This window comes from Camelus bactrianus, chromosome 35 (genome assembly GCF_048773025.1).
Source record: "Camelus bactrianus isolate YW-2024 breed Bactrian camel chromosome 35, ASM4877302v1, whole genome shotgun sequence".
Lineage (NCBI taxonomy): Eukaryota > Metazoa > Chordata > Mammalia > Artiodactyla > Camelidae > Camelus > Camelus bactrianus.
The window spans coordinates 8,337,080-8,409,168 of record NC_133573.1 but is presented as its reverse complement, the minus strand read 5'-3'; the positions used below and the strand labels follow the sequence as shown (position 1 = coordinate 8,409,168).

Genomic DNA, 72,089 nt, shown 5'->3' with positions numbered 1-72,089 from the left:
GCAAAATCGGGTTGTTGGAAAGAAAGGAAAGAACGATAATTATCTAATAAAACATCCCTTCCTCATCCTGAAAATTAATTTGAAAAAAAAAAAAGATTCTACTTTTAGAATATATAAAAACCTACAGTTGAAAGGGACCTCTAAAAGCAAACAGATCAATTCTAGTTGCTTTTTATCTTAAGCAAATTCTTAAACATGTGTCTTTGTTTTCAAATTGTATATTTTGTGAAGTTCCATAATAACCAAAGATGGCTGGTTTTCAGGTCTTAAGCATCTGCAGAAGGAAAAGTCTTGTCTTGAAAGCATTTCTAACTCAAAAGCTTCAGCAAGCCCTGGCTTCGGAATCTTGAACAGCCTGGTTCTTTCTCAAACGATTCCACTCAGAAGTCATTTCTGCTCCCCTCCTGGCCAAATGGTTTGGCTGCCTTCAACCCTGCTGCCTCCCAGAATTCATCTCCAGTTGAATTTGCCTTGTCGCCTCTCCCAGTTGATCTGGGTCCGTACACCTGAGCGGGGCTGGGGCAGACCCAGAGGTTCTAATACACTTAGGCGGTATTTTCTCTTCGGACTGCCAGCCTGAGTCAGGCCCGGGTGGGTGGTGATTGAAGTTGAAACAGACATGGGCTCAGTCCAAACCTTTTGGTTTCGATCTGGAGGAGAACTTCTTTGTAATATGTGCCAGGGAAATGCAATTAAATAATAATAATAATAATAATAATAATAATAATAATAATAATAATAATAATAATAATAATAATAATAATTGTTATGTAAGAGTTAAGACTGCTTTATGGTCCCTTGGCTGGGGTGTTTAAAATGCTGTATTACAAGGGAAAAAGTAAAGTGGACGGATATTACAACCAAGGTTTTTGTATAAAACAAACCCTTTTAAAGGAGACTGGAGTTTTAAGTACTCCTTTTAAAGGACTTTTTAAGGCCACCCCTTGGCTTCACAAGAAGTCAACCCTGTTGCTGCTGGGTTTCCTCCCAAATCAAGAAAGTGCTGGAAGGTGATGGATCACAAGGCAAGAAGAACCTTCTCATTCCTGTCCTCACACCTGGTGAGAGACTATCTGTCTATATAATACCCTTCTAAAAACTAGCTATAAACGGGAGATTTCTTGAATTCTAAGTTGATTTATAATTTAGGTAAATTTTCACTTGGGACCACATAGGCCCAAATGAACATCAGGGTCACTTATTTCTCCCTTCCCTTCATTCAACCAATTTTAATCTATAGAATGAAGTGGATAGTTATAAAAAATTATTCAAGAAACTCTCACAAAAAAGCTTTAAAACACAAGTTGTTAATATGATTGCTTCAATCCTCCACTCATTAATGTAATGTGGACGTATCATTTACAGACCCGCTATTTATACTCCAGTGTTTGTTTCTCTGGCTAATTTTTTTTTTTTTATCTTTATTTATGTATTTATTTTTACAATATCATATTTTTTAAACTGAAATATAGTTGATGTACAATATTACATGTTACAGGTCTGCAATATATTGATTTACAATTTTCAAAGGTTAGGGCATAGTTATTACAAAATATTGGCTATATTCGCCATGTTGAACAATGCATCCTTGTAGCTTATTTTATACGTGACAATTTGTACCTCTTCATCCTCCACCTCCATCTTGCCCCTCCCCCTCTCCTCTCCCCACTGGTAACCACTAGTTCCTTCTCTACATCTGTGAGTCTTCTTTTCTGTCATATTCACTAGTTTGTTGTATCTTTTTAGATTCTACATGTAAGTGATATCTTGATTTGTCTTTTTCTCTCTGATTTATCTCACTTAGCATAATGCCCTCCAATTCCATCCATGCTGTACACCAGACACTAATAAAACATTTAAAATCAACTATACTTCAATTATAAAGCAAGCAAACAAACAAACCATTTAAAATATGGGCAGAAGAACTAAACAGACATTTTTCCAAAAGAGGAACTGAAGATGGCCCACAGGAACATAAAAAGCTGCTCAACATCACCAATGTCAGGGAAATGCAAATCAAAACCACAATGAGACACCACCTCACACCTGTCAGAATGGCCACCATCAAAAAGAACACAAGTAACAAATGTTGACAAGGATGTGGAGAAAAGGGAACCCCTGTACACTGTTGGTGGGAATGTCAATTGGTGCAGCCACCATGGAAAAAAACATGGAGATTTATCAAAAATCCAAAAACAGAATCACCACATGGCCCAGCAATTCCAGTCCTAGGCATATACCAGAGAAAAACAAAAAACATTAATTCAAACATACACTCTGCTATTAACAGCAGCATTATTTACAATTGCCAGGACATGGAAACATCCCAAGTGCACATCAATAGATGAATGGATAAAGAAGATGTAGTATATATATGCAATGGACTACAACTCACCCACAAAAAAGAAAGATATATTTGCCATTTGCAGCCCTTCATTCACTTTTTTTTTTTGTACTACAAAAACCAGAATTTTATAACTGGCATAAACATTTCCATTGCATCAAAGACAACAAAATATCTGGAAATAAGCCTAATCAAGGAGGTTACCTATTCTCTGAAAACTGTAAAACATAGATGAAGGAAATTGAAGATGATACAAAGAAATGGAAAAATATCTGGTGCTCTTGGATTGAAAGAATCAACATTATCAAAATGGCCACACTACCCAAAGGAATCTACAGATCCAGTGCAACTCCTGTCAAAATACTCACAACATTTTTCACAGAATTAGAATAAACAATTCCAAAATTTATATGGAACCATAAAAAACCCTGAATTGCCAAAGCAATCTTTTGTAGGTCTCCCAGACTTCAGACAATATTTCAGAGATACAGTAATCAAGACAGCATGGTGTTGGTACAAAAACAGACATATGGACCAAAGGAACAGAATAGAGAGCCCAGAAATGAACCCACAAACTTTTGGTCAACTAGTCTTTGACAAAGGAGGCAAGACTATGCAATGGAAAAAAGACAGTCTCTTCAACAAATGGTGTTGGGAAAACTGGACAGCAGCATGTAAAGCAATGAAGCTAGAACACTCCCTTACACCATACACAAAAATCAACTCAAAATGGATCAAAGACTTAAACATAAGACAAGATACAGTAAACCTCCTAGAAGAAAACATAGACAAAACAATAACTGACATACATCTCAAAAATGTTCTCCTAGGGCAGTCTACCCAAGCAATAGAAATAAAAGGAAGAATGAACAAATGGGACCTAATTAAACTTACAAGCTTTTGCACAGCAAAGGAAACCATAAGTAAAACAAAACAACAACCTACAGAATGGAAGAAAATTTTTGCAGAAGATGAAACTGACAAAGGCTTGATCTCCAGAATATATAAGAAGCTCATATGACTTAATAAGAAACAACCAAACAACCCAATCCCAAAATGGGCAGAAGACCTAAACAAACAATTCTCCAAGGAAGAAATACAAATGATCAATAGGCACATGATAAAATGCTCCATATCACTAATTATCAGAGAAATGCAAATCAAAACTACAATGAGGTATCACCTCACACCAGTCCGAATGGCCATCATTCAAAAGTCCACAAATGACAAATGCTGGAGAGGCTGTGGAGAAAAGGGAATCCTCCTACACTGCTGGTGGGAATGCAGTTTGGTGCAGCCACTATGGAAAACAGTATGGAAATTCCTCAAAAGACTAGGAATAGACTTACCGTATGACCCAGGAATCCCACTCCTGGGCATATATCCAGAAGGAACCCTACTTCAGAATGACACTTGCACCCCAATGTTCATAGCAGCACTATTTACAATAGCCAAGACATGGAGACAGCCTAAATGTCCATCAACAGATGACTGGATAAAGAAGAAGTGGTATATTTATACAATGGAATACTGTTCAGCCGTAAAAACCGACAACATAACGCCATTTACAGCAACATGGATGTTCCTGAAGGATGTCATTCTAAGTGAAGTAAGCCAGAAAGAGAAAGAAAAATACCATATGAGATCGCTCATATGTGGAACCTAAAAAAGAAAAAGAACATAAATACAAAACAGAAACAGACTCATAGACATAGAATACAAACTTGTGGTTGCCAGAGGGGAAGGGGTGGGAAGGGACAGACTGGGAGTTCGACATTTGTAGATACTGACAGGCATATGTAGAATAGACAGAAAAGATTATACTGTATAGCACAGGGAAATATATACAAAATCTTGTGGTAGCTCACAGCGAAAAAGAATGCGACAATGAATATACGTATGTTCATGTATAACTGAAAAATTGTGCTCTACACTGGAAATTGACACAACATTGACTATAACTCAGTAAAAAATTAATTAAGATTTTCCTAATAGTAAAAACAAAAACAAAAATAAAACGAGGTAAATTTGATAAAATTCTGGGAACACCCATTGAAGGAAAAAGGAAAAGGCATTAATAATCAAGAATGGAAATGAAACATACCCTAGTTATTACAGAATGAAATAGGTGAAAGAATAATCATCAAATAAATAAAGAATAGAAAGTAAATGTTAAATAAACTGCATCAGTAGTCAACTAGCTACAAAACACAGTTCTGCAGGCCCCTGTGATTTCACTGGTGAGGTCTACCAGGCATTAAAGGAAGGAATAACATTGATCTTGAACAAAATCTTCCAGATAATAGGAATAAGAAGAGGGAAAACTTATTTTGTGAGACTAGCATAATTCTGATACCAAAACCTGACAAGGACAAGACAGGAAAGGAAAATCACAAGCAAAGCAAAGCGAGTAACACGTAGAAAGGACAATCCATCATTACCAAGTAGTAGTTCAGGAAAAGACAAGAATGTTCACTATCACCTCTTCAATTCAGCATTTTAGTAGTGCTCCTAGACAGAGCAATAAAGCAAGAGAAAGACACAAAAGTTTGATAATTGGAAAAGAAGAAGTAAAAATGGCATAAGTCACATATGACATGGTTTTCTTTGTAGATGAAACAATAAAATACACAGATAAAATATTAGAGTTAATAAGAGAGTTTAACAAGTTAGTGCTATATAAAATCAATGCACAAACTCCAATCGTATTTCCATAAAGCAGAAAATTCTTAGAATCATTATTTACAATAGCATCCAACAAATTCAGTTATCTAGGAATAAGTCTGACTGAAGATATACAAAACCATTAGAAAATCAATAAATATAATTAATTGACAAAGGAAACAAATCCTATAGTAATCTTAACAGATCGTGACAAAATATTTGATAAGATTTATTACCATTTATGATTCAAAACTCCCAGCAATTGTGGAATAGAAGGAAAATTATTTGTTGACTACCCAAAAACCTTCCAGAAGCTTCGGATGTAATGGTGAATCCCTGAAAGTTTATTCCTCCAGCTTCTTTCTTTTTCTTCAGTAATGCTTTGGGATTTCTAGGTCTTTTGTGGTTCCATATAATTTTATCATGATTTGTTCTAGTTCTGTGAAATATGTCCTGGGTAATTTGATAGGGATTGCATTAAATCTGTAGATTGCCTTGGGTAGTATGACCATTTTAACAATATTTATAGACTTAAATAAATGAAGAGACATACCATGTTCATGGATTAAAAGACTCAATAATACAAACATTTTAAATATTCACAAATTGATTTATGGATTCAAAGCAATCTCTATAACTTTTTTTTTTCAGTGACATCTCAGGAAAAGTTCCAAAAGGTTATTGTGTGTATCTGTGAAACTTGACAAGCTGATTCCAAAATTTATACAAAAAAGAAAAAAGCCCAAATTTAAAATGTATATGAAATTTTAAAAGGCCCAAAACAGGCAAAATATTCTTTAAATTTTTTTTTAAATTTGTGGTTTATTTATTTACTGGAGAGGGGGGGTAAGGTAATTAGCTTTATTTGTCTATTTAATGGAGGTACTGAGGATTGAACCCAGGACCTCATGCATGCTAAGCACGCCCTCTATCACTGAGTTATACCCTCCCCGCTAAACAAAATATTCTTGAAGTAGAAGTACAAGATGGCAGGATTTCTTCTGCTAGATATCAAGACAATTTCTAAAGCTCTGGTAGTTAAGGTAGACTGATAATAGTGCAGCAATAGATGAATAGCAATTGGATCAAAATAGAAAGCTTGTGACGAGTCCTACACATATGTGGACACTGCTACATGAAAGACATAGTAGGCAGAATAGTAGAAAAGGGAAGTTCTTTCCATTAAAGTGCTGATGTAATTGGATGTGCATCCAGAGTAAAATGAAATGAGGTTGAACCTCTAACCTCATGTCATATACAAAATTCAAACAATCAGATTAAAGCCAAAATGGGAATGGTAAAACTATAAAGTTTTAGAGGATAACAAAGGAGACTATCTTTACTGCCTTGGGAAAGGAAAGAATTTCTAAAACATGAAAAAAAAAAAAAACTGAAAAAGCACCTAAAGGAAAATATAAGTCCAATTACATTGAAATTAAGAATTTCATTTTTTAAAAACCATAGGAGGAGTGAAAACACAAGCCATAGTGTGGGAAAAGGCTTTTTAAAAAACTATGTAACTGACAGAGAACTAGTATTCAGAACACTTAGAGAACTTCTACAAGGAGGAAAAGATAGAAAATCCTAAAAATGGGCAAAAGACTTCAAACAGGCACTTCACAAAAGGGGAAATCGAATTGGCTAATAGACGTGGAAAAGTGCTCAGTCTTTTTAGGGGTCAGGGACATGCAACCTAAAATCGTGAGATACTACTACCTTGCCCTCAAGTTGGTGAGTTTTAGATTTCACCCTTTGTTAGCTTGACTTGTATCTTTTAAACATCTAGACATGTGGTATGTGGAGCATCACTTGTTGCAAATGCTAGCTAGGAATGAGCAGCAAGGAGTTTTTGATAAATAATTTTGAATTTACGTAAAAGTTGCAAGGATGGTCCCCCTCCAAAACTTTGTTTTTCCTTAACCACAGTCGCTAAAAAAAAAAATTGAAAAAAAAATTCCCGTCTCATAATACCAAGAGTTGGCAAGGACGTGGAATGTCAAGAACTCACATGTAGAATGAATGAGTGTTTAAATTGGAACGACTTTGGGAGAGGGTTTATTTAACACCCTATGGTATGTTCAGGATATGCCTAGTGTATGACTCAGAAAATATACCTCTAGTCTACCCTGGGTACATACACAAGAGCATTACTGGTAAAGTTCACAGCAATATTGTTGATAAAGTTGCCCAAGATGGGAAACAATCCAAAAGATCATCATGGGCAGAAATGACCAAGAAATTGTGGTATTTTTTATAAACCAGAATCTTTCAGCAGTGAAATAGGATGAATTACAACCACATCTTACAAACAAATTAAGAAAAAGGCAAGACAAAATATATCATCCCACTTAAGAAATTTAAAAAACAAGCAAGACTAAACATATTATTTATGGAAGCATGCATGTATAACTATATGATGGAAGGCAGGAAATGACCAGCGTCAAAGTCTGGATGAGTGGTGCCCTCTTACGTAGGGGGTTGAGGCAGGAGAGATTGCACAGACACGTCTGTGTTAGAAAATATCTATTTTGTGACCTGAATGGCATTTGGTTTTTAACTATTTGTCAAACTACACACATACATTTTAGATGTGGGTAATATTTCACAGTAAGAATGTGTGTGTATGTGTGTGTGTGAGAGAGAGAGAGAAAAAGGCTGATTCTTGGTGTGGTTTATGTAGTCCCAGTAAACTTACTCACTTGCCAGCAACAATAAAACTTTGTTTGCTGGCTAAAAAAATGGATTGAAGATGAGAAAAGAAACATTCAGTTACAAGAAAAGTAGTCATTAGTGTAGAGTTCAAGTAGATGTGGATCTAAAGGCTAAAGAATTGATGAGCTTAAGCAAATCAGTTTCATCCAGTGACATTCTTGCCCCTTTTGATCTGTGCTTTATTTCTGGAAATAACTGTTCCCCAGTTTTCTCCTAGAAGTAAATGATACCTGAACAGTTTGGTTATTTCCAGCTGAAGCCTTTCTCATTATGCAGGAAGAGAGTAAATTGTATCTACTCATTCAGAGTTTTGCTATGTCTTTGAACTTATGAATTTTCAAAGTATGGAAGCAAAAAAGTATGAGAGGGTAACCCTGTGTTGTGTTTCTAGAAGTTAGAAGGTAGACATTCTTAATTCAGGGCCTTTCCACTGCTGTGGGAATACTACATTCTTGGTTTTGTCCATCATGGTTATAAAGACAACCTATAATTTTGCAGCTAAATATAAAAAAATTCCTAACTTGAAACAGCACTGTGAGTTCACTGTGAAACTTTTTAACTCCTCTGAAAGCAAACATAAAAACTAAAACTGCCTTTGAGCACAAGCACACAAAAAACCCTCATCCAAATGACTTCCTACAACTGGAACAAGTGTGACTCCACGTTCTCAGAAGGAAAAAGATCTGTATGAAAACAATCGCATGGAGCATTCAAGTAAGAGGAAGTTAAGGGAACTGAAAGATCCTTTCAAGGGAGAATGAATAGCTAAGAGAGCTCTAATGAAGGAAATAAGACTACGCATTCCGGCCTGACGTTGCTAATTTAGAACTAGTCCGTCCTTAAATGTTTAAAATAATCATGCTGAAAGAAAAACACATTAAATCACAGTAATATGGTTTAAATTAGAGTAATGGGGTAAAATTAGGCAAGGACCAAATTATTTATTTTTCTATTTAAAGGCTAACTTTGAAAAATCCTTCCAGGATGATTGATTATGGTATGAAAATGACTTTTTAGGAAACGAATGTTCTTCCCAAAGATTGTTGTAAGGCTGGTCCTTTTTCAGTTTGGAGAATACCAGTGAGTTAAGATCTGCTTGTTCCGGTGAGGGATTTCTGCCTGTTTCCTGCGGGTCCTGCTGTGCCACACCGGTCCCTCCAGCTCGTCTTTGCAACCGAGACCGCGAATCACATCGAGAGACCGGGAAGGAAAGGACCATAAGATAAACTGCGTATTTTTGTGCACAGAACTCTAGATTAAGAGCTGGGAGACCTGGATCCTAGACATGGCACAGCTGCCTGATTCAGAGCAAGACACTCAAACGTTTTAGGTCTGCTGTTTTCATCTGCAAGCTAGGGATGGTATTACTTATCCTGACTACATCATTGGGTTATTAAAAGGATCCAATAAATACTGTGTTCTGAAAATATGAAGTAGAGGAGAGAATCATTATCGCTCTAGAACAACCCAGCTGCTTGTTCCATCCCACCTTCCCAGCATCCTTTGCCCTGACCCAGCTCTGGTCTTGCTGTTGGACCTGCAGGCTCTGCCCTAGAGCCAGGGATAGGAGGGCAGCAGGAGTGGTCTGGACAGTGGGAGACGGAGAAGCTGAACAGAGCAGGACCAATGGCTCAGTTGCCCCAGGATACCAGCTACACCCTCTTGTTACATTCATAGCTGGGAAGAACATGTCTGACAATTATTCTGCAATGTTCAGGAATGTTTCTGAACATTTTCTCCCCCCGAGCTCTGAGTCTTATTCTGATCTCTAAAATGAAGATACAGGATTGAGAAGGAGGGCTCTTACTCTGAAGCCATCACCTTCCCCACCGGAAAGAGCTCCATCCTCACTGGTGAATCGTGAACCGAGTGGAGGAGGGGTGGGGGATTGGTTTACTGAGTGCTGCCTGAGACAGGCAGGACCACACAGGTCTTCAAAATAGTAACTCTTTACAAAATAAAATACATCTTTTAGTGGGGTGTGGAGAAAACAGCCTAGCGGCAGGGTTTTCTAGACTCTTCTGGGGCAGAACACAAGCTTTGCATTGATATTACAAGTGCATGATTTATATGCCTGAACGTATAATCATCGGGGTCACTTTAGAAGGGAATTTCCCCATTCTTTGTAAGAGTTCACAGGCTAAGGAAGGAGTATGTTAAGGTTAAGGAATGTTAATATGTATGTAGGCATCAACAAAGTCGAATCCAAGACTAACCGGACTAACTTGCCTTACCACCAAAACAGGGTTTCTCGGCAATGGTGCTATCCACATTTTGAGCTGGATGATTCTTTGCTGTAGGACGCTGTCCTGTGCTTTGTAAGATACTTAGCAGCATTCTTGGCCTCTACTCTTTAGATGCCAATAGTGCTGTCCCACTTGTCACAATGAAAAGTGTCTCCAGACATTGCCAGATGGCCTCTCAGGAGCAAAATCAATCCTGGTTGAAAATCACTGTGCTAAAACCATTCATTTAATATAGTGCATAAAAATACTGTTTCTACTCCTGGAAATTTGCTCTTATGAAGTAATGTGCTTTTCAAATACTCAACAAACTTTAGTTCTCACGAATTTTACCAACAATTATTTTTCAGGGCTTTACAAGTTACAAAATACTTCTACATACAACATCACGGAAATGAAAGAAGGAAAGGAGGTGATATTTAGTGAGTGTTTACTATATGCCATTTGCTCAAGGACTTACTTCAAATACATTCTTCAAAAAAAAAAAAAAGAAAGAAAGAAACAGGCCATCTAAAAAAATACATGTCCTTTCATCAGTGTGTAAACACTGGATGACAAAGTTTCAATAAAGCTCAGAGTATATTCTTTAAAAAAAAAAATACATTCTTCCATTTAGATCTTGGAGAATCTCGACAGGAGAGCTATTTCCCTCCACTTTATAGATGAGGAAACAAGCTTCCCAGGAAATGGAACCAGCTTTCCTGAATTCAAGTTTTACTCTCTTTGTCCCACATCACAGCTGCCCGTGACACACAGATCTTTTACACCTGAAGGTGAAGCCAGCAGTTAAAATCTATGTGTCAGAACTAACTAGCTCATAAGAGGCCAAGATCATTTTTTACATGGCTGTCACACTTTTCCACTTCACAGTTTAAGAGACTGGCTCCAGGTCACCAAGCTGCAGGCATGTAGCGTCATTAAAAGAAAATTCAATTCAGTGTTCTGCAGTGGGCCAGTTAAAATAACAAAATCAACCCACACTCTTTGTAAGGGTAAGTTACATGACCCTTGCATCTGGGCTGGTGTGTAAAGTTAGAGGGCAGATGGGTAGCAGGGTAGCTCGGGCAGCAGATGTCGCCTGGGATTTGCAACAATGTAAGCGGTTTTCATTGCAGCCACGTAAACAACTGGGCATTAAATATCAGATATGCCTTTTCTTAAAAGTCCTTTGGCCACTGCATCTCAGAATGCGTCCTATTCTTTCTGGCCATCTTTTCCCCAGGCTTCAGTCTGTCATCACACAGCTTAGTCAGTCCTGCCCCTCAGGTATCCCCTCTTCTTCCCCAATTCCTTACACCCCTTTGCCTTTAGCTCTCCCCTAACTTAGATTCCCTTCATTCACAGGGCAGAGCAATTAGCTTTCCACTCCTTCCGCAAGCTGCGGTCCATGTCTACGTATTCGAAGCTGCATTTATCACTTTGCTGAACAAAAATCCCTCTTTTCAGGAGCTCCCCTTGTGAAGTAAGGAAGAACCAGCAGATTGGCAATTTCTGTCTTTCCTATGTCCCCACCCCTCCTCCATCCTCCTCCTCCCAAACTCTGGGAGTGGAACAGTTCAACCCAGATCTTTATTTCCCCACTGATAAGACTTGGCTATCCACCCCCATACACGTCTTGAAAGGGAGCAGCGGTTAGTCAATTTTTGATTTTTTAAAAATAAAAAATCAATATAAAACTTTGTATCAAAGCATAAAACACATACTGAAAAAAAGTGTACAATTCATACCTGTACATCTCTATTAATTTTTTTATAAACTGAACACACTTGTGTATCCAGCATCCAGAACAAGAAAGAGCGTTACAAGCTTTCCAGAAGCCTTTGTTCCCTCTACCAATCAGGGTAATATTGTCTAATGATAGAGTCTTTCCATGCCAGCATGCGCTCTCTAACCAGGAGCACTGCGCTGAGTAACTTGGTTTTATTACTCTGTGTTGCATTTGATCAGAAGTTCACCACATAAAGCGGAATTGCTCATGCTATTTGTACCTAAGTCATTGGACATGTAGTGACAGTGTTAATATTGTGGTTTAGAGGTTTAAGAGGAGACAGAGATCTCCCAGGTCCTCTTCCTGGGATTTCTCAGAGCCCGTCAGCCTTTTCTAGTCACCTAAGAACCCCCAATTTTCTTTGGGTTACATTAAGCGATTACGACTCTCCCAGCAGAGCTCACACTAACAGCATGTGAAACTCGCTCCCAGGATCACCAGCACCACCATTTTACGGTGTCTCAACACACACGAGACCCTGAACTCACAGAATTCTCTACCCCAGTGAATCTCATTCCTGGCAGCACACTGAAATTACTTCCTGGCAGCACATTGAAATTACTTGAATAATTATGAAAAAAAAAACTATCAGAAAACCAAAACCAAACAACAACAAAAACAAAGAAAATAACTCAAGCCCACCTTGAGCCAATGACAGAATATCTTGAGGGGTAGGGTCCAGCACTGATAGTTTCAAAGTTCCAGGCATCTCTAGAGGGTTGCAGAGCATTGCAGCTTCTCAGCCTCCCCTTGGAGCTCCCTTCCATTTCAGTTTTAGTCATCTCAACAACCACAATTACGTTCTCAAGGTGACCAAAAATAGTCCAAACTTGACCTCCTAACCACCTTTCAACAAGGTAGAGCATCTCTCTGTCTCTCTTTTTTTTAAAGCAAGGATTTATCCTTAAGTTGTCAGAAGTTGGCAGAACACCTCCATCATCTCCCAATTTCCTTCCACTGTGCATTAGCCGGGAGTGGTCAGATCACCTGGGATCCCTGTGATGAGATCTATACCCTGGAATCCACTGAGGGTAGGCACCCAGTCTCCAGCACTGAAGTGTGGCTCCATCTGGTCCCCCTCTGTTCACGACTGGGGTCTGCCGAGACAGAGCCACGGAAACAAACGGCTCTCTTTTGTCTCTGAAGGCGGTTTTGCTGTCAAAAATCATCACTCACTCACCGGGCACGTTTTGATGGCTTGTGAGCTGCAGTGGGGGTGTGAGGGGGAGAGTGAAGTGAGAAGACCTGGGGCTGCTCAAGGTGGCTGGCAGGGGGAGGGAGCACACCAAAAATTCAACTCAGAAAGAGTCCAGAGAGTAGGTGCTGGCTCGCCTGGGGAGGGCTTTTCTTATGGGGGGTGGGGGGAAATGTCAGTCCTTGTTTCCTTTCATGTCTTCAAGTGCCCGCTTTCTCTGGAACATTTCTCTCCCATAGCAAGTGTTGGGTCCAGAAGATGTTCCTTGGAACTGCAGCCTACCTCCACCCCTTGAATGATGCAGTAACTAAAGGATGTGTAGTGACAGGAAAGCATCCCAGAGGTGACCTGTAACCTGGCCTGGGGCTCGTACACAGATATGAAATTAGCCTCCAAATCTTTGATCTTTATTACATCTTTCTCTACCGGTTTAAAAGAAAATAATTGGAGATCCCACCCTTTTTTTTCCCCTACCCCATCTCTGCATACTGCTTTATTTATTTAGTTAGTTTTTAAATTTTCCCTCCTTTTAGTTGTTATTCATGTTCCTTTTAACTTGATAGTTTCCTGTGTTGAAGGCTAGGGAGGTAGACGTCACACTGGGTTATTTGCTCTAAAACACCAGACTCTCCAAGAGATGTCTTTGCTAGAAATAAATGTATATAGCCCGATACACGTACTTTTAAGCCTCAGCTTTAAACTGGGCCCAAGGCAAACAGTCCTCAAGTCATCCTCTCATAATAAAACCCCTAGGGAATCACCAACATTGATGGCAGTGCTGACTGGTGGGGCTTGCTGAGTTAGTAATAATAATAATGATAATGATACCCACTTTTATTGAGGATCTGCTATTCACCAGACACTGTATATTCATCATATTGTATACAGGACTCAACCGTCAAAGGTAAGTGTAACTCATCTCAGTTTACAAATGAAGAAATCAAGGCTCAACAACTTGAATGGCTTGCCTCTGGTCACACAGATGGTAAGTGCCTGAATGAGGCTTTGAAATCAGGTCTGTCTGAGGAGACTCTGCTGCCTTTCAGAAAAGGCATTGATCTTCCCTGTCTTCTCCTCTAAGGCAAAGCTACTAACCCTTCTCGGGGGCCTGGTGTTCCTTAGGCCAATCCTGGACCCCCAGAGTCTCACATACCTGCTGCTTTGCACCCAGAGCTCCGTCTTCTTTTAGGAGGTAGCTGCCCAAAGCAGAGACTGTTTTATGCTCCGTGCAAAATGTGATGAGTTCGTCTTTGGCTCTTCCTGGATAACACCTTCACTTTTATGAGAGCCTTCCAAAAGCAGTGCCTTAACCAAGACTGACACTGATGACTGAGATTTTAGGCACCTCAAAGTGAGCACCACGGGGGCACTTTAAGATGTTTCCTGAATGGGTCAATTGGGACCCTTTGGATGACAACTAAGAGAAATTCAAACTTAACCTGGCTAAAGGGAAAAGGAAGTATACTAGCAAAATATTGGAAGCATCAGAGAGAGAATGATGAATGCAAAGCCTTATGGAACTTAGAATACAGAACTTTAAATGAACTACAGCTACATCTCACAGCATAGTTAAAATACAACAACAAATGAAAACATCAAGTTGCAGAAGTATCTGTGTAAGTTGGTAAATTTATAAAGTTTGAAAGTCTGTAAAACAGGTTTAAGAATATATAAATAGGTAGTAAAAATACACCATCATATATGGACATGATAAACTCTGAATTTATGATAATAATTATCTCTCGGGTGAAAGGAGATTAGGGAGAAGCACACATCGTGTCTCAAATCTGTCTTTTATGTTTAATGCTTTATTTTAAAAACATCTAAAGTATGGATGCTTAACAGATATGATAAAACTGGATTTCAATGTATTATTCTCTACTCTGAGCTGCATGTTTAAAACATCTCATAATTTTCTTTAAAAGGAGAAATTACTGGCTCATGAAGCAGAAGGATCTGTGAGTGATTGGCTGGATCAAGTCGACCAGGAATTCTCAGTCTCCATTTCTTTATTCTGTTTTCTTCTCCCTAGGTTCTGGGGTCTGGTTTCTATTTTCACTCCGGTTCCTTATTCTTGGTAGCTAGATGGCTCCCAGTAACGCCACACCCATGTTCTAATCTTTAGTGTTCACTTGTAAGATGGAATTCTTGCTTCTGACAGTTTCAGTAAGGGTCCTGGAATTTCATCCTGTGGAATCACGTGCTCATCCACAAATGACATCCCTCTGACTAGGGGAGTGAGCTGATTAGCTGGGCCTTGGTTATGTGCCACCTCCTGGAACTGGTGATACAGAGATCAATTTTTCCCAAAAGACATTAAGGGAGGAGTTTCCCAAGGAAATTATGAGAGTGCTAACAAGAAGAGGGGGAACTAGTTTGGGGGGTGGTAAGAAACAGCAGATATGTACCACAATGTAGCCCTTCCTGTAAGAACTGCCTGTATACTGTATCTATGAACATCTTAAAATAATCTTGCATCTTTAAGTGAAAGTGACTTATAGGAAAACAGAAATCAGTATCACTTAGGGGTATATTGATAGATGCAAACTCACAAATGAAATGCCAGAAAATAAATTAAATAGTATATAAAGGAATAATTTGCCAAAATCAATCAAGGTTTATCTCAGCACAGAATAACAGAACAATATCCATTATTATAATATACTACATTAAGAATTTAGGAGAAATAACAGACAAGGTGAAACTCTATAAATATTCCGATTAAAATTAGGAATTAGAAAAAGTGATGCTCACCATTATCATTATTATTTAATGTTTTTTTCCTGAAATGCTAATCAGTGCATTAGGGGAAAAGCAGATATAAAAAATATCATACATCAAAGGGAGAATTGTTCTAGCAATACAAGACCAAAACTAACAAAAGTGGACAGATTCAGTTTGGTTTATCAACACAGAAAGCTGACCTAGAGGACAAGCCTGCTTTGGAATGGGGACAGTGGGAGTCCAGATACAGAGCCAGATTGTTCCAAGAATTATCTCAGAACTTGAGAAGAACAAGACCAGCCTCCAGGAAGTGAGGCTGGCAGAGATGGAGCCGGAAGCAGGTCTTAGCCAGCTGGCTTGATACCCAGAAGACACTGACATCCTCACATTGAGAGTAGGGAAAATCTGAGCCCTCAAGGGCTCCAGTTAGAAGAGAGTCAGGCAGGGGCCCAGAATTGTCATGATGTGTGTTTATCAATGCCTCTTGGTATAACTGGAACCATAGACATCCTTCACATAAGTACACGTAGGTAAGAGCAGCAGGGCAAGAGAGCTTTATATGGGGCTGGGCTAGCAGCCTGTTCCTAAGTGGACACGCCCTTGACAACATAACTGAGTTGGGAGTAGCATGGGACAAGTCCCAACAGTGCCCTCCATGTGTACCAAGGACTGTGCATGGCCTATTATGAAATCAATATGTTTTAAATACATTAACGAGACATTTTGTTGAAGTTCGAGTTTCGACAAGGTTGGTTATCCTTTGTTACTCAGTAGTCCTAGCCCTACAAGTAGACTAGAGAGCCAGAAATTTCAAAACCCAAAGGCCATTGGTCCAAGGGTCTAGTTTCAGGTACGAGGGAGGAAGTGTAGTCTCCCCTTTCTCTCCCATTAAATGAAATTACAAAGCCTGGAAAGAAGGTGTGGCACAGCCATTTGAGGACTCTGAAAAGGAAATGGTCGCACTGGCTTGGGGAAGACCAGAATTTCAAATACAACTAAACTGGAAGTGAGTTTACCCTTTCTTCTTTCCCCTCTGACATCTCCTGGCCTCAGCTCAATACGTGGGAATTGGCAGTGAAGCCCAGAAAGAAGGAGTTATAGCAGAAGTCCTCAGGGGGTGACTTGAGGAGAGGAAAACGTAACTTCTAAGCTCAAAGAGAGGGTGGAAATCAGGCTCCTCCTTTTTTATCTCTTTGTTCTCCCACGCCCCAGCCTCCAAGCAGCCCTGTGGCAGCAAAATCAACCAGAGGCGACAGAAGTCTGCAGCAGCTGAAATTCCGAGGGAGAAAAACCGTCCTCTCTGTTCGGTGGGATATCAAGATATCGGGGCCAACTACGGTCGCTTTTTTCCCCATCTGTTTTCCTACCATTTGACTGTGGACACTGGCTCAGTTTATGAAAATGCACAGCATTCTGGAGTAACTAAATTTCTGACTTTCTGGCCAGAGGAAAGGGCTCTATGGGGAATCGGAAACTATTAGTAGATTACCAAGAGGGAGGAGCTGGGGGAAGTGGTATTACACAGTTATTTATGAACTCCTGGGCAAACCCTCAAGTTCACATGATGTGACCTGTTCCTATTTAGCAGAGCAAAATCTCTAAGAAATGGACTTGGATGCAGCTCTGCCCAATGTACCAGATGGCCACTGGATGGTCCATACCCTGGAGAGGTCCAAGTAGCCCTGAAAATTCTCAGAAATTTGAACTGATGTTGGCACTGCAACCTACAGAAGGCGAGTTGGAACTTCTTTCCTGAATCTAGTCAGGAAGCCTCTTTGCTAAAATGGAATAGCAACATTCTTCATAGGTTTTAAACAAGACACAAAGTCTTATAGCATAATAGTCAAGATGTCCAGAATGTCATCCAAAATTGCTCAGTTTACGAAGAATCAGGAAAATTTCAACACAGAAAGACTGTGAACAGATTGCAATGCTGGGATGACACAGATCTTGAAAAGTCTTTGTTTGACAAAGACTTTAAAGTAGCTCTTCTTAAATGCTCCAGCGAGCAGTGACAAATGTTCTTCAATGGAAAATAGAGAATCTCAGGGAAAAAATAGCCTAAAAAAGAAGCAGATATAAATTTTAAGGCTAAAAAACACAATAACTTAAATAATAAACCCATTGGGTGGAATGAATCACAGGATAGAGATGTCAGAGGAAAGACCCAGTGTGTGTGAAGACAGAGCAGCAGAAATTATCCAGTCGGAACAATGGAGAGAAAAAAGGCGGGGGCTGGGGGGGGGAGCATAGGCTCAGGACACTTTGGGACAATAGCAAAAGGTTTAACATTCATGTCATCAAAGTCCCAAAAGGAGAGGAGAAACAGTGGTGCAGAAAAATTGTTTAAAGGAAAAAATGGCTAAAAATTCTGCAATTAGGCAAAAAACATAAACCTACAGATTTAAGAGAATCAGTAAACCCTGAATGGGATAAACTCATGGAAATCCATCCCTAGACATATAATTATATATACGTATTTATTTAAAAAACATATAATAACTAAAAGGTGGTCCTTCAAAAGTTCAGAAATTTGATTAAAGCTTTAGCAAGAGTGACAGCGAAAAAAAAAAAACAACTGAGATATCACAAATTACTAATATCAGAGAAAACAAGAGAGTTAAACACTATATACCCTGAATACATGAAAAGGATAATAACTCAACTCACATACATTCCACAGTTTAGATGAATTGGATTTATTACTCAAAAAACAACTACCAAAACTGACCCAGGATGACACAGATAACCCGAATAGTCCTGAATAATCAGTGCACAAGTAAAAGGTTTCCGAAAAAGAAATCTCCAGCCTCAAGTAATTTTCCTGGGAAATTCTGCCTGACAAATAAAGAAGAAACATTATCAAACTCAACCCAGTAGCTAAAGAAATTAAATCAATAATAAATAACTTTCTAAAAAATAAAACTCAAGGCCTAGATGGTTTTGCTGGTGAACTCTACCAAATATTTAAGGAAGAGTTAAGTTTGAATCGAGTTTAGGTTAATTCTCTACAATCTCTTCTAGAAAACAGAATACAGAACATTTTCTAACCCATTTCATGAGACCAGCATTACTCTGAAACAAAACTAGACAAAGACAGTACAAAGAAAACTATAGATCAATGTCTCCTATAAACAGAGACAGAAAAATTCTCTGGAAAATGTTAGCAAATTGAATGAAAATATTAGCAAACTAACTGGGGTTTATTTGGGAATATAAGCCTGGTCAGTAGTCAAAAACCAATCAATGTAATCCACTGTCTTAACAGGCCATATGTTCATATCAATTGATGCAGAAAAATTATTTGACCAAATTCAACAATGATTCATAATTAAAATTCAGAAACCTGGGATAGAAGGAAACTTTCTAAACTCCTATTTATAATTTCCAAAAAATGGAAACCAATGTCCTTCAATGGGTGAATAAACAAACTGCATTATATCCATACAACAGAATATTAGTCAGCCATGATAAAGAACAAATTATTGATACATGCAACAACTTGAATGCATCAAAGGCATTATTTTGAGTGAAGAAAGCTGATCTCAGAAAGTTACATGTGTATTATTCCTTTTACTTGATATTCTTAAAATGCCTATAGTGCTAAAACGCAGAGCAATGATTGCCAGGGACTGAAATCCCACCAGAGGAGCCAAAAAGGCATGCTGGCTACCTCCTGCGGGGACTTTTCCTCTCACCCATCTCTCCCAAGTCCCCAGAGCCTTATCAGAACAACTCAACAAGGAAATGAACTCCAAGACTGCAAACCCAAGTTCCTGTGCCTATCAATGGAGGCAGGAGATACCTGGAAGGTGGGGCATTGTTTTGGAAAGTCTGCTTAGCCAGGGGCAGATGGAGCTTAGGGGGCAGGCTGGAGAGGAATGCCGCGGTCTCTTCACACCAGTAGTACCTGAACTGTAGCCAGGAAGGCCTGTTGCACTTGGACGTAAGCAGTCCTGTACAAGCCATGAGTCACAACGCTCGTGTTGGTACCTGTTCAGAGCATGTGAATTCTGCAAACAGCATTTCTAGTCTTCTCTTGAGCACTAGAGGAACAGCAAAAAGATGCGGAAAAGTCAGTGGCCTGAATTTGATCTTCTTTTCTCCCTTGCTGTCCCTTTCTTTGCTGTAAGCACACTGCAGACAGCAGACTCTGGAGGCCCTCCCATCACACCTGCAAGTCAGTTTTGATTACAATCCTTTCCTCCCTACTGGGCTTGCTCATAGGTCACCCCAAACTTCACATCTGAAAAATACTCCCTTAGATGTTCCCTTATAAGCTGATCATATCTTTTCAATATGGTAGAAAGAATTAATCCTAGAAGATGGATCTCTAAGGAAAAGGACTATAAGGTGTGTCTGAAGTCTGAGAAAGAATGATTCTTTTTTTTTCCCCAGGGGTTTAAGGGTCGTGGTGCACATGTGGAACAGAGCACCCAGGCCACATCGTTGGTTAGGAATGACATCTTCCTGATTCTTCTGTCTCCATGTCTCATTATCTGGCCTGAATTTCAGAAGCACAGCTCTGAAAGAGTTCTGAAAAATTTTGCCTCAAAGGCCCATCTTCATGTAAATTCAATGTGGCTGAAACATAACTCGTTTCCCTCGCCATTTTGGTCCTAAGTTTGCCTTCTTATTGGTGGCACTGAGGCTTAAAATGGCAGAGAAAGGCTTGATAGTTTTTGCACCCTTTTCTTCTCCTAGTCCTGCCCTGGGTATGGGGTAGTTATTCTTTGTGTCTTCTGTATGCATCCCTCCATTTCCAGCCTCCCAGTCACCCCCAACCCCCCCCCCCACCACCATATTCAAGTATCCCATAGTTTCCTCGGAGGTCTCCATTGTGTCAACTGAAAAAAAAGCACAACCTAAAAGTGGAGAATTACATTTTATTCAGTGGACTTGCTGAGGACTTGCATAAGCCCTGATACAGCCTCTCAGATCGCTCCAAGAGACTGTTCCAAAGAGGTAAGGGAAGAGCCAGGACATATAGAAGTTTTTGCAAAAAACAAACAAACAAAAAACAAAACAAAAATAGGTAGTCAAACATCAAAAGATGACTGCTAATTAAAGAAATAGACATCTCAAGGTAATGAATTTCGCGCTTTTCTGTGTATGGGAAGATGCAAGAGTCCGGGCGTGTTGAGATGATTCCTTTGACATGTACCTTAACTATCTAGGGCCAGTCTCCTGTTTTTCTCCATCTTGAGTCCCCTCGGGGTGCCCTGCAGGTGGCTCTGTGGCCACATCATCCTTTGCTTATTGAAATGGCAGGAGACCGTCGTCCACAATGCCTTACTCCTGCCATTCCCTGATATTTCCTAGACATAGCCAGCTTTATCCAACTAGAAGATCATATTTTACGTGTCATCCTGTTGTCTTTATTTATACTCGGTTCATTCTGCCTGAAGAGTCACCCCCTTTCTTGTACTTGTCTAAACTGTACCCCTTCTAAGTCCTGCTGGCTTCATGAAGATTTTCCTGGCGGCTCTAAGCTTCAGTGATCAACCGCTCTTGTCTGAATTTCTGGAGCATTTATTGTCTGTATCACCTATTTAGCACAAAAAATACTACCTTGTCTTATCTGTGCACGAATGCTTGCTTCCTTTTCTAGCAGTACCTGGTAGAGATTGTGCATTAAGAATTCTTGAGGAGATTCCCCCTCCCCCGTAATGTTCAAGAGAGAGATTCAAGAGACACCCAAACCTAGATAAGCAGCAAATAAATAAGCAGACTACACCACTCCAAATTCCTGAGGTTGACGTGAGGTTTTTATATTTGCAAATATTTTTGGAGCCACTGCTCTATGCTTGGCATTGTAGTACATGCTGGAGACAGAACAATGAACAGGACACTAACCCATTCTGCTTTCAAGAAGCACACAGTCTGGTAGGAGAAATAAGCAGTTATAATGTTGTGGAGTATAGACCACAATAGACGCATAGGACAGAACACATCAGGGGAGCATGTAATGCTGATCTGGGAGGCCAGGGAGATCGTCCCAGAGAAAGGGATCCAAATGCTGGAACGTGGAGGATGAGTAGGAACTGCTGAAACAGAAGGTGTGTACATGCAGGGATGCGGCAGGGAGTGGGAGACGGAAGCCAACTAAGGCAGAAGGGCCAACAGGGTCCTGGAGACAAGCAAAATATGGCTCATTGAAAACAGGAAAGGAGTTTAATTTGGCTAGAACACAGAGTGCAAGGCATGGGATAGCAAGAGATGAGGTTGGAGGGGTAATCAGGGCTTATGATAAGATAAGAGTTGGAAGGGCAGTGAGGAGCATGTGGAACAGATAACTGGACTGGGTTTGCATTTAAGGGATACTGCCTTGGCTGCAGGGTGGAGAAGAGCCTGAGAGGAGAGAAGAATGGAGGCAGGAAGGCCAGTCAGGTAGGTGGTCCAGCAAAAGAATGATGGTGATGACCTGACTGCAGCAGCGGTAGTAGAGATGAAGAACGTGGATGCATTTCAGGGATGCCTCAGGAGGAGAACTGTGAGGACTACATGTGTGGAGGTGGGTGGTGAGGCGGAGGAAGCTGGGCGGGTGTTAATATCATTCCCTGAAAAGGAAATTGGGAGAAAAAACCAGTATAGAGGTCACAAGCCTTCAGCGTGACTCACATTTAGCTTGGGCTTCTGCACCTGGGCAGAGCCACGTGGGGTTCTCTTGGCAGTGTATGTTGGTCTCAACTTCAGGGGGGAAATCTCAGCCAGAGATGTAACTTTGGGACTCCTCAACGTTAGTGGGATGAGGAAGCTGAGAAAGTCTAAGAAGACAATGTGTGTGTCGAATAAGAAGATAAAACTAGGATGAAACCCAAAGAACACATATGCTTAAAAGGTGAACAGGAAGATCTTGCAAAAAATTGAGAAGTGGCCAAGAGGTAGGAGGAAATCCAAGAGAATATAGGGTTGCCAAAGTAGGTCAACAACATTACGTGCAGCATCAACACATACAGGCTTGGTGTTTAAAAATTTATTAAAAATTTTTTTTTATCTTGGTGTAAATAGTACCATGCCACAGTTCTCAAACTTTTTGGTTATACAAGATACTACACACTCTTACAAATTATTGAGGACTTGAAAGAGCTGATTATGTGGCCATGACTATTAATATCTATTAGAAATTGGAACTGAGAAAATTTTAAACATATGTATTAAACCATCTTAAAAATAATAAACCGTTCACTAGTTAATAAAAATGTTTATGAAAAATAAGTATTTTAAAACGAAAAAGTAGTGAAACGAGTGGCATTATTTTACATTTTTGCAAACCTATTTAATCTTGGCTTAATAGAAAACAGCTGAATTCTCAGATCTGGTTCTGCCTTCAATGCGTTTTGCTGTCACACTTTGTGTAGCCTCTGGAAAACTCTGCTGTAGTATCAGAGAATAAGAGTGAAAAAAGGAAACAGCATTTTGAGTAATTGTGAAAATAGTTTGATCTCTGAAGGGGATTTCTAGGGGTCTGAGGACTGCACTTTGAGAATCACTGCTCCAGGGTGGGAGAGCGGGACAGTACTGTGAGTCTCACTAACGAGCTTATTTTTTTTCTCTTCTTTTTTAATGTGGGGGGAGGTAATTAGGCTTACTTATTTACTTATTCTTAGAAGTACTGGGGATCCAACCCAGGACCTCATTCATGCTAAGCATGCATTCTACCATTTGAGCTATCCCTCCCCCCCCCAATAAGCTCTTGATACCATGGTCAAAAGTAGGCCTGATAGACTTGATTGAGGTTTCAAGGGCTGTTTTAAGAGACGTTGAGGTTGTCTGGTTGACATGACCTTCCAAAGTTAGGAATGGGCTCTAGAAGTCCCGTTCATCCATTCAACAATTATTTATTTAGCACATATTATGTGCCAGGAATACTCTAGACCCAGAGGGTATAACAAACGAAGCAGAAAAAGAAAATCCTTGCCTTCATGAAGCTTCACTTTTCTTTGGAGGAAGATTAGGTAGTGAACAAGTAAAGTAGTAAAATATACAGTATATTGGACGGCAGTGCGTGATATGCAGAACAACGCCAAGAGTTACAGGCAATGTTGGAAGGATTTGCCAATTTCGAGGAGTAGGTGCTGGGAAGGCCTCAGTAAGAAGGCAACGTTTGAGCAAAGAGGGTGAAGGAGTCATTTAGATATCTGATGAGAGTTTTTCCTTTTTTAAAAGAAGGTGTTTAATTCTTTAATTTTTTTGAGGGGGTAATTAGGTTTATTTATTTATTTTTTAGTGGAGGTACTTGGGATTGAACCCAAGACCTCATGCATGCTAGGCATGCACTCTACCACTGAGCTACACCCTCCCCCTTCCTTAATTTATTTTAAACTTTATTAATATGTACTCTTCAGTTAAGTGTCTACTGTAGCTGGCATTAGCTGCAAGTATATAAGAAGGTAAGACGGGAGACTAATGTTTATTTAGTGTCTGCCATGTACCAGGCACTTTGCTAATTTTTACACCTGAGGTCTGGTACCGTCTCTAAGGTTCACAACTCGCTAAGAAGACAAAACGTGTACAATTGGGTGTACACGTTTGGGTGTAACAGTAGGTCTGAAGTCGCACCACCAGAGTTTTGTATGCACCTATCTACCCGAGGTTTCGATCTCTCTTTGAAGATGAACGGAGGTGGGAAGGGTATTCATCCATTTAACAGAGCAGAAGCCAGGTTAATAATACCCTACCACATATTTTACAGGGCACCGGAGTTTACAAAGTGCCATCACAAATTAACTTAATCTTCATAACAATTCTAAGAAGCCGGTATTATTATTATATTGTAAGCAGTATTATTGCCCTCGACTGTGGGACACAGGATCAGAAGTCTAGGTAATATAAATAGGTTATACGGTAGTTGGAATGTGAAATTAAGATAACCTACTTTCAAGCACAAAAGGAACAGCTGCTGAAATAAAACAGTACTATACTCGCCGACTCAGTCCCTTTCCAAGTACGTGCACCGCGTAGGGAGGGTTAAGTCAGGGCCAGGGCGGAGGAAGAGGCGGCGAGGCCGCTGAACCCACGCACGGCTCTCTCCTGCGCTTGCGCCAGGCAGGACGTCTCCGGAGAGACGCCTAGGACTCTGGGTTTGCGCAGACGCAGAGCTACCTCCGGGCGGAACTGGGGCGCCCGGGGCTCCTGCTTCCTAAACACCCGGTGCGAAAGGAAGGTGGCAGTGGCGCGGCGGGGCGCATGCGCGGACAGCTCCGCCGGGGGAAGAGTTGAGGGGCGGACCGGCGTTGGCAGCTGGGAGCGGAGCGGAGCAGGGTCAGGATGGATGAGGACGTGCTGACCACCCTGAAGATTCTCATCATCGGCGAGAGTGGTGTGGGCAAGTCCAGGTGAGGCGCGTCTGCGGGCCGTGAAGGCGGCGGCGGGGCTCTGTCTGCCGCTGTGGCCGCTGTCTCCTGGGCCGCGGCGGGAACGGTCAACGGCGGCCTCCGCTCGCGGGCTCCGCGGCCTCTCCCCGCTCGGCCCTGCGGCCCTGCTCCCGCGCCGCCCGCCTGCGTCGGCCGGGTGCGCGGCCTCTGCCAGGCACCGGCTCCTTGGGTCGCTTCCCCTCCTGTCGCACCGAGAAAAAGCAATTCCAAGGGCGCCACTCTGCCAGCCAGTTTGCTACCGGGGAGCCCAGGGCGTGGCGGGCGGGTTTGGGCCCGAGTCCGGCCGAGGGCAAGGCCTCTCTCGGCCCGCGGGGCTCAGGTTCCCTGTCACCCCGCGAGCTGAGAGTCGTAACTTTACCACTGTGGGATTTCTGTCGGGCTTTCTCTGAATCCGTAATGTTCTACATAGGAGGTTTCGTGACGCCGTAGTCACATTCCTGGCCTATTTTGGTGCACCCCGTAGCCGTTTTGGTTTTTTTTTTTTATATGAGTCAGCTGTGAAAGAACTCACCCGTCATCTGACTGCTTGAATAATTAACTTTAGTCTCAGATGCTAGAGCCTAAGCTGTGGACCACTTGAAAATCAAGTGTGATTGTCACTTCTTATTCTGCCACATCACATCAAGGTAAAAGGACCCGTTAGTGTTTGTCTTTTCTTTCTTGACTCTTGGGGAAAAATAGTATTGACAGTTAAGAGTCGAGTGTAAAGGAAGACGTGGAGCCCGATGGGTGTTGCAAGAGGGTTGTGATTTCATCTTGGTGTTAGAACAAAGTTCTCCAGGTGAAGTTATCCTTCCCTCTGAGTACGAGTAGGCTGTATTCTACGCTGCTTTGCTCTTTAAACAATATCCGGATTCCAGGAGCTATCCCTCCTGATAAATTTATCTTTCAGATCAGTTCTTGAAATCTTACTTTTTTAGATATTTGAGGATTTGAAATCTTATTCTGTAATATGTTCCGAAATTTTATGTATTTTTAAAGTACGAGAATACATTTTCATAGTTTTCCTCTTTTAATGTACTTGTATATTAGAATGAGAGATTTGGACATAACAAGGAATAAATTAATGAAACACTATGGGCCAGCAAAATAATATGATTTGTGTGTGTGTATGTTATTTAAAGGGCTGAATAAAATCATTTTCATGATCACCGTCTGTTAGGTTTGAGGGTTAAAAAGTTAGATAGTATGTGAACATTGTCTTGATAGGAATTCCATAGCCTTGTGTCTTTTTTTTTTTTTTTTTCCCTTCTTCTTGAAATGTAACCCTCAGATAGGTTAAGGCCTATGAAATTGCTGATTTTGAGGTCAAGAATGGTTGGATGTCATTTCATGTGGTTGGCACTTGTCCTGTATGTATTGGATGGATGACTGGTTAAGCTGTCTTAACATTTTCTGGAAGGTTAACTGGAGGTACATTGTTCACACAATTGAGGTTCTTCCTCTAGAGTAAAATCTGTTAAGTGGATTTATTCGTTTCCTTGGTTCCTTCCCCTCAAACATTTATTTGGATTTAATCTGCTCCAGACTTTTTCTCAGTACTCAGTGGTGAATTGTCAGCTGCTCACTGTAAAATTTTAACACCTTTATCTCTTTCAGGAAAGGATTATATTTAGGGAGAAACTTAGCTTGCTTTTCTAGCTAGATAGACATTATTGGTGTATGTGATATGCTATGGAAAACAACCCTGAACACTTATCTTTCTGGATAAGATGAGAATTAATGACTCTTTAGAAGCCTATGCTTTTTAAGAAGAATTAGTACAAAAACATTTGTTACAGATAAAATCTCACAGGGTTGTTCTAACCAAGTGTCTATTTCTTCATAGATTTAGAGTCAGTGCAAGTGAGATAACACTTGTGTTGTTGAGAAATCATTGTGCAACAAAGGACATCTTAATGAATTCAAAGTAATGGGTTATTTTTCCAGTTTATTTCAGACTTGGATTGTAATGAGCCTGTGTGAGGGCAGCCGGGAGATTAGAATCATGAAACTGGTCCTGCCACGTGTGTGATCTTGTGTGAGACACTGGAGCACTCTGGGCCTTCATTTCTTCATTTGAAAAATGAGGCTGGAGTAGAAATCTCTCAAACCATATCTAGTGTTAAATGTATAAGATTCTTTAATTCTGTGGCTAGCCAGGGTGAAGTAAAGAAGTAGCAAGGGGTTTCAGAAATTGGAAGAGATTATGGAGACTTTCTGTAATCTAAATTGCTATGCCTCTTATATCCCCATCCTTTTGGCCAGTTTCATTTGTAAGTTAAGGAATGCAGATTAGCTATAATCACACTGTGTATTATTAATTTGGCCTCCTCTGAGTGGAGTGGTGGTTGTAACTTCTTCCATCTAGATCCCTGCGTGGAGAGTGTTTTGCTCCTTTAACTTTGAAAATATGAAGACTTAAACCTTTTGGTTCTTAATCATTTTCAGGTTGTGGATTTCTTTCAAAATCTAATAGAATAATAGACTCTCTGCCTAGAAGAATGCATATATGGAATTTAGAATACCTTTCAAGCTAACAGTGTACCCTGGTTAATCTCTGTTGGCTTATACTCAGAGCTTGCATTAAAATTTGTTGCTTTGCACTGTATGAAGTCCCTACCTTTCCTGAGATATCACTGATGACAACCGATGCTGTTAGGATTAGCAGTTATGTCAGAAAATCCCCAGCTCAGTGTCTGGCACATTGTCGATGTTCAGTAAATAATAACCAATACTGTTATTATTTATATTATTATTATTATTATTATTATTATTATTATTATTATTATTATTATTGTATTATTATCATTACTACTCAGCAAGTTTCTATGTTTTTGTAATAATATTTTCTGTGGTGACCAAGTATAGATGCATATCTTTTCTATTCTTAAAATTGTGGGTAACTGAAATTTTTAGTGAAATCTTCACTTTTGTTAAAGTCTAATGTTGGGAAGAGAAGAAAATTTTTATGAGTAGTCTTTTCAGATTCTTATTAGTACTGTCACCTGACTCATGTTGGAAGTAAGTAAAATTAGTTGTGGTCTAGAGGGGTCAGTGTTAAGCAGAAAAATCTATGATTTGATTCTTCTGTTTGCTTTGCTTTTGTGGTGCTGGTTTTATGATAAACATCACAAAGAAAGCAAAACCATGAAAAGGAGAGTTAGTCCTTTAAATGGGATTAATGACACTGGGTTTGGAAACTACCAAGAGGCCATTATGTTTTGCAGTATGCCCTATTAACAAAAAAAATCTAGCAGCAATAATTAAAAATTAGAAATATTCATACTTTTTTTTCCTGCAGTTCAGATGTGATAGCTGTTGCTTTGATTTTACTAATGCAAACAGTCAATGGAGTAGTCTCGTCCTACTTAGGAGATAATGTGAGGGCAGACTGATTACTTTTATAAACTTACAGCTTTAACAAAAGCTTAGATTTCATTTTTGAAGAGCTTCTAATAACTGACACTTCTGCCTTTTAGTAAATAAAATAATTCTGGGAAACAAAATCTTAGTGCACTCTTAGGTGTCTTTTCTGTCATTTCATGCCTTCTTTCCTAGTTTCTGTACCATTTCCCAGGATTAGTCCTTTGTTGTCTCTTACCATGATCATGGCAGTTGTCTTACGTTGATTTTCTTGCATTTTTTTTTCTTTGCTGGCATTAACTTTTCAAAATGTAGAGCATTTCTTGCCATTCCTTTCTTTGAAAGCTTTTCATAGCTCCCTGTTGCTTGCTTGGTTTCATGCACCCTATGCAGCATTTGCCAGAGGATGCCTGTTCTGGCCATCATTTGATTTTTCTACCTTCACTTTTTATTGTATCTTTTCTTTTCACTTAGATAACAGTCATACTACTTGTTTCAAAATGCTAGACTTCACACCTTTCTGTTTTTATTTGAATCCAGAGTGGATTAGGCATCAGATTTTTAAAAAATTAATTTGTTGCATTCCAGGAGACTTATTTTCCCCCTTTCATCCATGTCAGTTAAAGCATGGCATGCTGCTAACATTAGTACAGTTCTGTTTTTAAAAAGAAAAAACCACAGTCCTTTTCACATTTGGGTTATTTAGCAGGGGAGCATGGAGAGTATATTTTCTAGTAAACTACTTTGCTCTTGGGATTCTTTAATTATCTTTCCAATAATTTAAATCCTCTGTATATATATACACCGAGGTAGTATTTCTGGGAGCAGACTACATCAGCTATTCTTATCTGCATCTAATCTGTGACAAAATATAATAACCATGAACGTTTAGCAGATGATTAGAAAGAAAAGTCAAATTCCTAATCTGTCTTTTTAACATCTCTTCTAGCCTGCTCTTGAGGTTCACAGATGATACTTTTGATCCTGAACTTGCAGCAACAATAGGTAAGCCTGCGTTTAAAAATACAGTAGAGCAGGAGGGAGGCGCGAGGCAGGAGCGGGCGGCTGGGCTCGGCAGCACATCCAGCGCAGCGTGGCGCCCCGGGCCTGGCCCCATGCCCACAGCCCTGCAGGACCGCCCTTGAGCGCGGGCGCCCCTCCCGCGCCCCCCGCCTGCCGGCACTGTAGCCGCCATGGCGCGGCCGGGCGGCCTGGCGCTCCCCAGGCTCCGCGCCGGCCGGAAGACGCTGTTGGCGGCCGCCGCGGGCGTGGTGATGCTGCTGGTGCTGGTGGTGCTCATTCCGTGCTGGTGAGCTCAGGCAGCCCGGATGGCCGCTATGAGATGCTGGGTACCTGCCGCATGGTGTGCGACCCCTGCCTCGCGCGGGGCCCCGGCGCCACAGCACGGTCTCTGGCTTCATCATCTATTCGGATTGAGCTCCCCGCCTCCCCTCCATCCCCTGTCCCCGACGGGGCTCCTCTCCCGGTGGGGCAAAGAATGACGCGTCCCTTGCCACCCCCTGGCTGCCCGTCGCGGTTGCAGGCCCTCCGGGCTATGACGCCCCCGGCCCGCCCTTGGCACCGCCTGGGCCGCAGCTAGCCCTCCCGCCGGCTCGCCGCAGAGCCGGGTCCATCGTGCCCTTCCCGGTCCCCTGGAGGCAGTGTTGACCACCTCCGCTCCATCCGGCCTGCGCTGTATATTTGTACAATAGGATTGTTTATTGCCCACCCTGCCGGCCAGCCCACCCCAGCTTGGGGAGAGGTCTCCGCAGGGTCGCTCCCCGCTCCATGCACTGCCCACCTGATCTGGAATAGTGCTGTTGGGGGAGGGGTGTGTTGGGGGCTGGGTAGCTTCCCAGCTCTCCTTACAGCCCCAGCCAGGCTGCGCCCCGTCTGACCAAAGCTATAATAGAAACACTTCCATGCCGGAAAAAAAAAATACAATAGAAATGCCAAATATTTTCTTGCCTTTAGACTGTTTTTTCTAACTCCCCTGCCTTCCTCTCACCAACCCCATTGCCTCCATGTCTATTGAAATCTTACTTGTCTTTCAACTCTTTACTTTGGTGTCATTAAATTTCTGGAGCTTTTGTAGATTTCACTGAGCGAAAATAACTTCCTTATCTGTAGTCTCATGGTGCTTTGTTAACACTGTGGGTATTGTGATCATCTGTATACGCATTTCTCTCCTGTGCTTGGACTGTCCTTTATTTAGCAGCATACAGTTATTTGTTTACTGTATCCCAGGCACCGTCCTACGAGGTGGGTTACGCGAGGAATAATACAGACGTGGTCAGTGTCACCTAACAGTAGAGTGTATTAATTTTGTATTTTTAGTGTGTGCTACAGTATCTGTCATGTATTCTGAACTCATCGTATTTATTGATATTAGTTATTAAAGCTTCTTAGAAGCAGTAATACTTAAATGTCTTTTAGAAGTGAAATTTAGATTTCCTGAGTGGTTTGCTGCACCAGCTATTAGAATATATGAGAAGGTGGAGCTAAATATTTCGGTATCCCTTTTGGGGAGTAGCTGACTGTGTAAGGCATAAGAGCCAGCTTGCAGTAGTGGGAAGGGCTGAGTCAGAGCAGAGTGTTGGTCTTGGTTCTGCCTTCAGCCTTGTCATCTTGAGCAAGTCATTTAACTTCATTGTCTTCATCTGTGAGTTGAGGAGTTCTGATGACAGGGTACATTTTTCTTCCAGGTCTAAAATTTTGTGATCTGATGTGTAGAATGTAGTAAAGATGATCCTAGTATTATTATTAGGGAAAATAAAGAGTTTTAACTGGCTTGATTTGTTCTCATTTATTGTTATATCCTACTCAGGTTTCCTGTTAATATTTATCACATATGCTTAATCATTCTCTCTACTTTCACACACACAGTATTCTTGTTTTTGTCTAATTGTTTGAGAGGAAATGGCAGACATGATGTCTTCAGTGTGTATTTCCTAAATGACCATGGATACTGTTCTGCTGTATACAGACAGATTTCACCAGTTGTCCCACCAATGTCTTACATAGCAAAAGAAAAATAATTTTTAAAAAAAAATTCATAGAGACAAAAAAAAAATACTAAGAAAAGCAATTTCTGGTCCAGGATTCAGTCAGGATCACACATTGAATTTGTTTATTTTTAAAATTTTTTTATTGAAGTATTGTTGATTTACAATGTTGTGTTAGTTTCAGGTATAAAGCAAAGTGATTCAGTTATGTATATACATAAATACATTTTTTTCTTTTCAGATTCTTTTTCAGTGTATGTTAACTATGCACACATTGAATTTGGTTATTTTTCTTTAGTCTCTTTTAATCTGAACATTTCTTCCGTCTTTCCTTGTCTTTCATGGCCTTGACATTTTCAACAAGAGTACATACAGATCAGTTATTTTGTAGACTATCCTTCAATTGCATTTTTCCAGTGTGTCCTCATGGTCAGATTCAGTCATGCATTTTGGGCAGGAATTCTGCAGAAGTGCTTCTGAGAGCGTGGTGTGTGTCTGTACCATTGTTGGTGATGGGACTTTGGTTACTTAAGCTGATATGTACCAAATTTCTCCACTGTAAAGTGTCATGCTGTCATTCCAACTGTGGTGGTTCTCAGATGGTGGTTTTTCAGATTCCATCATTCCATTTATATTTCTCATTTAGAATTCTGTAAGGAAGAATTCTTTTTTGTTTCTTTCTTTCCATCAATATGGGCTCATAGTACCTCTAAATGTTTAATAAATTTTATCAGGCATTACTTAGCTTTTGTATGACATACTAACATTTACGGACTTACTCTTATGTTTATAAAAGGAATCACTTAAAACACTAGTAATTCAAAATATGTTTTAATTTGGTGTTGGTGTATTACTTGCTCCTTTAAAAAAGATTAGTAGTAACACTTGATTTTGCTCAGAACATACCTGGAAATGGGTAGTGAGGAGTATAAGAACAGTAACCAGTAGGAAATAAACCTGCCTAGAGCTAAAATGTTACTAAGGGGGCAATCTTAAATGTAATATAAACTATCTCCGTTTCACACTGAAACGTAATCGAGAGCTTGTAGAATGACAGATATTTGTTGTCCTTATTACTAAAGACTGCTTTAAAAACAAATACTAAGATTGTAGCATACTGATGGGAATATACATATTTTGTTCCCCAAATGGGCCCTGGGTTTTTAAAAGTGTCTTTTTCATTTAGGCTTCAGAGTATTTTCTGCCCTAGGTTTTAACCAATATACACACGAGTTTTAAAAACAAAAACAATTATCTCAGTTGTTAAGGGTCTTATGAAAATTAGTGTTTTGTGGAAAATTAATATTTTACCTCACAGCAAAATATTTAAAAAGCACACCTTTGTCTTTCAGTGACATAGTGAAACCCTCAAGTTTCTGTCTTGTATAAATTAATCTTTTTCTTAATTGTTGGATTTGAAGATGGTACTATAAGGTTGGCATTTTGTTCACTTGCTTTCTGAGAGTTGGCTAATAACAATGTAGAGATGGAGAAACTAAAACAAACCCCATAATCCACTATTCTTGAAGGCAGCTAAAACCCCAAGCCCCAAAATAGGTGGAATGGCTGCCAGAAGCAGGAGATTGAGCAGGCCGCATGTGGGAGGAAGCAGGGAGGATGCTGCAGCCACAGAGCTCAGAGCCAGCAAGAGATGCTTCATGAAGTTGAGAGGCCAACCCTGAGGTGCAAAACCTGTATTCCTTGTTTGTAAAGGCAGAGTGGGTTTCAAAAGCTAATGGCGGGAGTTAACCTGTGTCTGGTTTGATTCGAAGAAGGGGAGACGAAGCCAAACAAGGAGTCACACAGACAAGCCATTTTCGTGTTTGTCTGTCTCTGTAGCAGTAGGGGAGGAGATGCCTTTGCAGTCTGCCTGTCTTCCTTGGCTGTTGAGAAGTAAAAAACTAAACAATTCTCATGTAAAACCCTGTATCAAGACAGAGCTTTGCTGGTGTAGAACTGAGCTACCATGGCCTTCTTCATGATCCTCTGCAGATACCCGGTCTAGGAAAACCTCATTGCCTACAAAGATGGCTTAACTAAAGGAATCCAGCTCCAGGCCACTACCACCACTCAAAGATCAGAAAGGAACAGAGAAGTGGAAAAACAAAGGACAGGTGGAGAGTACTCATCGGGAAAAATGTTGCTGTAAAGGAGATGAAAATAATGACCAAATATTTTGCCATGAATTTAAAGTCCTTAATGAAATATTTACAACTGAGACCACAAAGCAGTGTGTAAGGACTCGGAGAAGAGACAGTGTGACTACATGAGAAAAGGCAATGTTAAGCCACTTGAGTGGAAAGAAAAATAAATAAAATTAAAACCATCACTGAAATGAAGAATGAAAGAAAATAAAACCATCACTGAAATGAAGGTGAAATTGGAAAAAATCACAAGGGGCAATAGAGACTGTGGAAAACAGTAAAGAACATGGAGGCTAGAAATGGAAAAAGTGGATAGAATTTGCCAAAATGAGCAAAAATGTTAAATTAGAGTGAGAAAGTGACAGATACAGAAATCAGAAAAGGAGATTGTCCATATGTATATTTGTGTTGCAGAAGTAGAAACATAATGAAACACAATGCGTGATGATATAACCCAAGATAACATTTCTGGTACAAAAACAAACGAACACAAAATTGTAAGAATATTTAGACCAAGTTTTTGTTTGTAACATGGGAGTGTTTGGAAAAACTAAAAAGGCATTGGATTTCCCTTGCTATGATTGGGCCATATGATGGTCTTTGCCTGAGATATTTAATCACCTGCACAGATACTACAGTTGGTTGAAATTTATGCATGGGTGTTAGATCCTTACAGAAAGTCATTATGCTACCTTTGCATAGTCTAATTAAATAGGCAAATTTTGCTTCATGCTAGGTTTTTTTTTTGTTTTTAATTTACCCAGTTTTAGGTAGCCTTTGATTATACAGTGATTTAAGTAAAACTTTTTTAAGATTAAAAAAATAGAAAATTTAAAACTGGTTCTGTACTTAAGACAGTTTTATAAGCTATTAATCTGTTTGTAACACTTATAATTGTTAAAACATGTGAAAATATGTTTTGAGTGTTGATGCATTTTGACTAAAGTTAGGCAAATTTTGGTTTTTGTTGGTTGACTTAGATTAGTGATTAAGTTTTTAGAAATACCCAAAACTGTTGGGATTCTAAGGGCAGAGATCAAAGCTGTTCCACCCACAAGTTACCTTATAGTTTGTGCTTACTTAACAGAAAGATAATTTAATTAAAATGGAAAATAGTGTTTATATATTTTTTTATTGCCATAACATAAACTTGTTAAAGTATTTGGAAACATGAGATAATTCAAAGAAAAGTAGAACTATTCTGTTTCATATAATTTCATTTATTTAAATATTCTAATTGGAATAAAGCAATAAAAATGACTAACATTTCTTTATTTAGAATAATAATAAATGGTCTTTGTTATATACAAATTGCTTCCTTTTTCCATTTTACTTAGAGATTAGGAAAGATTGTGATTTTTTTTTTCATATGCCTTTCCAGCATTGTGTAATGGCTGATAGGCTTTTTTATACTGAAATACCCTCGCTTTCCTAGATAAGTTTGACATATTCGATGTATTTCTGTATTCTGTTGAGTAATATTTAATTTAGAATTTTTACATTTATTTTCATATATAATATGGTCACTCCTTTTTTGTATTTTTTTATTCAGGATTTGGCATTGAAGTTGATTGGTCTGTAAAATGAAGGGACATTCCATCTTTTAAAGTTTTCTTTACTTGCTTAAACAGTATTGGAATTATCTGTTCTGTAAAGGTTACATTTCATCTGTGAGTCAGTCTGATCCTGTCCTTTATTGACCATTCAGCCTCTTCAAGTTTTCTATTTCTTAAACAGTCTTGGGATTGTAACTAGGAAAGAATCCCAATTTATTTCTTAAGTTAATTGCATATAGTATTCTTTTAAACTCTTCATTATCTCTGTTTATGCTTTCTCATTTCTAAACTTGTATATTTTTGTTGTCTCTCTTTCCCATAAGGGATATATCTATTTTATTGTTTGAGGAATTGCTTTATTTTTTTCCCACTTTTTCCTTCCTAATTTTATCCTGGTTTATTTGTTTAGTTTCTTAAGATGATTGTTAAGTTTCCTTATTTTTTGTCTCTATTTTTAATAAAGATGTCCTCTGTGTGGGGGAAGGTATAGCTCAAGTGGCAGAGTGCATGCTTAGCATGCGTGAGGTCCTGGGTTCAATCCCCAGTACCTCCTTGAAGAATAACTGAATAAATTAATTACCTCCCCTACCAAAAAAAAAAAAAAAAAAAAAGATGTCCTCTAAGAACAAGCTTTACTGTGTCCCACAGATTTTGGTAGGCTGTTTGTTTTCCTTTGCTCTCTGGATAGTTTGAATTTTCAGTTCTGCTTTCTTCTTTGAACATTTGAAATCTTAAAATGTTTCTTAAGGTCCAGGCTTTTTTCAGCTGTTTCTTATTTACTGGATAATGATTCCTGTTTGTAGTGAGACCACCCCTCCGCGCCCTCCCTGACCCAGCCTCATGTCCATCAGCAAGAGTCATGTTAGCCCTGGGATTTAGCCTGCTTCTGACAGGACCTTCCTCCGTGCCCTCCTTTCATCTCCAGATGCTTTCTTCCTTGCTGTTGCTAGCTGCCACAAGCCACCAGGCATCATCACTGGTTTCCCCTTTTCGTGGAGTCACCACTGAAAGCCCTGGCCTCCCAGCTTAGTCTTCATTCCCCAGACTCTGATTTTCTTTTCTCACCCTCAGCTCCCTTGCCTTCTCAACTCTTGTCTTCTGAGTTAGCAGGGCACTTGTCACATTTCATTGTTAATACTTTTTAAGTTATTAGTAAACTCCAATTTGTGGATCTAGGTCCTCATAATCTCATTCTTCATGGATCCTTAAGTCTTTTATGGTAATTGTCTTGATGCCCCCCTCCTTGTTATCCTCTACCCTCCTCCCAAAAAGAATCAAAATAGCAGGTGAAGGAGGCATTTTTGTTATATTCCTCACTTAGAGATTAAGCTCTTGCCTCCCTAGACTTAGTAAGAGAGGACTAAATCCAGCCTCCCAGCTTCTAGCTTGGCATTCTTTAATCACAGCACAGTGATACAACTCAGCAATAAAAAGAATCAAACACAGGTCTGAACAGAATGTCAAAAATGCTAAACATACAGGGAAGCAGCAAAATTAAATATATCAGTTAGTTAAACGTGAATGGGTCCTGTTTTCTTAATAGGCCCAGTTAATTAACAAAGCAGCTGTAATAGTCGTAAACAAGAAGGCACCAAATAGAGAGGCAAAGTGTAAAAGCAAAATCTGTTCAAAACACAAGAGAAGAATTTGATGAAAACCGGTTTGTTAAGAGATTGCTTATATCTCCTTCATAACAGATAGATCCAAAAGACACACAGAAAAAGGCCAGGGGGAAAATAGAATAACAATCAACAAATATTTTGAAGGAAGAATGCATGGCTTTAAAAGTTCACAGAACAGTTTTACTAAATCAGTCTTGGACTTGGCAGCTAAGTAAACCTTAAATTGTAAAAGAAACAGAAATCTTACAATACATGTTATCTGATAATTTATTCTTTCAGAAAACATTTTTGATCTATTATGTTCCTAGCGTATGAGTTGGTAGTAGGATTTTTAAAAGTTACCGTACAGTAAAATTGACCTTTTTTTGGTATAGTTCTTTGAATTTTAACATACATATTATAACAAATGTATATGGTCATATAATCACTACCACAATTAGGATACCAAACAGTGCCATCATCCTGAAGAAGTCCCCTAGTGCCATCCTTTTTCAGTGACACTTTTCCCCTGCCTTCCTGCCAAACCACTGGTCAGCCTTTGTGACTATAGCTTTGTCTTTTTGAGAATGTCATACAGCTGGAGCATAGTATATAAACTTTCAGACTGAATTTTCTCACTTAGCATAATGCATTTTGTGCTGTATCCAAGTTGTTGTGTGTCAGTAGTTTGTGCCATTTGGTTGCTGGGTTGTATTCCATTATATTTCAGAGCTGGTTTATCCATCCACCTCTTTTAGAACTTTTGAGTTGTTTCCAGATTTGTATGATTACAAATAGATCTGTTATAAACATTCAGGTACAGGATTTTATGTGAATATTAATTTTTATTTCTGTAGAGTAAATATCCAGTAATGGGATTGCTGGATCATACAGTAAATGCATGTTTAACTTTAGAAACAGTTTGCCTATTTTTTCTATAAAGTCATTGTATCATTTTACATTTCTGCCAGCAGTATATGAAAGTTCTTGTTTGTCCACAGCCTCGTCTGTTATACTTGGTATGATCAGACTTTTATTAAACTGCAGTCATTCTGATAGGTGTGTATTGGTAATCTCATTGTGGTTTAATTTGCATTCATGCAATGGCTCATGGTTTTGAGCATCTTTTAAAGTTCTTATTGTGGAGTTCTGAGTTCTTTATATATTCTGCATGCAAGTCCTTTGTTAGATGAAATATGCTTTGCAGGTATTTTTTTCTTAGTGTGGGGCTCTTGTCATTCTGTTAACAGTTTATTTCTTAAAGTAAAAGTTGTTTATTTTTATGCAACCCAAGTTATCAATTTTTTCTTTTATGGATGTTGATTTCAGTGTTGTATCTTTTGCTCAATAGATGGTTGCAGTGATTTTATCCTGTGTTTTCATTTAGAACTTTTATAATTTTATAGTTTCTATTAGGTCTGTGATTCATTTTGAATTAATTTTTGGATACAGTGTGAAGTATGTGAATCCAAGTCCTTTTTTCTTTTCCTCTTTCTAAAACTCTTTTTTTTTGTTGTTGGTATATGGAGATCTAGTTTTTCGGAAACTATCCACTGAAAAGACTGTCCTTTCTGCACTGAATAGCTTTAGCACCTTTCTGAAAATATCAGTTGTCCATACGTGCGTGAGTCTGTTTCTGGACCCTGTTCTACTCCATTTGGCTGTTTGTCTTTGTCAGTATCTCGCTGTCTTGATTTCTATAGCTTTATAAAAGTCTGAAAGTCATATATATAGTCTACTAATTTTGTACTTTTTCAAAATTGTTTTGGCTATTCTAGTTTCTTTACATTTCTCAATGAATTTTAGGATCAACTTGTTGATTTAAAAATAAAAGCCTGCTAGGATTTTGATAGGGATTGCACTGAATCTATATAGATCAGTTTGGGGAGAATGGAACTCAACAACATTGAGTTTATGATCCCCGAACGAGTTAGATCTCTTTGTTCATTTAGGTCTTTTAAATTTTCTGAGTGGTTGTATATCTTTGGCATCTTTCGTCAGATTCCCTAAGTAGTCCATAAATTTTTATGTAAGATGATGTTAAAATTTAAAAAAATTTCCCTTTGTTCATTACTATTGAATAGAAATACAATTGATTTTTTTTGAGTGTTTATTTTGTATCATCCAACCTTGCTAAACTTGCTTATTCATTCTAGGACCTTTTTTTAATCCCATAGATTCCTTTGGATTTTTACATTCTTCCTTTCCAATCTGGTTGCATCTTATTTCTTGTTTTATTGCCCTGGCTACAGATCTCCAGTGCAGTGTTGAGCAGGAGTGATAGGAGCTGACATCCTTGTTTTGTTCCTGATATTAATGGGAAAACATTTATTTACAGTTGTTAGCTGTATGTTTTCATAGATGCCCTTAATCAGGTGGAGGAAGTTTCCATTCTAAGTTTGCTGAGAGTTTTTTCAGAAATGCATATTGGATTTTGTTTAATGTATTGTCCACATTTGTTGAGATGATCATATGAAGTTTCTTTTTTAGTTTAATATAGTGAAGTTTACATTGACTTCATTGAGTTTTTGGTTTTTTCTTTTCTCCTCCGTGTTACATCAACCTTTTATTTCCAAGATAACCTCACTTGGTTGTGATGTATTATTGTAAAATTTTGTCTCAGATTTTCATTCTAACTGTTCATGAGGGCTATTAGTCTGTAGTTTTCTTTACTTATAGTGTCTTCAGTTTCCTGGAAGTGTTTGTTTAGAATGGATTTTTATTTAAATACTTAGTAGAATTCATTCTGGGCCTGGAGTTTTTTTCGTGGAAAGATTTTTTACCACAGATTCAGTTTCTTTCTTGGATATAGAAATCTCTAGCTATCTATTTGTTTTTTTTATTGCAGTAAAATATACATAGCATAACATTTATCATTTTAACCATTTTTAAGTGTATGATTCAGTGGCACTAAGTATGTTCACGTTGTTTTGCAACCATCACTACTATCCATTTCCGGAACTTTTTCATTACCTCAAACAGGAACTCCACCAATTAACGATTAACTCCCACTACACATGTCCCCTCCGCCTCTGGTAACCTTTTCTGCCTTCTGTCCCTATAAATTTGCCTGTTCTTATTATTTGTATTAGTAGAATCATACAGTATTTGTCCTTTTTTTATTGGCTTGTTTCGCTTATCATAATGTGTTTAGTTAGGGTTCATCTGTATTGTAGCATTTATCAGAATTTCACTACATTTTATAGCTGAGTGTATCAGAATTTCACTTCATCTTATGGCTGATGATGTTTCATTGTATGTACGCACCACAGTTTGTTTACCCATTCATCTGTCCATGGACACTTCCCTGTTGTGAATAAAATTGCTGTGATCATTGTTGCACAAGGATCTGTTTGAGTCCCTGTCGTCAGTTCTTTTGGGTGCGTACCTGAGAGTGGAATTGCTGTGTTATATGGTAATTCTGTTTTTAGCTGTTTGAGGAAATGCCAACCTATTTTTCACAGTGGCCGTGCCATTTTATAATTCCGACCAGCAATGCACAAGTGTTCTGACTTCTTTGTGTCCTTGCCAACACGTGTTATTTTTCACTTTTTTCTTTAATAATAGCTATTTTAATGGGTGTGAAGTAGTATCTCATTGTGGTTTTGATTTCCATTTCCCTAATGAATAATGATATTGAGCATCTTTTCATGTGCTTATTGGCCATTTGAATCTATTATTTGGTGAAATGTCTATTTAGATCCTTTCCCCACTTTTGAATTAGATTTTCTGTTACTACTGGGTTATAGGAGTTCTTCATATATTCTGGGCACTAGCCCCTTATCAGTAGTACCTGGTTTGCAGATATTTTCTCCCATTTTGAGAGTTTTTCCCCACTCCCTTGATGGTGTCCTTTGGTGCACAGAAGTCTTATTTTGCTGAAGTCTAGTTTATCTGCTTTTCTTTTGTTGCCGGTGCTTTTGGTGCCATATTTTAAAAATGATTGTCAAATCCCATATTATGAAAGTTTTTTCCTATTTTTTTCTTCTAAGTTTTAAAGATTTAGTTCTTACATTTGATCTTTGATCCATTTTGAGCTAACTTTTATATATGGTGTAAGGTAAGGGTCCAACTTCATTCTTTTGTATGTGGAAATCTAGTTTTCTGAGCACCATTTGTTGAAAAGACTGTCCCTTCCCTATTGAATGGTCTTGGCTTCTGTGTTGAAAATCAGTTGGCTGTGTACCTGAGGGTTTATTTCTGGGCTCTCTATTTTTTCCATTGGCTTAAATGTCTGTCCTTAATGCTAATACCATTTGTTTTAATTATTGTAGCTTTGTAGTAAGTTTTGAAATAAGTTGGAAAGTGTGAGTCCCCCAGCGATTCCTTTCCTTTTTTTTCAATATTGTATTGCTTTTTAGTGTGTCTTGTAATTCTATATGAAGTTGAGTGTCAGTTTTTCCCTTCTGAATAAAAGCTTTTGGAATTTTTATTGGATTGTGTTGGATCTGTAGGTTGCTTTGGGTAGTGTTGTCCTCTTACCAATATTAAATCTTCTAACTCATAAACAGCCTGTCTTTCCACTTTATTTATGTCTTCTTTAATGTCTTTCAGCCGTGTTTTTTATTTTTCAGTATATAAATCTTAAAACTCCTTGGTTAAATTTATTCTTAAGCATTTTATTTTTATTATTTTTATTTTTAAAGTATTTTATTCTTTTTGATGCTATCGTAAATGGAATGATTTAAAAAATTTTTTTGGATTATTCATTACTAAAGTATAGAAATGCCTCGGTCTGACGGGCGCAGAGACGCTTCTGGAAGTAACATCACAATGCTGCTCAAGGAGAACCTCAAGTTCATTTCAAACTTGTGTTGGTGGGAGATGGTGGTACTGGAAAAACTACATTTGTGAAACGTCATCTGACTGGTGAATTTGAGAAGAAGTATGTAGCTACCTTGGGTGTTGAGGTCCATCCCCTTGTGTTCCATACCAGCAGAGGGCCTATTAAGTTCAACGTATGGGACACAGCTGGTCAGGAGAAATTTGGTGGACTGAGAGATGGCCATTATATCCAAGCTCAGTGTGCCATTATAATGTTTGATGTAACATCGAGAGATACAAGAATGTGCTGAACTGGCATAGAGACCTGGTGTGAGTGTGTGAAAACATCCCCATTGTGTTGTGTGGCAACAAAGTGGATATTAAGGACAGAAAAGTTAAGGCAAAATCAATTGTCTTTCACCAAAAGAAGAATCTTCGGTACTATGACATTTCTGCCAAAAGTAACTACAACTTTGAAAAGCCCCTCCTCTGGCTTGCTAGAAAACTGATCAGAGACCCGAACTTGGAGTTTGTCGCCATGCCTGCTCTCCTGTTGGAGGTGGTCATGGACCCAGCCCTTGCTGCGCAGTATGAGCACGATCTAGAGGGTGCGCAGACAACTGCTCTCCCGGATGAAGATGACCTGTGAGAAAGTAAAGCTGGAGCCCAGTGTCAGAAGTCTAGTTTTATAGGCAACTGTCCTTTGATGTCAGCGGTGCAGCGTGTTTGCCACTTTATTATATAGCTAAGCAGAACATGTGCTTAATCTTTGGGATGCTGAAGGAGATAAATGGGCTTCGGAGTCAATGTGGCAGTTAAAAAAAAAAAAAACTCCCATTTTTTTGGACCTGCATATTTAGCTGTTTTGGAACACAGTTGCTTCCTCCCTGAGTTTCAAATATAAGACTGAGACAGTCACATCACAATATTCAGTGGTGAAATCTTGTTTGTTACTGTCATTCCTATTCCTTTTCGTTTAGAATCAGAATAAAGTTGTATTTCAAATATCTAAAAAAAAAAAAGTATAGAAATGCAACTGATTTTTGCAGATTGATTTTATATCCTGCAATTTTGCTGCATTCACTGAATTCTAACTCACTGAATTTTTGTATGTGTGGAATAGAATCATTAGGATTTTCTACCTGTAAGATCATGTTGTCTGAACCGAGATAATTTTACTTCTTCCTTTCCAATATGGATGCCTTTTATTTCCTTTTCTTGCCTGATTGCTCTGGCTTGAACTTTCAGTACTCTGAGAATAAAAGTAATGAGAATAGGATCCTTGTTCTGATCTGAGGGGGAAGCTTTCAGTTTTTCACCAATGAGTATATTAGTTATGGGTTTTTGTATAGCCTTTGTCATGTTGAGAAAATTTCTATTATATTACTGTTTTGTTGACTGTTTTTATCATGAGAGGATATTGAATTTTGTCAGGTGCTTTTTCTATATCAGTTGAAATGATCATGTGGGTTTTTTTTTTCCCCTCATTCTGTTAATGGGATATATTACTCTGCTTATGTTCAACCATCTGTGTGTGTGAGTTTTATTCCCACTTTATGGTGGCGTATAATCCTTTTAATAAAGCTGCTGAATTCAGCTTGCTGGTATTTTGTTGAGAATTTTTGCATCAGTGTTCCTCAGGGATATTGGTCTAAGGTTTTTAATTTATTTTTTACTTTGTATCTTTGTCTGGCTTTGGTATCAGTAATGCTAGCCTCATGGAATGAGCCTGGGAGTGTAACTTTCTCTTCTTTTTTTTCTTTTAAACATTTTTTTTGATTTATAATCATTTTACAATGTTGCGTCAAATTCCAGTGTTCAGCACAATTTTTCAGTCATACATGGACATATACACACTTATTGTCACATTTTTTTCTCTGTGAGCTACCGTAAGATTTTGTGTATATTTCCCTGTGCTATACAGTGTAATCTTGTTTATCTATTCTACAGTTTTGAAATCCCAGTCTATCCCTTCCCACCCTCCGCCCCCCTGGCAACCACAAGTCTGTATTCTATGTCTATGAGTCTATTTCTGTCCTGTATTTACGCTTTGTTTTTTTTAAAAACCGACAACATAATGCCATTTGCAGCAACATGGATGCTCCTGGAGAATGTCATTCTAAGTGAAGTAAGCCAGAAAGAGAAAGAAAAATACTATATGAGATTGCTCATATGTGGAATCTAAAAAACAAAAACAAAAACAAACAAACAAAGCTTTTTTTTTTTTTTTTTTTGAAAATTGAGGATTGGGGTTAACTCTTTAAATGTTGGGAGAATTTACCAGTGAAGCCATTTAGTCTTGGGCTTTGCTGGGAGGTTTTTTTATTACTGATTACTGATACTTCTTATTAGTTATGAGTCTCTTTAGATTTTCTTTTTATAAGTCAGTTTTGTCAGATTGTGTGTTTCTAGGAATTTGTCCATTTCATCTAGCTTACCCAGTTTGTTAGTGTGTATTGTCCATTGTATGTTTTTGTAATCTGGTTTTTTTTCTGTAAAATTGGTAGTAATGTTTTCCACTTTCATATCTGATTTTTGTAATTTGAATTTCTCTTTTTGCCTAGTCAGTGTAGTTAAAGGTTTGTCACTTTTATTAATCTCTTTAAAAAAATCGAGCCCTTAGTCTTTGCTTTTTCTGTATTTTGTTTCTTTTCCATTTATATTGGTTGTGATCGAATTATTTCATTTCTTATCCTAGTTTGCACCTAGCTTGTTCTTCTTTAGTTCCTTAGGGTGTAAAATTAGGTTATTGATTTGAGATATTTCTTCTTTAAAGTATATGTGTTTATAGCTATGAATTCCTTTCTTTTTTGACCTATTGGTGGTTGAAGAGGGTGTTATTTACTAATTTCCACTTATTTCTAGTGGAAACTAGTTTTCTAGTTTTCTTTCTGTTACTAATTTGTAGCTTCATTTGATTGTGATCAGAAGAATACTTCATATGATTTTAGTCTTTTAAAATTTATTGATGCTTGTTTTGTAGACAACATATGATCTATCCTGGAAAATATTCCATGTGCAATTGAGAAAAGTTTATTTTAGTTGTGTTGGCTAGCATGTTCTTTTGGGTTTAATTGGTTTGTATTGTTGTTCAAATCCTCCATTTGTTATTGATCTTCTATCTGGTTGTTCTGTTCATTATTGGAATTAGCGTATTAAAGTTTCCAACTGTTACATTTCTCCATTCAGATCTGCCACTGTTTCATATGTATCGAGGTTCTTTTCTTTGGTGAATATGTGTTTGTAATTGTTACATCTTCTTGATGAATTGACCTTTTATCAGTATAGTTTGTCTTTCTTTGTCTCTTGTAACAGTTTTGTCTGATACTAGTTCTCTCTTGGTTACTATTTGCATAGAATATCTTTTTCTGTCCTCTTATTTTCAATTTAAATGTGTCGTTAGCATGGTAGAGTCTCGTAGATAGCATATAGACAGGATATAGTTGGATCTTTCATATGTTTTTTTTTTTCTGCTAATCTCTGCCTTTGGAGAGTTTAATTTATTTACATTTACTTATTACTGTTAAGGCGGGGTTTACTGCTGACATTTTGCTATTTGTTTTCTGTATGTCTTACAGAGTTTTTGGTCTCATTTTCTCCATTATTGCCTTCTTTTGTGTTTAGTTGGTTTTTCATAGTGACATGCTTTCCTTCTGTTTTGCAATATTCTGTAGGTATTTTCTTTGTGATTTTTTTTTTTTAGTCTAATTGTGTAGCTTTTAGTCTTTTAAGGAAGTTGACATTTCATCTGAGTTGTCACATTTATTGGCATAAACTGGTTTGTAACATTCCCTCAATACCTCGTTAACCTCTGTACACAGTTGGTAATTGATGTGATCGTTCTTACTGTTTTTAATGGTAATTTTTATCTTTTCTGTCTCCAGTTTGGTTAGAAGTTTATCAATTTTATTGATTTTCCTTATAGCATCAACTTTTTGTTTCATTGATTTTTAAAAATTGTTTTTACAGGTTTGATTTTTATCAGTTTTTGATTTGAACTTTATTTCTATTCTTCTGCTTGCTTTGGATTTAAGTTGTCTGCATTTTAAATTGTCTTAGTTTGTTTGGAAGGTGAGGTTTTTGAGCTGAGGTCATTTTTTCTTTTCTAGTGTGGCCACTTAGTGCTGTAAATTTTTCTGCAAATGTTGCTGCAGTGACATTGCACAGATTCTGATATGTTGTGTTTTTCTTTTCATTCAAAATACTTCCTAATTTTCCTTTGAGCAATTTGATGATGGTGTTCCTTACTGCAGTTTTCTTCATGTTTGTGTCTGGGGTTTATTGAGCTTTATTGATCTATGGGTTATACTTTTAATTAATTTTGAAAAATTCTGGGCCATTTTTTTTCAGATATATCTTTTGTCCTTTATTTCTTTTTTGCTTGCCTATTAGACCACTTGAAGTTATCCCACATTAATTACTCTGTCTTTGTTTTTAAATAGTTTCTGTTGCTATTTCTTCATATTTACTTACATTTTCTTGTGCATTGTCTAATCTGATGTTAATCCCATTCTGTGTATTTTAAAGTCTGAAGCATTATCATTTTCATATCTACATACTTGATATGGAGTTTTTTAAAAATCCTTCACGTGTCTACATAACTTTTTGAATATGTGGTGTACAGTTATAATTGTTTCTAATATCCTTGTTTTTAATATGCTAGTTGTAACATCTGTATCAGTTCTGAGTTGGTTTCTGTTGACTGCTTTTTATTCTTTCAACAAGGTAGCTGATTCCGTTGATAGGTCCTGGTTTCTCATTCACAGGTGTCTCTTTATGGTGCAGTTGTGATCTGATAAATTTTCATGCCTCACTTACTTCTTGTTTCAAAGGTTTTACTGATTGTATTATCTAGTTTTAACTAGATAGGCAAGTGGGCCTAAAAAAGATTCCTGCAAAGGAACAGAATTGAATATTGTATTATAAATGCAGGCCCAAATGAACAAGTAGAGAAAAGCTGAAATGACAGTTCTGTAAGATACTGTGATTTATAATAAGAAATATATATATTTGGTTCCTGGCATAGAGCTCCTAAAACCCTTGGATTTTCTTAAGTGATAAGAGAAAAGAACTGTCTTTTATTTTTCATAGCAAGCCTTTTTCAACTATACCTGAGTTTATGTTAACAACATGACTTCTGCAAAGCCCTTAGCGTAGAATCTGGTTGCCAGGGGGACCAGCCATATATCAAGGTTTGGAAGTTTCAGCCCTTTCATACCTCCTGAGAGGGCTGGAGATTTTGTTTAATCACTAAAGGCAAGTGATTTAATCAATCATTATCTACATAAGGAACCTCCTTAAAAATCCTAAGCCGAGGTTCAGAGGGTTCCATGTTGGTGAGCACAGAGAGGTACAGGGAGAGTGGATGCTTGGAGAGGGCACAGAAGCTCTGGGTCCCTTCCCCATACCTTGCCCTGTATATCTCTTCCATCTGGCTGTCCTTGGGTTGTGTCCTTTTCTAATAAAATGATAATCTGGTAAGTAAATTGTTCTCCTTAGTTCTGTAGGCTACTGCCACAAATTAATCAAATTGAGGAGGGGATTGTGGGAACCTCTCATTTGTAGTCAGTTGGCCAGAAGCAAAGATAACAACCTGGACTTGAGATTGGCATCCCAAGTGGGGCCGGAGGGGCAGCCTTGTGGGACTGAGCCCTTACCTGTGGAATCTGTCTCTAATTTGAGGTGGATGGTGTCAGTTGTAGGACGCCCAGCTGGTGTCCCTGGAGAGTCAAAGAATTGGTTGTTGGGAAAACCCTACATATTGGGTCACTGAAGTGTTCAGTTTTATAGTAGAGCAGAAGAAAAACACAGGAGTGTTTTATTTAGACATTCTGCTTCTTTTATGAGCTCCTTGTCATCCACGTGAGGAGGTTGAAAAGATAATTTAGTCAAACCTTGTGAGAAGTTGGCAAGATCAAATTTACCAAGATTCCCACTGCTGCCGCCATAAATGCAAATTAACAACCACTTGCAAAACAGAAGAACCAGGCTTGATGAAGCAGATCGAGCATCTGAGAGCTAAAGAGCTCACTGTGCATGGGATTCACCAGAGGAGCCAGGGGAAGGAGAATGGGAACTGAGGGGTGTCCGGGTCCAGAGGAGGTGCCCTTTCAGATCCCCTGTCTCTTGACTCCAGGGGCAGTGTTTCCCAGGGCTGTTGCGTGTAGCTTTCAGATCTCAACTGTCAGAAGAGTGAGTACTTGGAAACAGTTATTGACATGCAAATTATACATATGACAGAGATGCTCATTAGACTGCCAGGAAGCATACCCAGAAACAGGATGTTACAAAAGAGAGAGAAGACCGGGGGAGGGGAGGAGGACACAGAATTTCTGGGAACAGTGAGTTTCTATTCACAGGCAGACTGATGAACTGGTAGCTAGCAGAAAGGCCGGTCTGCCCTTGAGCATATTGCCTAAAGAGTTTAAGAAAGAAAAATTCTTTATATTTTCTCTGAAGACTCTTGAGAATTTAACTGTGGCGTCTGGATGACAGGCTGTCACTATGTTATGTCTACCAATGGCCTTCATTTAGTGCCTGAACCAAGTCAGAGCCGTTCACCTCGTCCCCATGTTTTCAAGTTTTTTTAAGCAATATGAATGAAATGGAAAATAATTTCGTATTTTTTATATAGATGGTGTGGCATATTTCTGTATCCAGACCTGGTGAATACAGGTCTAGATTATTTAATATATTGAATTGTTTGTTTGCTTCACTGCAAAGAAACTTGACACTGAGGTTTTCCTTGAACATTGTAATTGGCACTGTCCTTTAACTAACGGTTGCCTGCCATTCTAGGTGTGACTTTATCAACTTCTTAGCTCGAAACACCAAACTTTTTTTTTTAATCTTTGGCATACAGAAAGACCTGGCATAATTCATATTTTGAAATGAATTTTTATTACTTAATTTGTGTGTGTAATGGATCACCAGAAATCATCCAAGATTTACTAATGTATTTTCATATTGGTGACAGGTGTTCTAGGAAGCGTTTAGTATATGAGGGTGCTGTTCATCTTAGTTGTGGCTGTTCTGAATTAATTGCGACAAGCTAATAAGATCTTTTGAAAGTTTTTTCCCAGGCTTCTTGAGCTAATGTTTTCCCTCTGGCCAGTGGGGTAGACTGCACATTATTTTTGATACTCTTTTACGACATGCGGGTAGTTACTGTTCATTTCAGCCAGATGGCACGTGTCAACTCCTTTTCCTGGAAAGGGAGAAGTTTTGGGGGTTGAGGGGCTGCTGTCGTAAAACCTTATGTGACTTTTTACGGAACTCGTCTTCCCTTTATGTAAACCCGTGCTTACCGGTTTTTACTGTGCTTTGAGTGCTCCTCTTCCGCTTACGAAGATCCTTAGAGGATTGGGCACAAATGTTTTTGTGTGTAAATTCTCTTTTTGCAGTTGTGCATTAGCAGATAATTATTGATGAGTTTATAGAAAACGAATACTGTTCTTTTCAGGATAAAAACAAAAACAAAGAATTCATAAGACAAGGGGTGAGTGGCACTTTTGTCATTTTTCCAGTCCTCTCAAGCTGCCCATCATCAGAATCTGTGGGTATTGGCCAGCTGTGAACAACACCCTTAATAACTGTGTGTGGATGCTTAGGGAGGCCCTGGAAAACCGCCCCGGCCGCCAGTCCCCAGGCAGCCGTCTTCTCTGCATCAGCACCATGAGTTCCAGCTCTTGGCTCTTAATGTGCAGAGTCAATCACCACCTTACACTGAATTTCATTTTTTTTCAGTTAAAATTTTTATTTTTTCAGGACGTCCAGGTAGGTAGATGTTGAATTCTACAGGCATTTGGTTTTCATTCTTCCTGATTAAATTCTAAGCTGCTTAACTTCAGTGACACTATTTCGTTTATCTTCATGTTCATAACTAAGAATTTGGGTGTGAATTTGGGCATTTGATAAAGTGGCTTTTCTATTTCCTGGTTTTCTTGGTAATTAATTTTAAAAGTATCTTTTACTGGAATTCTTATAAAAATTTTTATCTTTTCAAGGTGTTGACTTTAAGGTGAAAACAATTTCAGTGGATGGAAATAAGGCTAAACTTGCAATATGGGTAAGAATTTTTAAAATGTGTACTGCATAAATATTAAACTTGTACTTTTTGAAGAAGCAGAAATTGATGTGTATAGTGTTCTAGAGGTGAATGAGCAATTTGTATTAAATAAGTTGGGAGATTTAATGTTGATTAAAGGCTAAATAATAAATAGTTAATCTGTAATCAGGCAGACACTTTTACTTAAAAATTTAAAATATATAATCCCTTCAGAATATTTGAGAACAGAACAGAATATTAAAAAAGATCATCTTGTTTGCCAGAGAGAATCATTGTGATTGAATGTGTTGCTTTCAAGTTTTAAAAAGAGCCTAGACTGAACTAACACTAAAGGCAGTTATTGGGGAGAAGGGGGATGAAGTGATACTTTAAAAAATTACTTTTCGTCTTTGTTAGTATAAATATTTATAAAATCTGAGTTGGCCAGCTTTGGATTTTTAAAAAAATACTGATGCCCATTCTTAGGTTCTTTTCATTTGCCTATAAACCCAACCCATTCTGATCCACATTCTTTGCTAACTCGACCTCTTCCTGGTAGTGCTGAATAAGGCAGCCTTAGCTATAAAACATCCAGGATGCTCAGTGTGTGTCAGTCTGCCGTGTTTCCCCGTCTCTCCTTCCTTCCCTCCTATGTCTAAATATGATTGCTATATATTAGATATATTGCATATATAATTTATAAAAATATACTCATATCTAATTCCCACATATACCATAAATATATTTTTGTAACATGATAATATTAGAACTGGTCAACAGTCATCAGATTGTGATGATGCAGTGTGACGGTTAAATAGCAAATGCTGTCTGGGTGTCAGTTCCAGGTTGAAACAGCAAGTGTTCATGCACGTATGATCTTACTCATGTTGATGGCATGCTCTGAATGGCATACTGTTTCTAACACACATTTTATCTCAAATAACAAATAACTGTGTGTGCCTTATGTTTTTCCTGTTAATCTTTTTCTAATATACTTTACATGATTGGTTGGCTATTTGCCCCTTCCCCAAAATATATTTAATACCAGTCAGAACAGTAATGTGTAACAGAAAACGATTTGGAAAATGTTGGACTAGACCATAATAAAATATATTGAAGTTTAAGAATGCCGGCTTCTTTTTGTACTAAAGTGGGGCCTGATTTTCCATGTGCTTTTTGTGCTTGATTTATTGCTTTGTGAAATACATAATTCAGAGTAGGACTGAGACTTGATGGTTACCATGAGGTCTTACTTTCATACAAGAGATTTTTTTGTTTGTTTGTTTGTTTTTAATTTACTTTCTAGTTCCTGCCCAGTAAAAAGCCTGTCAGGCATTATTGAAGTGACATTTTTATCATAGACCTATAAATGTTTTTTAAATAAGAGAGGTTCCTCCTGACAGTAGGATAATACAGGCTCATTCTGAAAAGGGTAATTGAAGCATTATAAAATTAATAGGGAAGAAAGTTCATTTTTAACCAATGTCTACATTTTAGTGAACATCCTTAAAAATATCTTAGACACATGCATATTGTTAAACATACGTTTATATGCAATTTTCTACAAGAATGGATTATATACTTTTTCACCTGCTTGCTGCTTGCCCCCCTTTCCCCCCTTTCCCCCCAACACATGCTGTATTCATTGTTCTGTGTCAGTGCACATAGAGGCACATCAATTTAAATGACCACCTGGCTGGACTGTAACTTAGTCAACCCACAGTGAAAAGTATTTGCATTGTTAATAGTTTTTCACAAAGAACAGCAGTGCTCTGGTGAGCATCCTGATTTATACAAAATCTGTGTGTACTTGTCCAGTGACTTTGCAACATGTGCTTGGAAGTGAAATCATTGGCTCAGAGAATGTGAAGATTTAGCATTGGGGTATAAGAAAAAGGCTTTCTGTACTATACAGTGTTAATCTTTCTCATTTTTGCCTGAGTAATAATTTTTCACTTTTATGTGCATTTCTTTTGATTACCGAGTTTTTCTCTTATTTATTGATTTTATTTTTAATGAATTTTCTTTTATATGCTTTGCCATTTTTACATTAGAGTTCATCTTTTTCATGATTAACATCTTTGTATAATAAAAATACTAGTTTTTTGTCATATTCCACATTTTTCCACTCTGTCATTTGTCTTGAGAATCTTAAGATGAATCCATATTGATTTTACTGTGTGTGTGTAATACTGTTACATGCTGCATATCTTCCCCCCCCCCCAAGTTTGTCATTTACTTTCACATATTGTTTAGGATGAGTGTGTGTGTGTTGGGAGGAGGTGGGGGGTGGGGGAGAGCTGCCGTTTGCCATACCACGGTTTCGGTGTTTGTGTGATTAGATGAGTTGTTCATGCATCTGGGTGTCACGTCCTAGTGAGGAAGGCCTTCTCACTCAGTGTTAGAAATATATGCATCTGTTGTTTTTTCTCATTCTTCTGTGGTTTTATTAATATACATAAAATCAGCTCCTCTCCCACCTGCAAGTTCCTCCCAGAATCATTCGAGTAGAATGGCAGGCAAGCACAGCGCCACCCCTCTGCCCCTGAAGGTGCTGCGCTCACGTCACGACCTACCTGCTGCCTCTCAGGCTGTTTTTCTCTGCGTGTTTTCCTCATGTCAACTCCCCGCATGGTTAGTGAGACTTTCTGGGTACTTCCCAGCCCTTTGTCCATTTCTGTCTTCTCCTGTCAGAAGATAAAACCAGAGATAGAAGCTCTGATTCTTTTTATCTTACAAAGATGTTGTTACACTTACTGCAAATTCCTGCTTTAAAAACAAACAAGCAAAAACCTAACTTCTGACTATTTATAGATATAAATTTTACATTTATAAATCCTGATCCAGCTGAGCTTCCGCCTGCCCCATAACAACACTCACATTTATAGCCGTGGGCCTGGCAGTTAAGTTGACGTTTGATATACGCCTTCACTTTTCTTCAGCTTATTTTGCATTAGCGGACTGTGAACTTTTTTTTAAAAGGCTGGATAGTAGATTCTTAGTCCAGTCCTAAAGCAGGCCACATGGCAGTACATAAGGGAATCAGGAAAACTTTAGTTAGTAAAAACATAGATGATGAAACAGATGGTGGGCCGAGGCAGCAGTTTGCAAACTGCTGCTTTGCATAATCTTAGGTACCTTGAAGGCACAGTCCAAGGATGGTAGAAAGAAGACAGAAGGAACCAGGCCCAGAGGAGACTTGTTGATTCGTTTATTCTTTTCAACGAAAGTTGAGCACCTGTCTAAGGCAAGAATTGCTGGAGGCTGAGGAATTAAACTGGTGATTAAGCAGATGGGGTTCCTTCCTTGGGAAATTCACATTTCCTATGAGTGTACCTCTTACATTCATTACTCCTGATGTGAATCAGAAACATGGAATAAGGAGTTGTTTGGTTTTTTTGCATTTTCCTGAAAGAAGATACTTAGAAAACATTTTTAAAAGTACAACCTAAAAACTGCTTACCTAAAATAAGAAACAGCCCTGTAATTCTCTTTAAATCACTGGTTTTCAACCTTGATTCTATGTTAGAATCACCTGGGAAGATTTTTAAAACTTCTGTCATAGCCTAGGAACACTGAAATCAGCATCTTTGGGAGCTGGATCTAGGCTTCGGTATTCTTCAATTCCCAGGAAATTTTATTTGTACAACCAGAGTTGAGAATCATTGCTTTCAGTGAAATGGGTTTCATGTGTGATAAAAATCTTAAACCCAAAATGGTAGAAAACCTATATACTTTGTTGCATTTTTCTATAGATGATGCAGTATCTATTAATTTAATTTTTATGTAACACTAACAGTAAAAGAACACATTTAAATTTTAAGTTTATAAATGAGTTTGTGCATTGATACTTTAATAATGCTGTTCAGCGTTCTTCTCTTAGTATGTTAAAGGTCTATTATTTATACTTTGTTTTGTTTAATAATAATTGATTGTCATTTTTAGGATACTGCTGGTCAAGAAAGGTTCAGAACATTAACTCCCAGCTATTATAGAGGGGCACAGGGTGTTATATTAGGTAAGGTCTTACTTTAATATACTGTTTAAAAATATTGTTGTTTTATTATTGGAATTTCTGACTTTCCTTGTTTGTGAAGGTCAGTTAAGTTTTTGTTTCACTTTAGTGCTGCTTTTTTTGTGACTTGAAGTTGCGTTAATTTCATGTAATATTAATGAATATTTAAGCTTAAAATTTTGTTCCAGCCCTTTGTCTAGCAATTAAAAAATAAAGATCAGACTATAATTTATTTGATTTAAAAGCACATGTTGCTGAGGACGTAACAAGGACTAGTCCTCTTGCTGTTGGTCTGGTATCCAAAGCCGATCTTCAATCAGGAACTCATTCATACTCATTGCCACTCATACAGGTAGAAGAGTATTGGTTGTTTAGTGGGATCTGTTTCATTAGTCCTGAAAAAGTAACACAAAGCACTTAATACTGTTGACTTACAATCACACAGAACTTAAAAACCACGTGTGGGTTCTCAGTATAATTTATGGCAAAGTGCTTGTTCTCAATATTCCCGGGAAACTGAATATTGATCAGTTGAAGGGAGAAATCTCTTTTTATATCGTGACTTGTGAAGCTTTGGTTTGGCAGTGACTCTTTCTGGTTTTGATTCAGGATCTTCTACGTTTAGAAACACTTTAAATTAATAAGCTTTTTATTTAGTATAATGCAGAACGACACCAGGTGGAAGTGAAGACAGGGAGACAATCGGGATCCCCCACTCTCTCTACATACTTTTTCAAATTTAAAATTCTGGTCCTTGTAAGAAACAAAGAAATGAACAGGATGGTAGATTTTCAATTCATGTAAAAATTTTTTTTGGTATTTTGAGACATTTGAATCTAAACACCTTTTGGGTTTTAGACACTCCTTTTTTTGTTGTTATTATGAATGGGGACAGCTGTTGTTTTGTTTAAATTAATTTTCAGTTTTCACACAGTATATAATTTTGTTTCTTTCACAGTGTGTGTTAATTAAATTGAAGTGTGTGTTTATGTAAATGTATTTTTTTTTAATACACTTGAATCTTCCATCTGAATCAGACACTGATTTTTAAGCCTTGAACGCTTAAAAAACAGACTTGCCTGTATAGGCAAGTTAGTTAGTTCCTAGTTATATATCACTTAGTTAATTAGTTCCTAGTTATATATCAGAAATATAATGCCATTGTTTCTTTTAATGTTCACTTAATAAATGACTTTTTATTTCAGTGTATGATGTCACAAGAAGAGACACCTTTGTTAAACTGGATAATTGGTTAAATGAATTGGAAACATACTGCACGAGAAATGACATAGTAAACATGCTAGTTGGAAATAAAATCGATAAGGTAAGAAGTCAGACACTTAGCATTTTGGCTCTGTATTTTGGTAGCTTTTCTTGATCTTTGCATTTATGTTTTAGGAAAATCGTGAAGTTGATAGAAATGAAGGCCTGAAATTTGCACGAAAGCATTCCATGTTATTTATAGGTAGGTGTGTGAATATTTATCCTTTCATTAATAATGAAGAGTTTGAAGTGGAGTTTCTATTACATTCTTCTCCTTACGAACCGTACATTGTATGTATTTAGTTTATGATGTCTTATGCTGTAAAACTAACTGTAGAACCTGGTTCCTTATATTTTCTTCTGCAAAAAAAAAAAAAAAATAGAATCACATTATGTGAATTCATACAGAACACAGTCATCTCATTCCTCTCGGGATTGAATGGCCCTCAGTAAAGCCAGGCGCCCAGGCTGAAGTGTAAACTGGTCCATGTGCTCGGGGCAGTGGCACCCCCTGAGAGCTTGTTGAAAATGTTTCATTCCAGGCCCTAACCCAGATTTTCTGAGTTAGAGTCTGCATTTCAACATGACGTCCATGTGATTTGGATGCATGTTAATATTTGAGAAGCACGGTAGAGCTGGGGCGGGCCCCACTGCTTGTCCGGGAACACGGCACACCCCATCAGCTACGCATCGCCTGTGGCTCTTTCTGTGCTTTGTGGCAGAGTTCAGTCACTGCAGGGGAAACCATATGGCATCAGAGTCTAAACTATATACCCTCTAGTCCTTTCCAGAGGAAGTTTGTTGACCCCTTATCTCACAAAGTGGACTAGCTACATCACCAGGGAGCTTTTAAAAATGACAGGTCCCTGGGCCTTATCACAGGTCTGAAACAGGGCCTAGAAGGCAGTTTATAAAAAACACCCTGGTTGATTCTGATATGAAGCCCGCTTTAGGACTTACTGAGTTAGCTCTCCTGTGTTGGAACCTACTGGGAATCAGGAGATGGAAGTGAGAGAGCATCACATTAGACAGAAGGGGAGTGGTGTAAATGGAAGGCACAGGGAGGGTTAGGCAGGAACTGAGTAGTCCTCCTGCCACTTACTTGCTGGGTGTCCTTCATGTCTTTATGTCAGTTTGTTCAATTAATATCTGTTCAACACTGTGGCTGTAACAGTGAACAGAGTGGCCCAGCTCCTTGCCCTCATGGAGTTTACATACCAGAATGGGAAACAGACTTATGTAAGTAAGCAGTACCATGATGGAAACAAAGCATTGTAACGGGAGAGAGAATGACCAGGGTGGTAAGTAAAAGTTCTTTGAGAGAGTGCCGTTTGAGCAAGAATCCATCACACAAAGTCCTAAGGGACAGCGTCTGAGGCTGAGAGAATAGCGGATACTTCCTGAGGGAGGAACCAGTCTAGTGTGTTTAAGAAACAGGAAGGAAAGCCTGTGGGCTGGAGCATAGTGTGTGTGGAGAGGAGGATAGTGATAATGGGAGAGGAGATTTTTAAAACTCGTGTTGGACCTTTTAGGATAAAGAAGCGAATTTTATCCCAAATGTTGTGGAAAGTAAGGGAGTACTTCAAAAAGTCTTTAAAAAGACTCAGTTGTGTAGAAAACAGACCAAGGGAAGCAGAAGCAAGAGGCTAGTTTATCTTACAGTGGCGCCGGTGAATGCTGCTGGTGGCATTGACCGCGGTGGCAGTAGTGGGTGGTGGAAGTTGGACGATCCTGGAGATCCTTGGATGGCTGTGCTGACAGACTGAGGGGGAGGGTAAGGAAGGGGAGCACAGGTAACTCGGAGTCTCTGGCTTGAGCAGCTCGGACTGCACTGCCCTGGCTGGGCTGGGGAAGACTGAGACAGGAGCAGGTGTGGGTCGGGAAGGAGGGAATCAGGAACAAAGTGTGTTTCGGACAGCCAGTGGCCATGCTGGCCGTTGGCACTTAGGTGGCGTTTAAAGTCATGGGATTGGGGCGATCCCTACAGGAAGACCTGGAAGACAAGAGCTGAAGACTGAACCTCAGGCTACTCCAGCAATTAGACATCAGCAGAAAGAGGAGGTGCCAGCAAGTAAGGCTGTGAGTGACATGCCAGTGAGGGGACTACCCAGAAGTGTTCAGTGTCCTGGAAGCCAAGTGAACAAAGAAAATGATCAGCTGTATCAAATGCTGCAGGATGTCAGATAAGATGAGGACGTTGGATTTGACAAGTGGGAGGGTGTTGGTAGTCTTAAAAAAAATCAGTTTCCATGGAATGGTGGGGAATAGAGTAGGCTGAAGAGAAAATTTGAGATAAAATGGAAACAACTTGTATAGTTCACTCTTTATGACAGTTTTGCTTTGGAAGAAGAATGGGGAAACTGGGTGGCTACTAAGCAGGGTATGTGTGCTGGAAGGCAAGTTCGTTGGTTGGTTTGGGTGGGTGAGTGGTTGCTTAATAAGATGGACAATAATTTTGGTGGGCTTTTAAGCTGATTGTTATAATCCAATAAAGAGGGCACATGATCCTTCAGTGAATGAGAAGGGATGGGATCTCAGGAACTAGACAAGGTGGGGGGGGGGGTGCTCAGACAGCAACCGGGATGGTTTGCCCATTGCGACAGGAGTGAAGGCAGAGCCTGCGGATACAGGTGCGAGTGGGTTGGTAAGTCTATGAGAGGTATGATCTGTAGTTCTTGTCTGATTGTTTCTGTTCTTAGTGTAGAGGAAGACCATCAGTTGAGTTAGAGGAACTTCAGGATGAAGGCATAAAATAGCCATCTCAGACGGGGAGAAAGGTAGTCAGTAGGAATGTAGGGTGGGGGAGCAGGGCTGTGTGTCCACAGAAGTTTCCTGAGCAAGAATTTAAATGGCGCCAGTGTTGATGATTGTGTATCATTTGTCCAACCACCTGTAGCTGCTTGGTTGCAGGCACAGATTAATTGGTTTAACTTGGAGCCTAAATTTCCTTGTTCTAAAATGGGAATAATATTTCCTTCGGGGGCTAATTTTAAGAACTAAACAAAAAATTAAGGAAAGAACTTTTGCACAATGTTTGAGTAAGGTTTTAAAATTTACAATTCTATCACAAAATCTGGGGCTTGTATACCACTAGTCTTATGGATAGAATTTAAAGAGCTCCACTTTGAGAGTTGTGGGTAATTCACTAATATTAAACCTGTGGGGAGAAATTTGGCTCCTTATATATTGTCGACTGATATTTCTGCCATAATAGTTTCCCAGAAAATCCTAGGAGTATGACCAGAAAAGAATGTACTCTCACAACTGTGCTTGAATTTCAGAGGCAAGTGCAAAAACCTGTGATGGTGTACAGTGTGCTTTTGAGGAGCTTGTTGAAAAGATCATTCAGACGCCTGGACTGTGGGAAAGTGAGAACCAGAACAAGGGGATGAAGCTGACACACAGGGAAGAAGGCCAAGGAGGTGGGGCCTGCGGCGGCTACTGCTCTGTGTTATAAACTCTGGGAAGTGCCATCTCTTGCATATTTGATCACATAGTGACATCTTTCTGTACATAAACTCTGTAACTGCTATTCTAGGGACCTTGCGGTTTGCACATACTTGTTTTGTATCATGGCAGTAAATACTTGCGAGAAATCCCACTCACCGACTTTCCCAGGTAACACGTTACGGTACGGCATGCACAGTCTGCAGTTTTTTATGTAGCATAAGATAGGTGTACCTTTATAAGTACATTTGATTTTATGATTTACGTTCATCATGTGATTTAAAAAACCCACCTATCTAGTATATGTTGGTCCAAGGTCTACTTTTGGCCTCCTTTTCGCTTCAGTCCTCCCGTCAGTTACTGACGAATCGGTACACAGAACTCCCAGGCCCACTGGGAGATAAGCAGATGTCGTCAAGCCTGGCCGGTTTGCCTTCAGGAATAGCAAAGAGCATGCTTCTACAGCTTCTCTAGGACGCTTGCTGACAGGGTCTCTTCTAGTTGTGAGCAAGATTCTCTTGACAGGTCGCAGTCCAGTCCAATTTATAATTAAATCTCTGTTCTGATGATGCTTCTAAAACCGCATTTATGTGTTAAAGAAGCTTGGTCTTACTTTGAATTTACTTCATTGAGTAGCTCAGTTGCTTAACTGGTGTTTTAATTCTGTGATTTGTACGTGGGCTTCATGACCGTTGTTGTGGGATTTCCATTTACGTGGTATTTGGCAGAATGGCAATAAGGTTTCCTCCCGTTTCGGTTTTGGAAGGACAGCAATAGTGTGTTTTATGTAATTCATGTAGTACTTAACACTTTTAAAGCCAGCGCCTTTTCCCATGAACGTTGGTGGGGTTTGTCCAGGTACCTCAGTTGTAGCTTGTATAATGTTAATGAATGTCTGTATCCTGTGACTTCCGTAAATGGCTAGTTGATATTCATAAATGTATTTCTGCATTTTGAGGGTTGAGGGTAAAAACACTAAACTGTAATTTGAGAAAGGCATATTGCTTCAGATTTTCACATTGTGGGAAAGTACTGTTGTAATGGAAATCTTGGCAACTCACTGTAACGAGCAGTCAACAGTTTATCAAAACCAACTTGTACAGACTAATAAACCTTTTCCACAGCATTCAGTTTTCTAACCTCTTGCTATTGTATATTGTAGATTTTTTTTTCATTCGTATGTTATTTAATTTACACTGATCTCTGCTCTTTTAAACCCCCAGATAAGTAATTTGTCCTTTCAGGCAGATCACTCTTAATACCCATCGGTAAGATTAATAAGAAATACTCATTTCTGGGCAGTTTGTTCTCTGTATACAATTGCAAATGATAAACATTTTTGTGAGTCGCCTTTGCAATACATGTGATAATTGAGTTACTTCAAGTTGGGTTCTTTCTGAAATGTACATCTTCATATGAGAAAACCTCACATTCTACATGCTTCACACTTGTTAGACTATGTTACATGTGATTAAAGGTTTAATACATTATGTATTTTTTTTTTTACTGTTAAACATATATACTTTAATGTTGGAGAAAGATAGCTAACACATGTACTTATGATTTGTTGTTACATTAAAACTGTAGATTTGTATATTTATGTACACATTTGTGTAGTTTCTATATTGACAAGACATTTCTGTTTATTGCTGTTTGCTCCTTGAGTTATATAATAATCTTTCTGTGCATTGGATTGTCTTGATTTGATCAGAATTTGGATACATCTGAGTCATTTAACTTTTAAAAACCAATTTTGTTTGATAGATTTATATTGTAACTTTTTACAGTTTTTGAATAAATATAGCCTGCTTTCCCTAGATGCATTTGTGCAGGAAGTGTTATACATTTCCCTACTACTCTCATCAGCTGAGGAACTCCTGAGTATAATATTCAGATTCTGTTAGCTATTCTGTTACTATTGTTACACGCTTATTTCACAGCATAGGTTTCCTAAGCGCAGTAATAGTGATATCTAAAATTAGTCACTTAAGTAACAGAATTTTGTCATTTCTCCATTTCTCAAATCACTTGAAGTCATTTTTAAAGTGCCTTTTACAGATAGTGCAAATGAGAGCAATTAGAATATAGTATTTTGAGTTCTAGAATTACTGACATAGACCTAAATCAAACAAATAGCTGTTCAGTTTATATTAATAGTCGACATTTATTGAAAGCTTACTTGGTGTCAGGTGCTGTTCCAAGTGCTGGATCACCTCATTCAACCTCACAGCACCTGAAGAGGTTGGCTGGTACTGCAATTACGCCCGTTTTAAAGATGAGATGAATGAAACAGATACGTTTAGTAACTTCCCAAGGTTCACAAAGCTGATCGGTGATGTCAAGGCGTTTTCACTCCTGCGTCCACGCTCTTAGCCACCTACCAGCTTTTTGCTTTAGTGTGGCAGGCGTATCATTCTTTGTTCTGTGTAATAGGCATTTACAACCTGTAAGTTATTTCAGGTGTTTTGGTTATAGAGTCAATCCCACTGATGTAAACCAGCCATGTAAGTCATTTGACCTAAAAGTTAAGGTGGTGGAGTAGGTGGTCTCTTCTATTTTCTCACGGTGGAATGAAAATCCTTGACTTAGAAAAGATACAAAGTCAGGGGACTTAGGGCACCTTAATTTCCTGTTCGTAATTGGACATGAGAAAATATATTAAATCCGGGAACAGCCTTTTTCTCAAATTTGAAATCTAGGGGATGTTTGCATTTGGAGAACTCAATTGCCATCTACAGAATCACACCTGACGTTGGCTTTCTAATTGAATGCAGTCAGATTGGAGTTAATTTTTGGTTCATTATAGTTTGCATAGTCAGGAAGTAGCCATGATTCTGTTCTAAGTGTAGGAGTGGCTCCGTAGGTCCTAAGAGACTCCTTGTGCCACGACTGACTCTCCCTGTGGGATGGCACACACCTACCTTGGATCTGTAAGATCTATAAATACAGGTTAGTGTGTATTTTTTTCTAACATTTTCAGGTGAACTGGGATAATCCTCTAAGAACTGTAGACAGTAAGTCTTCTCCGTATTCAAGCATTACGCTTCTCTATCTTGGGGTCCACTTCACCAGCCATTCCTAGGAAGAGTTTGTGCTTCATGTATCTTCCCTTGTAGACATAGGAGTCAAAGCATTTAATCACTTTTAGAAGATATTATGCTAGTTCTGACCCCAGCTGTGCTGACGGGTGTCAACTATAGACTTCATGCTGGATTTTGTCTAGAAATGTTGAAAGAAAGGAACAGAAAGAAATAGGCAAAGTCAAGACTTGGAGCAAAGGAATGATTTACTCAGGATTCTTATTTGGGAACCTCGATCAGGTTGGAGAGAAAAAAATGTAGACAACTTTTGTTACATTTTAGGGCTTTAAATTTTACTATTTGTTGCTGGGTTTTTTTTTTTTTCCCCTCCATATTTAGGAATCAGTAATGTTTCTGATTGTGGTGTAAGTTTGCTTCAGCGCCTCTTAGTTCCAGCTCTTTTGTCACGTGTTTCCATTAGTGTGAGCTTCTGCTCTCAGTCCTGCCCCCTCACCATCTCTCTCACACAAACAGTGTTTTTCTTTTTCTTTTTATATTAACCTGATAACAAATTATGGGATTTTATTTGTATTTCTTTGATGACTAGTGGGGTTGAGCATTTTTAATATTTTATTGGATATTTATATTATTTTTTTATTCATTGCTGACGTGTGTTGTGGTTGCCTATCCACATCCACTTTCTTTTCTCACAGTACTGCGCATTTTTTCTTTGGACACCTGTCCCCCATCACCACACATGCAGTTTGGATGGGATTGTCACACCCTCAGCTCTAGAGCTGGCCTCGTTATTATTAACCCATGCCACTCCCCGCAACTCCCCGTAGTCAACGGCTTGGGGATGGGCACCTGGCCCACGTCAGGCTACTTAGTTACAGGATGTTTACTGAGGCTTCCTTAGGAGCTGCGGGAGAAGACACCTTCTTGGAGATAGTGTGGTGTGAGGATTCGTACTCTGAACTTGCTGCGGCCAGTTTTTCTAATTTAAAGGAGCCAGTCTGAGGCAGTACCAAGAAAATGAAAAGGAGTCTTAAGTTGAAGCCTTGATGCCATCTGGAGCCTCTGGATCAAACTGGACCTGAAGTTGGTGCTATTTCTGGACTTTGCATTTCTGTGAGCCAGTAAATTCCATTTTTGTTTAAGCCAGTTCAAGTTGGATCTTTCCTTGTAACCACATGTGTTCTGTCTATGGTCTTGTAGGGGCTGTTTGTACATTGAGTTTGATATGCTGATTACTATCACTTGAAAAGCCATTATTCTTACGTGACTGTTAGTATTTTAGTGAGGTTACTTTCATGTATTTCTTTGTGGAGAAACATACATATAAATGAGCTAATTTTGTAGATGTAATGTTAAGGACTCCTTATTTTATAGGGTCTCATGGGTTTTTGTTTGTTTGTTTGTTTCTATTTTGGTTTAATAGGAAAGTCTATAACAATTTACAAGTCTACTAGCAATACGTGAGGGGGTCGGTTTTCCCCCGGCATTCTCCGTCAGCAGCAGGATGTGTTCTCAGATTTTTGCCACTTTGATGTTTATAAGGTGTTTGCTTACTTTAGTTTGCGTTTTCTGCAGAGCATTTTTCATGTTTATAGGCTATTTGGAGTTTCTCTTTTTTGAAATGATTATTCATATCCTTTGCCAGCTTTTCTGTTCAGTTTTTTCCTGGTTTTATTATGTTACATGAGCTCTTTGTATGGTACGAATAATAACCTATATACGTATGTTTCAAGCATTTGTTTCTAACCCAATGTTTGTTTTTCAGTTTGTTTATGCTGTGTTTTTTCTTATAACTCATTTAAAAATATTTTATACCTTTTGGCTTCCTCAGCTCTTCGACTGTACATAACAGTACCCTTAACCTCTCCTGAGATTTTTGTTTTATTTTTTCTTTTAAATCCTTAATAACTTGGAATTCACTTTTGCTTATGACGCAAGGTAGAGGGCCATCTTGTCCTTCATAGGGTGGCCAGTTGGGCCAGTACTACATATTGAATAAACGTTCCTTTCCCCACTGGGCTGAAATACCACTTTTGCCCTAGATAAAATTCCCGTAAGTGCTGGAATTGACTTTGGCCTTCTTCACCTTGGAAGGTTGTGGATTTCAGTGTAATTGGTTTTCTTTAATCCTGTCTTTCAGTTTTGCTTTAAAGAAACATTCTTAGAAGGGCTTAGTGAGTTTCAAAAGACTGCTGCAAGAGGGCTGGCGAAACAGGTTTTTGGTGATACTGGCTTACAGTGTGTTTGTGGCTGATAAGGCAAGTCCTTTCTCACTCTGTTTCAGTTTGGTGTTTTTACATGAGTCTTTCACTATATCCTTTGCCTGTTTTTCCTTTTTGTGGTTCCTTTTCTAAACAGAGGAGTTCTTTCTAAAATGTGATGGGGATATTAATCTTTTCTCAGTAATCTCTGTTGCTGAAGTCTCCCAATTAGTGGTTTGTCTTTTGAATTTGTTTGAAACACTGCATAACTTAAAAGTTTTTTAACTAAAATTTTAATCATTTTAATCAATTTGTAAAAGCTGGGATTCTAGTTGGAATCACATGATAAATACTTCTACATTAATTCTGAGAAAACCAATACTTTAATGATAAGATTTGCCATTAGGAAATGGGATGTCTTTCTGACTATTCAGATTGTATACTGTTTTTTATATTTATAGTTTTCTTTACATAGGTCCTGAACCTTCTTTTTGAAAACTTATTCCTGAGAACTTGTTTTTCCCATTAGTGTGAGTAGAACTGGTTTTCTCCTTTTAGAATCTGTGTAGTTGTTGCTAATAAGGAGAAGCTATTGACTTTCCTCTGTATCCAACTGACTGATCCATTTGGTGCTTTGGATTAAACTAAGGTTTCTTTAGTTTTCTAGGTAAAATAGAAAAAAATAATTTGTAATTTTAGTATGTATATTTGTTTGGAGGAAATTGCAGCCATCTGTTGTGTTTCTGATATCATTCTGAATCTGTTTCCTGACAGACTGTTGGGAGGAAACTGCTCATTTCACAACTGCTGCTGAGGTCTGCACACTCCAGCCGTGGGTGAGGCAGCTCACGGCACGTGCGGCTCCCCCGGGGCCGGGGCCAGGGCTCTTCCTGGATTCCCATAGGCCAGGCTCGCCCCAGCGTCTGCCTCTTTCCACTGTTCCCCATTTGTAGTCACAGTGAGACTGGACCCTTGTTTCTGTTGTTGCGAACTTCATTTTTTTTTTTTTTGCAAGATTCATAAAACTGAGGAGATTCTTTTTCTACATGCTGGAATACTTTATTTTAAAAATGGGTATTGCCTGTTTGTTGGAAGTTTCCTAGAAGTGAGTAGAGCATAATGTTCAGGAGTGTGGCCTTGGGACTCAGAGTGAACTCATACCCCAGCTCAGTTTTACTGCTGTGTGATCTTGGGCCCATTACCTAACCTTCTTGGGTCTCAGTTTCTTCATATTAAAAATGGGACAGTAATAGTCTCAACACTTTGTAGGGTTGTTCTAGGCATTAAATGAGGAATGTAAAGGCTGACAGTGCATTTCAAATAAGTGTTAGCTGTTGTTATTAGCATATTGTGGTTATTGGTCTTCTCAGTTTTTCTATTGCTCCTTAAGTCAGTTTTTATAATTCACACAGAGAAAACAAAGTGGCTTTTTTTTTCTTTTGAGGTTTAAATTTTTTTCTGGACCAGAATTGTATATACTCACTCAAAAATTATTTTTCTAAGGTTATAGTTTCTCATTCCATGTGTGTATATCTGTATTTTCCTTTCGCAGGCAGTTTGTGTGGTCTTTTTAACAGGCAAAAAGGTAGTCTAGAACAGTGAACTGGGAAGGAATGATGTATTGATTTCCAAGCAGAGCAGATAAATGCCGATGAGGCACCTGTTGAGAATACCGCCTGGTTCCCTGCCTTGCAGAGCCCCGGATGTTGACAGCCGGCCTCATGTCAGGCTGCACCTGTGTCAGGAAGGCGTACAGGCTCCTGGCTGCAAGACAGTTGTTGTTTTTAGATTCGTGTTCCTTTATGCATGTTTGCTTTCCCATGTGTCACGCTCATGCCACCTCCTTTAGTTAAACACAACCAACATCTAAGTTTTCCCTAAACAGCGCTCATAAATCTGCGGTGCCGGATAGACAGCATAACCATGTATGTTAACAGACATGTCTGTTTACACTTAACCTGTTGCACAGTTCACTGTTCGTTAACAGAAAAACGAATACGTCACTTGAACCAAATGATTATTTCAGAGTCATGATACCAGTAGAACTGCCAACCATGAACCTACTAAGATGTCAAAACTCACTTACATCCTTTCTGACCTTAGGTGTTTACCTGCTATGGATGTACAGTCGTGTGTTCAAATTATTTGGATAAATTGTTTTTTTCTATGTGGTTGCATTCTCCTATTTGATATAAGTTCATTTGTTTCTGCTTATATAATTTTAGGGTTTAGTGTTTTCATCATTTTTAATTTATTTAATCTTTTGAATAATTAAATTTCCCACGGCTCAAAAGTCAGTACCCGAGGGGGCAGGGTGTAGCTCCATGGTAGAGCGCATACTTAGCAGGCACAAGGTCCTGGGTTCAATCCCCAGCACCTCCATTAGAATAAATAAACCTAATGCCCACCCACCCAAAGCAAAACAAACAAAAGAAGTTAATACCATATAAGGTGCTGAGTCAGAGGTCATGTTCCTAAACCTGTCAACTGACCTCGCTGCCCTCCCCCTAGTCATTATTACTAGGTTCTGGTTTATCCCTCCTGTGTTTCTTTTTGCAAAAGTTACGCAATATTCTTCTGTCCTTTTCTTACACAGAACGTAGCATACTACACACTCTCTTGAATCTGGTTGAGAATACTGCCTGGTTGAGAATACTGTTTCGTTTACCTGTGACCTGAACTCCATATACCATCAGTCAGTGGAACTCTCCCTCAGTCTTTTTTTTTATGGTTGCAGGCCCTCTATTGTGGATTTCACCCTTTATTCAACCAGTTGCCCGTGAATGGACAGTGAATAACCTTGTGTGTTGTTTCGTATGTGCGGAGGATGAGGTCTGAAGGCAATTTAAAAATTTTTTATTGAAGCATATTTTACAGTAAACGAATGCACCCACTTTAGGACTATATTTTGATGGGTTTTAATAAATATATACCCTTATGTAACCACTATCACAAAACCTGGAACATTCCTATTACCAAGGACATTTCCAGAAGTTCCCCTGTGTACAGTGTTTGGTCCCCTCCCTCCTGCCTCTACGATACCTGACACTGCTTTCTGTCTCTCCCCCAGTCCCCTCTCCCCACTGGTAAGTACTAGTTTGGTCTCTTTATCTGTGAGTCTGTATCTTTTTTGTTATATTCACTAGTTTGTTGGAGGTTTTTTTTAGATTTCACATATACGTGATCAGTCGGGTTTTTTTTGTTTGTTTTTTGGGGGGGGGTTTGATTAGTGAGGTCAACAGGAAATTATTGATAGGGGGAAAATGGTAGAACTAAAGGATGAAAATAGTAGAACCAAAGGATGAGTATTCCCACTAGGGTGAAATATTTTAGAATGGATATATTAAGGTAAGTGAGCTGGAAAGATAGTCACTAGCAGAGAGATGCTTGACATTGAGCTTTGGGAGCACATTATGGTTATAAACACACATGGATGCTTGAGATGGGGTGGAGGCTGGAAGTGAAGAGACCAAAGCACTAGATGGATCATGGGTGTTTCTTCAGTCAACAGGTGCACAGTTGAATAAGTTCTAGACTCTGCTCTGCTCCACAAATGTAGTCCCTTGCCAGAATCACAGTGACTGGATTTACAGTGTATTTATAAATCAAGCTCTCTCCCTCACTGTTTTTTTTTTTTTAACAACAAATCTTGGCAATCAGTTTATCCAGTTACAAAATGAAGTTTTTTGGAATTCTGACAGGAGCCTTATTATATTTATATATTAACTTATAAACTGACATTTTAAAAAATCTCCCTACCCTGAAACATGGCGTATCTTTCCATTTATTGAGTTCCTGCTTTATGTCCTTCAATAGAATTTTAGAATTTCTTCATATACATCCCCAAGTTGTATTTGTTCTTGTGTTCCTTGGCATTTTATTGTTACTGTGGTATATCAAGTTTTTTTTTTCTTATTTTTCTCTGTAATAAAGAAAAATTACTTTGTTTCTTATAAATAACATTTACTGAATTTGTAATTAATACTAGTCTATGCAGTGTTTATTTCTAGGTTCCTAATAATATATGTGAGTTCAAGATGATTTTGTCTGATTCTGATTTTATGACAATAATATTTTGCCTTATATGTACTATTTGCTTTTTTAAAAAAATTCAGTAAATAGTTTCTATCTTAGAATATTGGTTTACACTCATACTTTTAATATTTTAATTAAAATATTAAATATTTTTTCAAATTCTTTTTGGCCACCTATTGATATAAACAAATGATTTCATTGCTTGGCTTAATGTAAGGAGTCATGTTGAAGATTTCTTGTTTTGAAGCCATCGTTACATTCTTGGACTATATCTTACTTATCTGAATTGTATTTTTAAAAAATACTCCACTTCATTCAACTTACTCATACATTTGTAACTTGCATCTGTAAGCTACGTGAAGGCACAAAGTAAATCTTGTAAACTGATCCATCTTCAATAAATGAAAAAGCCAAACCCAGGTTCTGCTGAACATGTGCTCATGGAGCAGGCAAGTGAGATTTCTTCATACTTCTTTCCTTCCTGCCTCTGCTGCCTCACTCAGATTACTTCATGAAAGGCTGCATTTGACAAAGGTGTCAGATAAAAAAGCACTGCAAAAACAAAAACAAAAACAAAGGAAAGTACCTAGAAAATGGCAGCGCATACATAGAATTGTGCTGTCCCACTCTGTCCCACAGCTTTCTGGGGGTTCCGTTGTCTTTCTTATTTTTATTTGTTATTATTGAAGTACAGTTGATTTACAAGGTTGTGTTACTTTCTGGTGTACAGCATAGTGATTCAGATATATATATCTATCTGTATATCTATATATAGATATATAGATACTCTTTTTCATTATATGTTATCTGTTGTCTTTAAGCCCTTTTTAAATTGATGTTTAGGTTCTGTATTAATTTTTCTCACATTAACGAGATAGGCACTAAATCTTCATTTTTGTTCTCAGATAAAATGGATCAGTAGAAGTGAAATTATTAGATCATATGGTATGAATATCTTTTTTTAATTGTAGTCAATTTACAATATTGTTGTTAGTCTCTGGTGTACAGCATAGTGATTCAGTTCTACACACAGACACATATATTTTTCATATTCTTTTTTATTCTAGGTTGCTAAAAGATACTGAATATAGTTCCCTGTGCTATACAGGAGAAAATTGTTGTTTATCTATTTTATGTATAGTAGTTAGTAACTGCAAACTACCAATTTACCCCTCCCCCCTCTTGCCCCCCAGTAACCGTAAGTTTGTTTTCTATGTCTCTGAGTCTGTTTCTGTTTTGTAAATAAATTCATCTGTGTCATTTTTAAAGATGCTACATATAAGTGATACCATGTGATATTTTCCTTTCTCTGTCTTATTTCACTTAGTATTATAATCTCTAGGTCCATCCATGTTGCTGTAAATGGCATTATTTTATTCTTTTTTATGGCTGAACAGTACTCCATTGTGTGTGTACACACAGACACACACACACACACACACACCCCACAACTTTTTTATCCAGTCATCTGTCGACGGACATTTAACATTACTCCCATGTCTTGGCTATTGTTGGCTGTTACGAACATTGGGGTGTATGTATCTTTTCAAATTAGAATTTCCTGAGGACGTATGCCCAGGAGTGGGATTGCTGGATCATATGGCAGGTCTATTTTTAGTCTTTTATGGAATCTCTAAACTGTTTTCCACAATGGCTGCACCAAACTACATTCCCACCAGCAGTGTAGGAGGGCTCCCTTTTTTCTCCACAGCCTCTCCAGTATTTATGGTTTGTGGACTTTTTAATGATGGCCACTCAGACCAGTGTGAGGTGATACCTCCTTGTAATTTTGATTTGCATTTCTTTGATAATTAGCAATATTGAGCATCTTTTCGTTTCTATTGTTTTTTATAGGATTGAATTCAGTGAGCACAAACTGTGTGGCTATCTAGAGAGACCGGACCTACAAACGTGGCTCATAGTAGATCAGTCTGCCCTAAATTTTTAAATTTATTGCCGTTGAACATAAAAGGTCTCTCAATTTCTTCTGTACTCAGGGATGTATCTTATTTCTTAGACCTAACTATATATTTTCTTTTTCTCTCTTGTGTTCCCCTTTTATCAGACTCATTAGGGTTTAATCTGCATTTTCAAAGAACAAGATTTTATTTTTACTTCTATTTTAAAATTTCATCCTTTAGTTTAAAAAAAAGAAAGTCTTTACTTTTTTTTTTAAAGCTGTTTAAAATATTAGAGTGATTGAAAATAAGAAAAACATAAAGTTTACCTTCATTTTAACTTCTTTGTTGCTCATTTCTTTGTGGAGATTTAAGTTTCCACGTAGTATTACATTCTGTCTTAAGAGCTTCCTTTAATATGTCTTGTAGCACAGGTCTGCTGGCAGTTAATTCCCCCCAGTTTTTTTCCTTTCTGGAAAAAAAAATCTTCATTTCACCTTCAGTTTTGAAAAATATTTCTCCTGAATATAGGTTGTGGCTTTGGAGGTTTTCTTTTTTTCCCCCTCTTTCAGTCTTTCAAAGTGTTTCTCTCTTGTCTTCTGATTTGATTGTTTCTGATGAGAAATTTGCTGTCCTTTGTCCCTCTGTGCGTTAGATGTCTTTTTTCCTCTGTCACCCTCCTTTTCCTTATTTCTTCTTCAGTATTTTCCCTTTATCTTTGGTTTTTAGTCATTTCACTGTGATGTATGTGTAAGTATGTGTGTGGTTTACTTTGTTTTGGTTTTGGGTTCTTTTGGGAGGTCTTTATCTTGCTTGGGATTCTCTGAGAGTCTTAGATTAGTGGCTTGATATCATTCATTATTTTTAGAAATTTATAGCCACTGTCTCTTTAAATTTTTTTTCCTCCATTCTTCTTTCTTCTCCTTCTGGGACTCCAAATTACATTTATGTTAAACCAAAAAAAATTTTTTTGACGTAATTGTAGATTTGCAAGAAGTGGAAGAGACAGCACAGAGCAGTCCCATGAACACTTCACCCAGTTTCCCCCAGGGGTTACATCCTACATAACTAACACCAGAACCAGCAGATGGACACCGGTACAGGGTGTGTTTCTTTCTATGACATTTTATTGCACATGTAGACTAGTTTAACCTCCACCCTATTCATGATACAGAACAGTTCCATCACTAAAACGTTTCTCTTGTTCTGTCCTTTCATAGTACGCCTTCCCCTGTTGCCCACCATCCCTAGCCCCCAACAACCAACTTGTTCTCCACTATATAATTTTGTCACTTCAAGAATGTGGTATAACTGGAATCATACAGTATGTGACTAAGATTAGCTTTTTTTCACTCAGCACAGTGCCCTTCGGATGCATCAAAGTTGTGTGTGTCAACAGCTCTTTCATTTTTATTGCTGAGTAGTAATTGGTAGTGTGGCTGTGCATAGTGCGCTGACCCATTCACCTGTGGTAGGGCATTGTAGTGCCACTTCAGGGTAATACAAATAACGCTGCTGTGAACAATCGTGTACGCACTGTGTGGACAGAAGTGTCGGCGTTGGGGGGGCTGGGTCATCATCCTTAATTCTTCATGAATTTCTTTTGATTTATTTATTATAATTTTAAGAAGTGTTCTTTAATTGCATGCTTTATTTATTGTCAGTTTTCATTTATTTAAATTTTTATTTTTTGGGGGGTAATTAGGTTTATTTTAATGGGGGTACTGGGGATTGAACCCAAGACCTCATGCATGCTAAACACACACTTTACCCATGAGCTATATCCTCCCCCTAATTTTTTAATTATTTTTTATTTTTAAAAATTTTGGGAGGGAGGTAATTAGGTTTATTTATTTATTTTTAATTATTGTTTTCAATGGAGGTGCTGGGGATTGAACCCAGGGCCTCATGCGTGGCAATTACACACTCTTACTACTTCTTTCTTTTTAGTAATAGGAGCATTTAAATATTTTCTCCTGTATATAGTTTAGCTATATCCAGATAGTGTGATATCAAGGATTCTTTTATTTGTAATATAGTTTAATTATGTCTTTGGGTAGGAACCATTTCGAAGAGTGTGTCTTAATTTCATATTGGATGGACTTTGTTTTGTTTTCTCTCTTTAGGATATTTTTTCTTGTTACACACTTTTAGCTTATAATTCAATTATAGGTAGAGAATGCGGAACATAGACTCTGTGCTTTCGGGGGTTCTTTAAGATTTTCTTGGTGGCCAAGATTTTGATTTTTTTTTTTCTGGCTGGTTTGTTCATATTTAATCATTACTTATTTTAGATTCGCAGGGCATCCAAGGGCAGGAGCAATTTCTGTGGCATGCTATTGCAGTCGGTTGAGGTTGCCCAGTTTGGAACATCTAAAATTTTTCCAAGTAGAAGAGAGCTGTAATATGAAGATGGACTAAAATGTATTTAGTTGTCAAGTCCAGGAAGATGAAGACCAAAAAGAGATATAATTATAGAAAGAAAAAATGGTACTAGTTACTGTCTCCTAGGTGCCAGTTCCTGTGCTTGGCTTTCAGTCTTATTAATTATGAAAACGTCAAACACATTCACCACACTGTACTGCATGGAATACACTGTGTAAATATATGTGTATTAAAGATGTTTCTTAGAGTGATAGGAAACAAATCATTAACGTGCCACAACAATCCATGGAGCAGGTGTGATAGTTTTTATTTTACAGA

At 38.4% G+C, this 72,089-nt stretch overlaps 1 protein-coding gene and 1 pseudogene across 1 annotated transcript; both read left to right on the top strand.

Moving 5' to 3' along the window:
* The first annotated feature begins 24,784 nt into the window (after positions 1-24,784).
* Positions 24,785-60,033, top strand: RAB18 (RAB18, member RAS oncogene family). The gene is made up of 7 exons (XM_010959404.3): positions 24,785-24,988; positions 29,322-29,377; positions 49,449-49,510; positions 53,435-53,507; positions 54,710-54,828; positions 54,903-54,969; positions 58,049-60,033. The coding sequence occupies exons 1-7, from the start codon at positions 24,921-24,923 to the stop codon at positions 58,222-58,224; spliced, it is 621 nt and encodes a 206-aa protein (XP_010957706.1). The 5' UTR covers positions 24,785-24,920; the 3' UTR covers positions 58,225-60,033.
* On the top strand, positions 29,384-49,440 carry LOC141576045 (GTP-binding nuclear protein Ran-like; annotated as a pseudogene).
* Positions 60,034-72,089: the final 12,056 nt, after the last annotated feature.

Bases quoted from the DNA above. Each gene is read 5' to 3' on its own strand.
- RAB18 (XM_010959404.3), top strand. From the start codon at position 24,921: ATGGATGAGGACGTGCTGACCACCCTGAAGATTCTCATCATCGGCGAG. The intron at 24,989-29,321 runs GTGAGGCGCGTC...CATCTCTTCTAG, and splicing joins AGTGGTGTGGGCAAGTCCAG to CCTGCTCTTGAGGTTCACAG. The intron at 54,829-54,902 runs GTAAGAAGTCAG...TTTATGTTTTAG, and splicing joins TTGGAAATAAAATCGATAAG to GAAAATCGTGAAGTTGATAG.